The sequence below is a fragment of the Pogona vitticeps genome, chromosome 1 (genome assembly GCF_051106095.1).
Source record: "Pogona vitticeps strain Pit_001003342236 chromosome 1, PviZW2.1, whole genome shotgun sequence".
NCBI lineage: Eukaryota > Metazoa > Chordata > Lepidosauria > Squamata > Agamidae > Pogona > Pogona vitticeps.
Window position 1 is genome coordinate 76,145,924 of NC_135783.1, and position 72,089 is coordinate 76,218,012.

Sequence of the window (72,089 nt, forward strand, 5' to 3'; positions counted from 1 at the left end):
CCGCTGTGTTTAGGGACGGATTCCTCGCTATACAGGCAGTGAAAATGGCCGCCATATGGAGGATCTTCGCTGGACGGTGAGTTTTTAGCCCATTGGAACACATTGAATGGTTTTCAATGCGTTTCAATGGGCTTTTTATTTTCGCTTTACGACGTTTCGCTTAACAGTGATTTTCCTGGAACAGATTATCGCCGTTAAGCGAGGCAGCACTGTAATTCAGTGAGCATGTCATTTAAAACTGTTCAAAATTGGCAAATAAGCTAATTTTGTAGCTGGTCATTGGATGATAATGGTTTTGTTAGTGTGTCTGATTTCTCAGGCATGTATCTCTGAAAGATGCATATCTCTTAATGGGTAACTTTGTAAGAGGAATTTGCCATACAGTGTGATCTGACCCTCCGTCAATGTGCATAGCACATGGGGTGATGGTGGTGGTCATAGGAATAAGAATCCCAAGTTCTGCTCCTCACTCTACATGTGTCCTGACAGTTGTGTGCCATGTGTCTATGCACTACCAACATATGCATGGAGACACTTCTTCCTATGTTCAAGAACTCTATATAGGCAAAGTTCCTTATCATGTCTATAGCTGAGGCTAAGTCAGTGATTTATCTTCATGGCTTTTTAGTGATATAAAATGTCCAGGCACAGACTCAGTCAGACCTGAAATAAGCATACCCTACCAGTCTTGTGGTGCAACCTGCCAAGGGCTTAAAACACATCCATTTGTCAGTCTCAAGAGATGGTAGGGAGCACAGGAGGGCCAGCAAATCCCCAGGGTCATTTATTTGATCATAAATATCATAAGCTGTACAGCTCTTGATTTTAGTTTGCCTTTGGATGTGATTTCCAGCGATATAAATCTCATAGATTTTAATGAAATATTTAATCAGGTATTTCACTCTCCCATTAAAATAAATGAGAACTGGAGTTTTAACTGTGTGACATACAGTCCTATCCTTTAACTATTCTATTAAAATGATTCTTATGAATGGATGGAGGACTAATGTTCATGTTGGGAAACAATAGTCAGTAACAATAGTTTTTACAGATGAAGGCAGCTTTTAAATTGCTAAGCAAGTATAAAAGAAAAAATTGTCACAAGGGCTGGTGTTGCAAGAAAGCTTTGACAGTCCATGGCTCTTGCAGAAACTGAAAAAGGTGCAGATAAACAGGAAGGCAATCTGATAACTCTGAATGATGCCTTCACATTGCATTTTTTTTTTTTGGTAGTACAAATGCATGTGTTTTCACTAGGTAATTAATGACAATTGTCTTGCACAATCCTCAATGGAATGAGGGAGAACCATGCACTGGTATACTTGTGCATGGTCCTCGCTCCCATCCATTGCAGGGATTGTATAGGAATGCTATTGAGTAGAATTGCATTGAGACTATTATACATCACTAATGTTGTCACTCAGCAACCATATTAGGCCTTTCCTGTGACTAACAGCCCTTTTATCAACTTTAAAACACAAGCAATTATTGTCCTCTCTCTTTTGTTCAGTCCATAATGCGACACCACTCAGACCTTTATAGCTTCGGGGGTAAGCTGCTTGTCATGTTGTGCAGCTTCCCCAGTAAAGCCCGATGACAAGTGGGAACACTGCACTCTCAAATACCATATTCTTCCTGTTTAGAAGCTTCTTTGGGCACAATCATATTAATTCGGCATCATGCTGGGACTTCATTGGAGGTGCATTGAGAAGCAAGGGCAGATGTGGCCTCAAAAGAGCTTGATAAGAAATAGAGCGCATGGCAATGGTGACTCAAGAGAGACCACAGGGCAGTAGACACCAAAGCACCACATGGAGCCTTGCTACAGAAATCACATTGGGCCTTTAAGCCCTCAAAAGAAGCTGAAATCACCAGGCAAAAAGGGGATGGAGGAAATACCAGTTAAAGTGGAACCATTGACGCAGCAATGGGGCCAGGACCAGCTGGAGGCCTTGATTGTCTTTCTCTAAGTAAAATACAAGGAGCAACTTGGCACTGTTGGTGGAACAGGAAATAGGTCAGAAAGCAAATGAGCCTATGAAGAGGACCTTTTCAAGTATTAGAGGCGGAATAGATAACAAGGGAAAGATAGGTCATGGTCAACTGTAAAAACATTTGAATGCATCTTCTGATTGATAAACATGGATAAAGGTCAGAGTAAGACATAGGAAAAGAAGATTGAGACTTGCTTGCTGTTACATATTTTAGCTTTGGGATGGTAACTTTTTTTGGCACTGAAGGCCACATCCAACATTTATTGTGAGTTAAGGAACAGTAGCTTATTACATATTTTGACTCCATCTAATTACTTATGTCTATGGCAGATATCAAGCTACAGCTGGTGGACATGCTGCACTTCCATTGTATTATTCTGGTTAAGCATGCAACAGACCATGTTCACAAGTGATTTCTTAACTTGAGGTAATTTGCCTCCAAATGTTATTATGCTAGCACTATGCCAGCATGCCTGTACAGAAGGATTTTGGCCAATGGCTGTTAGAAGAGCTACCTAACCTTATTGTTGACAATGAAGAAATCAAAATTGTTAAAAGAATCCTTGGTTCAATCGTGAATCTGAGTGGAGATTGCAGCGAAGAAGTCAGGAGAAGACTGAGACTCAGAGGGGCAGCTATGAAGGAACTGGAAAAGATTTCCAAATGGAAGGCTATGTTGCTGGAGACCAAGGTCAAGATCAACCACACTGTGGTATTCCTAATTACTATGTGTGGATGTGAAAGCTGGACAGTTAAGAAATATGGCAGGGAAAAATTGATGCCTTGGAGATGTGGTGCTGAAAGAGAAGTTTACAGATACCATGGACCACTAGATACACAAGTAAGTAATTATTAAAATTCTGTGATGTTTTAAACTGTTCTGTTTTAATTGCATTTGAATACTACAATGGGTTTAATTATATTTAATATATCACTCACACAATAAGTTTATTACAGTCATATGACCTGTTCAGATATACATCAACTGACTTACACATAATACAAAGAACACAGAAAGTTTTTAAAAAGCAACAGCAAGCATGAGGTTCCAGTGTGGGTTGAATTTTTCTCAAGAATTTGCAAGAATTTTTTCTTCAGTGATTTCAAACTATTTTAGTTTACTTGTGATTTATTCTACTTAACCTATGGTTTATTTTATTTTATTTTTACTTTTCCTCTCTTTTTTATTATTCTACTATTTTAATGAGTCCGGTGTTTTTAGACTATTAATCTGCCAGCCAGCTAAGTGGGTGTTGCCTGGTATCACTTGGTGTCAATTGTTGCTCCTGTCTCCCCTGCAAGACAGTTCTTTTCTGGGAAGTTAGAGCAATACTTGATAAAGTCCCAGATGGAACTCTTTGCTTTGCACAGCCGTCTGTGAAGCCTTCAGTGATGTATTTTGAACAGACTCTTATATATGAAGAGGAGGAAAAAGAGAAAACACTCCAGATCCCCAGAGGAATTCAGAAGCAACTGTACTCCAAAGGCTAAGCAGAGTAAGTTGGAAAAAAATTCATTACCTTGGATGACCCACTGCCTACAGCAGCCATTTCCCACTCAACACAGAATCAATGTGCTATGCCTGCAGAGGACTCTTGTTTAGAGTGTGGGCAGCTTAAGAAGAAAGAAGGACATGGATCCTTTCCTGATGTACAACTACCTCAGAAGGATAGGTGTTTCTTGCTTTTAGAGCAGCTTAGTTTAGCCCCGTAGGTTGGTAATACACGTTCAACCCATATTGGTGTCATATTATCAAAATTAGACGGGCTCTTTTGACTGTTGAACCCTAATTTCTGATAAAGGTGACCAAGGAAAGTTGCAAGTCATGTCAGATTCCCAGTCTGCTTTCCACAGAAATCTTGAGGTAGCTCCCTCTGCTCCTTGGGACCATACCAAGGATACTCTGGTATGGCAACCTAACAACATTGTGGTAATGGTCTATCCACATACTGTAGAGGCTTTTTGCCCTACTCAGTGTAACTTTGCCATAGCAAAGCAAAACCTTCCCTTTTTATTAAAGGTACCTTTGTCAGCACATTAATAGGCACTTCCCCAAAAGATTTATTTTGTCCTTTTCATCTCCCAAAATTCCTTCTCTGTTAAGGAGGTCCGAAGGATATATTGTAAAAAGGGGAGTAATTCCAACAAGACATTTTCTAAACAAAGGAAAAAAGATCATCCTTCTAAAACCAAAGCCCTGCCTTCAGTGAACAGAGGATGCAAGACTTATCTCACTAACAGAGCATTTTTCTAAGGCTGAAAATCCTTGCAACCAAACAGAAACGAAGGATCAGTCTGACTCCTTTTCTGATTCTGAAGCAAAGGCATTGGTTGGCTCACTCTTTGAACTCCTGTCTAATGGACAAAATTATCTTGCCTTAAGACTCTCCAATTTAATCTTAAAAACTTCCAGATAACTCTAACTCCCTTCCCCATGTACATGTTTAAGACTTGTTGTGCAGGTCTTAAACATGTACAGCAAATGTACATTAAAAACATGTAAAGAAATGGGAAAATGGGGAAAATATCAAAGAGGAATACAAGCAAATAGCCAGTATATGTAGGGGGAAGGTAAGAAAAGCAAAAGTGCAGAATGAACTCAGGCTTGCCAGACAGATTAAAAACAATAAAAAGGGCTTTTTAAAGTTACACCAGTAGCAAAAGGAAAAACAAGGAATTGATAGGGTCACTGCGTGGAGAAGATGGCCAACTACTAACAGAGGACAGGGAAAAGGCTGAACTTCTCAAGATCTTCTTTGCCTCAGTTTTCTCCAAAAAGGAAAATAGTGCTCAACCTGAAGGGCGAAGAGCATGTGAGGTAGTGGGGGAAATGCAGCACAGAATAGGTAGAGAGGTAGTACAGGAATACCTGGCTACCCTAAATGAAGTCAAGTCTCCAGGGCCAGACAAATTACATCCAAGGATATTAAAAGAACTGGCAGAAGTAATTTCAGAACCATTGGCAATAATATTTGAGAATTCTTGGAGAACAGAAGTCCCCACAGACTGGAGGAGGGGAAAAAAAAGAAGACCCAAATAATTATCACCCTGACATCAATTCCTGGAAATAATTCTGGAGCAGATCATTGAACAGACAGTTTGTTATTACTTAGAAAGCAATGCTGTCATCACTAAAAGTCAACACAGGTTTCTCAAAAACAAGTCATGCCAGACTAATCTGATTTCTTTTTTTGATAGAGTTACAGGCTTGATAGATGAAGGGAACACTGTGGATGTAGCATATCTTGATTGCAGTAAGGCCTTTGACAAAGTTCCCCATGATATTCTTGCAAGCTAGTAAAATTGTGAGCTAGACAGTGCGGTGGATTTGTAATTGGTTGACTGACCAAACCTAAAGTGTGCTTACCAATGGCTCCCCTTCGTCCTGGAAAGAAGTGACTAGTGGGGTGCCCCAGGGTTCTGTTCTGGGCCCTGTGCTATTCAACATGTTTATCAATGACTTGGATTAAGGAATAGAGAGTATGCTGATTAAATTTGCAGATGATACCAAATTGGGAGGGGTTGCTAATTCCCCAGAGGACAGGATTAAAATTCAAAATGATCTTGACAGATTAGAGTCCTGGGCCAAAACTAACAGAATGAATTTCAACAGGGAGAAATGTAAGGTCCTACACCTAAACAGAAAAAAATGAACTGCACAGATATAGAATGGAAGACACCTGGCTAGACAACAGTACCTGTGAAAGGGATCTAGGAGTCTTGGTAGACCACAAACTGAACATGAGTCATCAGTGTGATGTGACTCCCAAGAAAGCCAATGCAATTCTTGGTTGCATCAACAGGAGCATAATGTCTAAATCAAGGGAAGTGATTGTACCACTCTATTCTGCTTTGGTCAGACCTCACCTGGAGTATTGTGTCCAGTTCTGGGCACCTCGATTCAAGAAGGATGTTGACAACCTGGACCGTGTCCAGAGGAGGGCGACCAAAATGGTCAAAAGTCTGGAAGCCATGTCCTATGATGAGCGGCTTAGGAAGCTGGGAATGTTTAGCCTTACAAAAAGAAGGTTAAGAGGGGACATGGTAGCCATGTTTAAATATCTGAAGGGATGTCATGTCAAGGAAGGGACAGGTTTGTTTTCCACGGCTCCAGACACTAGGACAAGGAGCAATGGTTTCAAACTACAGGAAAAAAAATTCCACCTGAATCTCAGGAAGAATGGACAGTCAGAGCTAGTTGGCAGTGGAATATGCTGCCTCAGGGTGTGGTGGAGTCTCCTTCTTTGGAGGTTTTTAAGCAGAGGCTGGATGGTTATCTGCTGGGAGTGCTCTGATGGAGTTCCTCGATGGCCCCTGTGGTCTCTTCCAACTCTGTGATTCTACCATTCTATGATTCTAAATTGTCTAATCCTTCTGTTTCTAAGTAGAAATCTGCTGTGGCTCTGTCTCCACTATGTGTAATAGATAAAACAAACCCATGTGGTGCCTTTACTTTGATAGATGCAAAATACCTTTTTGATTTTACTGAACCAGTGGTAAACATCTGAGTTAGGAAACAGCCATGAACATCATAATTTGGACACTTTAAAACAAAGATGGCTTATTGTTGAATATATTTCCTCACATCCAGGATCACTTTTAGCTTTCATCTGAACAAATAATGGTTGCATATTCCAGGATCAAACTGGAATATTAGAAAATCTAATTCAGCTAGAATGATTTCCTAACAATTACTGTAAAGGACCTCAATTTTAAATGTTCTGTCCTGGAATATTGCTGGCTGGAAAGGAAAGGCTGGTGATCCTGAGTTCCTGAACTTGTTCTGAGTCTGATATTATTTTGCTCCATGAAACTTGGTCTTAAGGAGATATATTTCTGAAAGATTATTCCTCTTTTTCAGTCCCAGCTGTCACTACTGCTCACAGTGGCCACCATAGTACTGGTCTCTGTTCTTTGGTCTGTTTCCTACCAGTGATGATGTCCCTACCTAGTTGTCCCCCATAGATCTAGCTGTGCTCATCAAAAACATAACCCATTCCTTGATAGTTATCAATGTGTATTACACCCACAGAATTGCAAGGCAAAACCATGAGACCAGTGGAAGAATTTGGAATGAGCATGTGCTGGCTTTGGAGCTTCAACATCCTTCAGCAGAAGTTTTCCTAGTAGATTTTAAACAAGAAAGGATTATCTTGCCCTAATGCATGCAATAGGACATGATTTGAATCATTCCCTGTTTGACTATGTTCCTCACTCGTGATGCTTTAAGGATCTTCAGATTAATTATGCATGGACTTGCCTGGCTAAATTTATTATCTCTTCTGGCAAAACTATCCTAAATGTATCCTTGCCTCAGGATAGCCCAGGCCAATATACATTCAGTTCTACCAGACTGAGCAGTGTCATCTAGCATGTCCTTGTTTCTTCCCAGCTGAGAAGATTGGTTTCTGATTTTCATGTAAGAGAATGCATAATTGATCTCTTTCTTCTAATTACCACAGTTGAGTGTAATCAATAAATTTTGCTGTCCCCTACCTTGTTTTGAAGTAACCATGGGGAAAGCACCCTGTTACAAAAGAATCAAATGGACCAAAAGGGTGGATGGTAACATCACCATGATGATGTGCTCTAACCTGTCTTCATGGATCTAAAACAGTATATATCCAAAACACACAATATGACTGATGCCCTTTGTCATTATGATAAACTTATCTCTATTATTAACACCATCATACAATAGCAAATTCCAATGGGCTATCACAATAAATCTAGTAATAAATTTGACATGTGGCGTGACAGAGAATACCAATTACAAAAATGTGCTTTTTACTGATCTTATTGGAAAAACAAAGCAAATGTTCTCCTGAGAAAATACTGTGAACTTTAAAGGCAGTATTAAATTGCTGTTGCTAACAAGAAAAGTAAGTTGCAAAAAGAGAGAGGGGACTTACTGATTAATGCCTCCTATCCAATAATAGTAAACAAGTTTGGGCCTTGGTTTCTGGAGCCATATCCAGTATGTCTGGCTCTTTTGACTGCCTGGTGTCTGCACAGACATGGAAGGAACATTTTTCAAACACATTCTATGATCCATTATACTCAATGACCTTACAGATGTCATACCACTAATTTGCCAGAGTGTTCTCCAGGGAGGCAAAAGGAAATTAAAAATCTGATTGATAAACTGAAGTTTGGAAAGGTCTCTGGCCTGATGGGTTTTGCCATGAGTTATTTAAAAAGCATTTGGAATTGTGGTGTTTGCCTTTTCTTCTATACCAAGGAAATTATGCTGTGGGATAAGACCTCTTTGAATAGGAGATTGCTGTTCCTTATCCAAAAGTTATATGCTCATACTGGCTGTCAGGTTTGCTAAAGCCCACAGGATGAATTGTCTGATGAGATCAAGAATAACAAGGGGTTAAACAGTTAAACAGAGCATCTTGGCTCCTTGTCTTTTTTACCTTTTTAATGAATGATTTGGACCCTTCCTTGAGTTTGGTTAAAGATCATTTCCCAAAACCTGGTTCTCAACAAATCCCATCATTACTAAATATAGATGATGCTGTAGTTTTATCCTTAACCCAGTTGGGCCTAAAAGCATCTATTGATCACTTTCAAAGCCTATTGTGATGCCAATTTGTTCTCTATCAATTTAATAAAATCCAAAATTATGTTTTTTTTTCCACAAAGTTTGGAAGAAATTCCAGTGAACACAACAGAATAATGTTCTAGAACAAGTTAAAGAGTTTAGTTATCTGGAGTTAAGTTTCAAGTAGAATCCTAGATGAATTGCCCATTGTAAATGTGTACTTAATCTGGATAATTGTTGTATGCTGGCTCTTCCTCACTTTTCTTATATTTTAATATTTGTAACTTAATGTGTTTTAATGTTACTGGTTTTGAATCATACTGTTAAATGTAGTTAACCTTTTGGTCCCTGGGAGAAAGGTGGCATTAGAATGGGAGTGAAATTAAAAGATATAATGAGGCAAATCTTGATCGCTAGCACTGGAAACCCATCAAGGTTCTTTCTTTGAGCGGGTTCAATGTTTACTTGGCAACTGATGTTCATAACAGGAAGTAAAGATCTATGAAAGTCATGTACTGGCCATGTTATAAGTATCTGTTAAGACACTCACTCATCTTTGTCAAGCTTATTGTTCTTGTGTGTATTTGATAGCTGGAATGAATGGGTGTATGCTAGGCTGTCTTTTTTGTTTTCTCCCATTTCATTTTAATGTAATTTTTATTTTTGCCTAAAGGCAGAGGTGAGCAGTCTGTAGAAGACTCTGGTATGTGTGCATGTACCCATTTCTAGACCTTGAAGAATCACACCTACTTTCTGTCATACTGATTTTTTTCTCTTGGGTGCTACTCTTGCACTCTCTAGTGGCAATTTAAAAAAAAGTTTAAAATGGTGCATGGACGCCTAGTGGTGCTGGAGGCCATTCATAACTTGGTAAAATTGCCCACTAGAGGCCACAAGGAGACTTTTCGATCCCTTATTTTCCCCCATATTAGGGGAAGTACAAGGGCACTGAAAGTCCCAGCAGTGCTCAAGGGACATTCGGGGTGGCTGGGTGCATGCCCACTCTTGTCACAGGCTGTTGATTCAGGTAGCGTAGTATTTTATATTTTGCACTTATTGGGTCAGTGCCTGCAAAATAAATGTTACTACTACTATATTTTGCACATGTACTGTTTCATATGTTTATCCTTTTTAAAAAAAATTTACATTATGCATAAGCAAGCAGCAATAAAGTAGCTATTCTCTGCCCCCAGTCCTACACATCCATTTGCCTACTAGTACTGAACAAAGAGGAGTCGGTGAAAATGTGGCCATTTCACTTATTGAGGGCTATGCTACTTTTTGGCCCAACCTAGACAAAGCAGTCAGGGAAGATTTTGTCTCCCTTGGGAAATCTTCACGCTTCTGTGGTTAGGCTCTGTTTCTCCTCTGAGACACTGAATTACTGTTGTGAAGTGTAGATGAAGTAAATAAACGAGACTGTAGACATCTCTGTACCCTTCTTGCATGGACATGTTTTCCCTATCAAATTACTGGAAGCCAGATATCATGCAAAGCTTTTCCATGAAATGTTCTGGGAAAGTTAAACAACAAGCAGTCTGAGCTGGAGACCCCATGGCAACTGATACAAGGGCAATACACAACTGGAGTGTTTCTGCTTTCAGGAGAACATTAACAGAGTGTTCGACCAACTGCAGCTTATTTTGGTCATATATGCCTTCATTAACATCAAACTCCCACCATGCTGTCCACCCCCAGTGGGCTGCTTCTTGTCCATTTGCTTACAGTCTGAGTGAGCAGCAAAAAGAATATAAACAGTCACACTAGGAAGGTTTTCCTTGCATTTTTCCGTTTCAACACTGAAAATATATGGAGGTGACATTAAGTGGCTGGAATGGTGTGCGTCTTTGCATTTCCTCAACAATTACCTCCATGCTTCATTGGTAGACATGGTAGTAGTGGTGGGAAGTTTAATGCAAAACATCTGAAAGGCACTAGCATGCCTACCTCTGAGCTATATACAGGCAATCTATGCTACTATCCCCTTTCCAAAGAGGCACTGGTCATAATTCACAATCTAGTGAAAAACAGTAGTAAATATAAGCAATATTAATATTAGGAAGAGAAGGTGACTTTCTGAATTACTTCATATGTAGGCATGCAAAGGAGAACTTAATGTATGAGATGTAGAAGCTCTCTTCACAATCAGGAAGACATTCCTTGCATCAGAGTAATCATTTTCCAAAATTCTGTCTTCATGATTTAACAGTTCCATTCCCTACCAGCTAAGTGATTGACTGAATCTCAAGATGTGCTCTTTACCCCATATTTATTTCAGACTTTAGCTGCAGAGTAGTGCAGCTATGTTATTGTGCCAGAGAGCAAATCAACATTCTACAAGACAATTTTAAAAATGGGAGCAGCCTAAATAAAAAAATTATGATTTTAAAACTGGACTTTAGATCAACACTAAATTTGGCACAGTTGTGGCAGATCACCTGCTTTTACTTAATGCCATATTTGGGGCACAAAATTGTGGTATTCAAATTATTAATTTTTAAAAGTAAGGCTCTTTTTATACACACACCCTGTACAGAAACAAGTGACTCTAAACACCCCCAAATTTAAAATAGCTCATACAAACTGAGAATACTGATCTTTCTTATCTTAAAAGGGAATTGTTGGTCCCACCTGTTGCTTTTTTTTTTTAATTTGGAAAGAATCCAGGCTGCAAGGGCTGAAATACTGATATTCAAGAAAAGCCTTTCAAACGGAAAAAGAATCATTTGGTTATAAGAAATCTATATGTGGGACAGGAAGCAACAGTTAGAACTGTGATGGCAGAAAGTGAGGAGGACTTAAAGAGGATGAAAGAGGAGAGTGCAAAAAATGGTCTGAAGCTCAACATCAAAAAAACTAAGATCATGGCCATTGATCCCATCACCTCCTGGCAAATAGAAGGGGAAGATATGGAGGCAGTGACAGATTTTACTTTCTTGAGCTCCATGATCACTGCAGATGGTGACAACAGCCACAAAATTAAAAGACGCCTGCTTCTTGGGAGGAAAGTGGTGACAAACCTAGACAGCATCTTAAAAAGCAGAGACATCATCTTGCCGACAAAGGTCCGCGTAGACAAAGCTATGATTTTTCCGGTAGTGATGTATGGAAGTGAGAGCTGGACCATAAAGAAGGCTGACCACTGAAGAATTGATGCTTTTGAATTGTGGTGCTGGGGGAGACTCTTGAGAGTCCCCTGTATAGCAAAGAGAACAAACCTATCCATTCTAAAGGAAATCAACCTTGAGTGCTCACTGGAAGGACAGATCCTGAAGCTGACTTTCCCAGCATCAGGGTCTTTTCCAGGTAGTCTTCTCTTCTCATTAAATGGCCAAAGTATTAGAGCCTCAGCTTCAGGATCTGTCCTTCCAATGAGCAACCGTGTTAATGGCTGAAAAGTTCCAATTGCTACTGTCTCTACTGGAGTGCTGCCCAACCCAACCTCATGCATATGCAGCAGAGGGCACAGCTTGAGAAATTTGCAGGAAACCTCATGCCCCCCACCTCCTAAGCAGTTCACCTTATGATGAACAGACATCAGGAGTGCCTCTGCGCATTTGCAAAATAAAATTCTATTACACATTAGAATGGCACTTCTCTTAAAAATTAAATCATGCATATCAAGATTATTGTGAGGCAATGGATCCACGTCAAGTGATCATGAGTGGTGCGTCGATAGAAATGCGTCTGTAGATCTGATCACAATAATGAAAAAGGAGAGAGTGACTAAATTTCCAAATTGCAAAATGTCAAGATTTATGGCTATTATGGAAACAGTAATCACAAATTATCCTGAGTTGAAGAGCCCACCCTGCCATCAGGTGGATATCTCTTAGATGGCATGATAAAGGGGTGGCAGTTTGTCAATTATGTAATTTGTTTTTTTTAAAAAAATCATTTTATGTATTCATTGGAGAATAAGAAGTTGCTCTGTACAAGTTCGGGAGCTTTTCTTTAACACATTTTCATATGTTGTTGACTCGGGTACTATTCCAAGATCTGACTATACCCTACTATAGGTTTCCTACTGTAATTTGAATGAAGCCCCCCAAGGGGAAAAAAAAAGCTATTCTATGAAGGAGGAAGGGGTCAGTGTTGCTCTAATCTAATCAGATACCATTGATCTGAATCTTTCCAGGAAAGAGAAATGTTTAAGGGTTTAACAAAAAAGACTGACCGAATTTTTCATTTCTGTGCCATGTTGTATCTTTAAACAAAATGCAAAATAACACAAAACAGGGGAATAATAATAATAACATGTTGTGCAACTGAATGCACCATTTTAAAGAACAGAGTAGTTTCAATGTTTTAAAAATTATTGAATTTTTAAAAAGACCAATCTTATGTGTGTCTACTCAGAAGTCGGGGTTTAATTTTGGGTACATGGATGTAGGATACCAGTTCCAGTGTCTTCTATTTCCCAGGAAATCCTAGCCATTATCCTTAAGATTGCGGCTTTGGGTCACTCTCTGTCATGCAGAAGTTATCGTTTCATGATGTCATCCTATATATAGCCAGTAACGAACAGAGTTGGACATATCAATTGTAACAATGCTGTTTCAGCATGCATCATAGCTTGATTCTGCCTAGCAAGCTTGGCAAAATCATGTGTGTCTGTATTTTTAAAACACCTCTCCACAGTGTCTCTAGACTATGCCCCTCAGACAAGTGATGTTCAGTCATTCTTTTTTTGGTCATTCCTAACAAAAAAATTAGATGCACATTTTTATATATGTTCTCATTTCCCCCAAATTTTAATCAGAACATTAAAGTTGCCATGAAGCCAATTAACGTCCAAGTGCAAAACGTTCTCAGATTTTGAACATAGTCTCATGTTGAGATTATGGCAACATGGCTCTTTCATTTCTTTTCTTGTTGAGTGTTCCCCTTCCAATTTATCATGTCCAACATGAGTTATGACCGAACAAGCCAGGCCAACACATAGTCCACAAAAGTAACAATATATCATTTATAGCGTCATATCAAGAGATGATTCTTAGGATTAAAAAAAAAAAGCCTAGGGAAAACTGAAACTCCATTCCAGTTGCAGTCCATTTATCTCTTATTGCGCACATACATTAATAGGGAGCTTGTGATGAGGCACTTGTTAGGCCACATCTATGTCCACTTCTGGACACTGCACTTTAAGAAGGATGCTGACAAAATGAAACAAGCTCAGAGGAGGGCAACAAGGATGATCTGGGGACTGGATATCAAGTCCTATGAGGAAAGACTGAAAGAACTGGGCATATTTAGCCTTGAGAAAAGAAGACTGAGGGAAGATATGGCAACGTGTCTCAAATACTTGAAAGACTGTCATACAGAGGAGTAGGAGAATCTGTTCTTGATCATCCCAGAGTGCAGGGCATATAATAATGGGCTTAAGTTACAAGAGGCAAGATTTTGGCTGAATATCAGGAAAAACCTTTTAATTGTTTCAGCAGTACGACAATAGAACCAATTACCTGGTGGTGACCAGTCCAACACTGGAGGCATTCAAAAGAAAATTGTACAACCATCTGTCAGATCTGCTTTAACTTGAATTCTTGCCTGGAGCAGGAGGTTCGACTGGATGGCCTTATAGGCCCCTTCCAACTCCATGATTCTACGATTCTGTGACAACAACCTGCCTTTTAGGGGTTTGAGGTCCACCTTCCTTCACTTGTTGCACAAAGCACCCCAACTCATGAAAATGCTGTTTCTTTCAGTTCTCCAAATCTTGTCACTGACTGAAATATTTATTCCTTTGGATTACAGCTCCCCGAATTCCCAGGTCAGCATGGCAAACACTGTATGATCTCTGCACTTGCTAAAATGTAACCTGTAGTTTACTTTTTAAAAAGAGACTTAAGTCTGCTTGAAAGAGATGGTGGTTATTAACTTATTTGAATTGCTGATAGTACTATAAATCATGTGTAATCATTTATCCTTATTGCTGGTGCCACATCATTCTGCATTGATAGCATGTACTTGAGAAGATGATGTCTTATTGTGTTTGGGTGAGGTTTGAAACCCATTTTCTCTTTGTGGAATGCTCCTCAAAGGTGCTCTTAGAAAATATCTCCATCCAAATTTCAGGGCCCCCTCAGTTCTTTGTGGAGCACTCTCCAGAAGCTGGAGATATTTCCCTTGGAAAAGGGGAGAAGGACCATCTACTAGCCTAGTTGCATGCATTTAAATCTATATTAAAGCTCTTTTTCTGATTTTTAAAACTCTCCTTATTCACCTTCATTTTCTGTGTATGAATAACTGTATGTAATATATTGGTCAGCCATATGTATGATACAGATCGTTATCATAACAGTCTAGAATTTAAACTGTTGTTTTATAAATGCATGTATACTCTAAAAATATAGCTTAACCAGTGGCACAGTGGTAATTAAGCCACTGTGTATAAATTAAAATTCCTGGTGCTAAGAATGAGAGAGGTGAAACAAAGGTCAAATACATAATGCCGGGGATAGCTCTGGAAGCCAGAAAAATCGATATTTGGCTCCAGCGATAGATGAAAATAGCCAATACCAATGTTTACATGCACTTGGAAAATGACACCTTGGTAATTTCACTGTGAGACTGATTCACATACCAGAAATTGTTCCAAGGAGATTTATGAACAGTCTACCTCATTTAGAAAAAGTAAGAAACTTTTTTTTTTACTATTCCTTTGGAGACACAAGCCAAGACAGCATGAAGACATTGAAAGAAAAGAGGAATAGCTGCCTGCATAGAAACATTTCACGAAGGAGTAACTGATTATAGAATGTTAACAATAGAGTATATGTACATTCCTTTAAAAAAAATTAGGATTTTTTTGTGGAAAAAATTGCAATTCTGACAGTGCAATTTAATATTACCGGTATATTATACCAATACAACAACAACAACAACAACAACAACAACAACAACAACAACAACAACAACAACAACAACAACAACAACAACAACAACAACACTTTCTGGTTACAGAAACAGCACCACACCCTTCCTTCTCCTTGTATTGAGGCAATAAAATTAATTCCCTATCCAAACTCTTTATTCTGACTTATTTTTCCATTTGAGCTTTCTTTAAATCTACAGGAACCTAAGAAAGGTTGAAAACACCTGGGTGTTTAAGCCCAAACTACAGTCGTTTAAAATGAAAAACAGATGTTTATGGTAAAAAAATATAAACTGGATGGTTATGTTAGTCATAGGTTATAGTCTTTTGGGGACTGAATCAGATAATGCATTGGAGATTCACTGTGGGATACCACAGAAGCTTTCGTAGGTTACAGCCTAATGAGTCTCAAATGATTCAACTGTAAAACAAATAGCATTTGTGGTCAGGTCACATAATGCATTATCATCAACAGTGAGACAGAATACTCAAAGGATTGTCTTTCATGTAGTGGCATGAACACCAGGCTGTACCCCCCCCAAATATATTTTTGCAACAACTGAGGTATAATTAGGACATAGCTAAGCATTTGGAGTTCACACGCAATGAGGGGAACAGACCAGCCCCATTCCTTCTGTCTGGATGTCCAACTAATGAAAGCAGCAGTCTGAAGAGCAGGAGGCTGCTCTGCCCTTGTAGCCTGCCCACACAAACTGGAACCTGAGGGGGGTGGGCAGGCAGGTGAAACAGGATTCTACCTTGTGACAGGAGGTGAAACTGATACGGCAGCTACTTCTTCTTTAGGCTGCCACCTTTGTATGTTGAAGGAAGCACTAGCATACTCCCTTTATTGCATGTAGGCTCATGTTGCTTACTGTTTCAGTAAATCAAAGCATGCTATTTTAGCTATAGTTCAAAGGCTATGATCCTGTGCTCACTGAAGTCAGTGAAACCTATATTCCTAAACATGCAAAAGATCAGTCAGACAGTGTGTTACTTTAATTTCCCACCAACATGACATTAGGTCTCCTTTCTTCTCAGTCTGTGAGATGATGCAGACAGTTCTCTGCAAAAGTTCATGCCCTAGCAAAGCACTTACCGCTCATTTTTGTGCATGTTACTTGGAAGCAGTCACAAATTTGGCAACTCACAAAGACAGAAATCCTCCCTCTTCTGGCATCAGTCTTCCTTCTGATGCTGGTTTAAGGAAAAGTGTGTTTAAGGTAAGGTAGGATAATATTGGAATGGTGTAGTGGATAGAATATTAGGTTAGGACTCAGAATAGTTGGACTCAAATTCCCACTTAGACATGGAAACTTACTGCAGTGGCAAGTGGTTAAAAAAACCCCTTGGAACATCTCTCTCACATACCTCAAATATAATATGAGGATCACCGTAAGTTGGAAACAACCGGATAACACATAATAACAAGATGATATTACATGTGTTTGCATATAACAGCATGGCTTACATCTTAAATTTGACTGCAAAATTAAATTGCACAGAAAGAATGCTCTCCTTCTACCGTATCCTCACCCCACATCTGATCTGGAGGGTATCCCATGGAGATTCAGGGGAAGTGAGATCTGTTCCACCAACAAAGTTGGCATTGACACTGGGCTGCCAGACAGACATAGGGAAATAGAGATAAGGAGAAGCTCAAAGCACTTCAGTATAAGTCACAGATTTGTCTTGAATGGAAACACCACTTTTCATTTTTTTTTTTTAAAAAAAAAACCCTACATTTTCATTCCACAGTACTATAGGAATATGCCTGAAAGTACAATAGAAAAAATGCTAAAGGAGCCAAAACAGTGATTAAAAATAAATAAGGAAATAACAGCTTTTTGGCGTACAAGTTATTCGCATTCAAAAACAGCAACTGTCTAACATGAGCACTGCAAATTAACTGAAAGATGTACAAATGGTATTTAGAGATCAACTGTGTAGAGGAATATTGCATTATTAAAATGCAAATGATTTGTCTCTGCTTCATATAGTATCCGTGTAGTGCAATAACTGAACATATCTATTCATTTCATGCAGTACAGTGTATATAATAAAGACATAGAGTGTACTATACTTTTCAAATATTTTCTTGGCCAAGATCCAACAACATACCTCAGTATCAATTTGCAACCGCTAGTGTATTTCTGCAGTTCTTCCATGGCAGTACAAAAATTGGATCAATGGTTTTAGGGTCCAGAGGAGCCCAGAGGTAGAGAGCCTCACTAAATCTGGAGGAGGAGATAGGATCCAGCCAAAGTATATTGCCCAGAATCCAGTACATATAGCATGCATAGGAACTGACCAGGTGGCCATTTTCTCCTAGTCCCAAGTTTCAAATGAATTGCCTGCCCTGGCCTAAAGCTTTAGAAACCTTTTGAGAGAAAAATTCCTCTCTGTGTAATCCATGTTGGTATATGCTTTGATAAAGCACTTTGTGCTTTGCAATTACCCCACCCCCACCCCCAGTTTATACAGACACACCTTCCCCCCCCCCACTGTCAACTGCTTTGCCATTTAGGAGTCCATTTATGAAGCCTTTCATGCCATCCTGACAAAGCTACTTATAGTCCTTCTTTCTAATATTCATTGCATCTTCCTGCCAAGGAGAGGGAAGGGAAATAAAAAAAAGACTCACTGTCCAAGCTGAGCAGGCAGGCAGAGCGTCTCCTAATATCTGCTGACAAAAAGGTCACTTTGCTTGCTTTTATTATTCAGCTTCCACTCCAGATCTTGATTTTTAGCTTGACACAAATAAGTCACATTGTGCTTGCCAGATCTCCAGGGTTGCCAAGCTGTTTTTGTATTATTTGGGATAATTTATTGTGAAGGCAGCCTGCTGAGTCTCTTTCCATGTGCTGAAAAGATTTTAATGCTGTTTTGGCTGTCACCCATAGGAAACAGGCTACACACCTTCACTATCTTATGTTTGATTGGTAAAAGGTAGCAAGAGATTAATTTCCCTCCTACACACCCGCCTGCCACCTGCTAGAGCTTGCCACTTAATACTGACTTCTAGTTTAGACTACAATACTACCTATGGCATACACCGTCCTTTGCAATTACCAAGAGGACTTGCTAACCAGTCTTTCCTTAAAGCAAGATGACAGATGGGTGACAGGCTCTGGGCCTGTGACATCAGCAACTCTATTGGAGTCTTCTGGATGTTCACGGCTTCTCCGGCACTCTCTAAGCTAGCTTGCTGCTACGTAGCTGGTGCGAGGCAGGGTGCTATCCTCTGGGCCAGTGCTGAATTTAAATGCAATTACTAGCCTGGTTGGGTGGACATCCTTTCCTTTGCTTCATACTGTACTATATCATTGGTTGGCCCTGATTTTGATGTAGAAACAGTTTGTCTACATTAATTATTAAGATTGGTAGATCCCATCTTCATATTCCATGCCCTGACAAACAACTATTCAGCAGAATTTCAGGGGATAACTTGTGTTAGCAACCCTTCTTTCAGTAATGTTTTATAAATCGAGGCAGGGAATTTCCAACTGTGCTAGGTTCTCCAATCTGCTCCCCAGATATTCATTCCCCAATTCAAACGAAGCAGCACTTGGTGTTTTCTAAGTGTCTATACAACCTTCTTCTTCCTCACTCTGAAAGGCTTAAATGCCTCTTCTGAGCCAGCCACTGCTCCATACCAAAGCATATAGATATGTTTAGCCCTCTCCTTTTGCCACCAGCTCCACTCACAAATGGCATGCAGCCTCTGAGAATCCCTCTGAAACTGAATTGGGCCCTGGAGCTGAAAGATGTTCCCTAGACTTGTTGTAAACAGATCTCTTACAAAACTTAACAGTCCATAATGTAAAACATCTTGACAACAAGCTCTATTTAGTGATGATTGGAAGAGTTTCCCTTGTTTTCTTTTGTTTTTTAAGGGGGATACAGTACTGTGTGGCGAGTTGTTAAATGTGTCTGACTCTGGAATCACTTATTCAACTAGTTTTTCTATCTGCCAGTGTCCCATGGCCACCACTGTTTTTGAAATTAAATGAGTCCTAGCATCAGTGTTGTACTTTACTGAGATAAAGCAGACCTTTAAATATGTAAAGTTTGTAAACTTCTGGTGCTGAGGAAGGGTTTTTTTAAGGGTTGCTTTTCTATCCTTTCAATATGTGTTTTAACTGGCTTTAGCCAAGTTTTTAACTATGGGTTTTTAAAACAAGATGTGTTGGTTTTTAAGTTACCAAAAAACTCTACAGAGTTTTCATGAAGTTACATAGCCTGCATAGATTGACAACATCACTCTGAGTGAAACTAAACATCGGCAGTGCTTCAAGCATCGGGAAACATGCTCAAGCCCTTTTTAAAATAATCAGAGGCGCTAAATCATTGAACATTAAAAGAATATGGCAGAACACTCAGTAACAAGACATTTTTTTAAAGGCAAACAGAAGTTTAAACAAGGAATCAAGCAAGCAAGTTCCTGGAGGATTAGAATCAGCAACTCATTAGACCAAATGCCACTTACTTGAGAGTATGCCCCTTCTATTGAATTCCTTTGGACCCTTGGCTAACTGATTCATTGTTGAAAAATGAACACAGAATACATTTGACTCTGCAGAGGGCCTTACTGTCTATAAGCTGTGGCTTTTCCAAGAAAATGAAGACCTGGCCAAAAACGATGGAAACGTAATGTGATCCTTTGAAGGCTCTTAGTTTCCAAACCTCATCATAACTTTTTTTGCTCCAATGCGTAAAGACTTTCATGGCCAAACCTTATGACCACACTGTATTTCCTCTTGTTTTGTTTTGTTTTGTTTCTACCTGTTCATTTAAATAGACGTTTGATGCTGGTAATCTGAGTTATATTTAAGATTTTTGCGAAACATATTTAATCAAAATTGGTGGAACAATTCATTAAAAATTTGGGAGGGATGTGTACAACTCCTCTATAAAGGTCACAAGATTATTATATTCCCCCCCCCAAAAAAAATTACACTTGTTTCTTCAAGTATAATGTCATCAAAGCAATATGTTTGTTTTTGTTGTTGTTATAATGTAAGAAAAATTACAACCTGGCATTCTGCTTCTTTAACACATGGTGTCATTGGAAAGCATGCCCTGTACTTCCCACATGTTACTAAGTTCTTGAGACCACCCCTTCCTTCCTCATTGTCCTCTACTGGCTGCCTTTTCTCTTTTTTTTTTCATTTTTCTGCTTTTTGAAGATAGAGTATGTGGAAAGGTAGGTCCACATTGTATAAAAGAAAAAAAAGCATGAACTGTATATATTTTTGTTTGTTTGTTTTAACCAAGAAATATCCCAATGTATTCTCGAAGGCTTTCGTGGCCGGGATCAGATGGTTGTTGGGGGTTTTTTCGGGCTGTTTGGCCGTGTTCTGAAGGTTTTTCTTCCTAACGTTTCGCCAGTCTCTGTGTCTGGCATCTTCAGAGGACAGGATTGTCTTAGACTCAGAGGCATGGTTCTGTATTGAACAACCAGTGCCAGAAGGAGACAGGAGACAATGGACAAAGAGCAATTGTCTAGCCAAGGCTGTTGTATTTGAGTATCTGACTGATGATCTACCCATCTATGATAAAGGTTACCAAACTGAAAAAGAGATGCTGGAGGCTTCAGAAAGGTCCTGTGGATTTGCCAGTTTGAATCATAGTCTGGATAAGAAAGATGATAAAGCAAAGGCTTGATTCAAATAAAGATTGTGAGAAACGTGATTTTGAACACTGTGTATGAAAACTCAAAGCTGACCATGCTCAACCTGAATGATCAGTGAAAACTGAGACTCCTAATGGAAACATTAGGAAGGAGGTTTGATATTTTTATCTCTGTAATGGATGGGGAACAGGAGACAAGTTTTGGGCACACATTAAGCCTCTGAAGGGGGGAACACATTGATCAAGGAAAATCATCCATAAAAGCTCTAGATCCAAGTGACTGAAATTAATTTGCCCATCCCCCAGGGACTGCTTAATGAATGGTTAAGCAGTTTTGAACCAAATCCAATACAAGTTTTAAACCAAAAGCACAAAAGAAGCATATAGTTGACCCAAAGGAGGGACCATCAAGAGTAAAACACAGCAAGACTCCAAACCAAAACTTGCATGGCTAATTACCCTAAACAGAAGTCAGATGTTGATGTTCAATAGTCTTCATATTTGCTCTAGAGACTTCTTTTAATAAAATGTACTGGGGAAAATTCAGATAGCTAATGGATATACAAGGAATTGGAAGCAACATTTTAAAATGTGAATTGACCCATGAAATTAGTGTCACCACAGTAAATGATGTTCTTTTTGTACCTGATCTGAACTATAGTGTGGTAAGCATCTCAGCTTTATACAAGAGATGTTTGCAATACATTTTTGGAATGGAAAATACTCAGTAAGCAAAGGTAGTGAATTACCTGTCCAAACCAATGTCTGTGATGGTATTTATGAACGGAGTCTTCCAGCTTATCAAGAAAATGTAGCACAAGAGAAGAAACACCAGAAAAAAAAAGCAAAGCGTGCTGCTTATATACCACCCCATAGCGCTTCAAGCACTCTCTGGGCGGTTTACAATTTATTTATGCAGGCTACACCTTGCCCCCCCCAGCGAGCTGGGTACTCATTTTACCGACCTCGGAAGGATAGAAGGCTGACTCAACCTTGAGCCGCTACCTGGGATTTTAACCCCAGGTCGTGAGCACAGTTTTAGCTGCAGTACAGCGATTTAACCACTGCGCCACGAGGCTCCTTAGAACAGTATCTACCTCAGACAAATGTGTTTTGACATCATGACTCAACAGTGATCCTTGACCTACAGAACCAGAATGTTACTACAGGTATCAAAGTAAATAAATGTGATGCAAACAGTAGAAACAGGTGCATAAGCTGTATCAAAGAGAAACATGTTAGACCTTCCTTCCCATTATGAACTGAGGGGAGAACCATCAGGGTGCTAGATCTAACACACAGTGGTCTATGTGAACAGGTTAATGTGCCATCTCTCTCTCGCTCTGTAATATATTCTAATCTTTGTGGATGATTTTATAAGGTATTGTGTCACCTGTCTATGGAAGGGGAAGAGCAAGACACCCAAAATGCTCAAGAAATACATGGACATAATGAGCAAGTCTGAAAGAAACTCACAATCCTTCATAGGTGATGAGTTTGTCCCAGATGCAGAGCTGCCCAGCAGACTATGGGACAATACTGCAACATACCTCCTTGTAGACCTTGGTTCAACCATAGATCCAAATGGAGAGTGCAGCCAAGAAATCAGAAAACTGGGACTTGGAAGGGCAGCCATAAAGGAACCAGAAAATATCAAGTGTAAAGTTGTGTCATGAGACCAAGACCAAATATCATCCACTCTCTTGTATTTCCATGTATGGGTGTGAAAGCTGAAAAGATTCATTTGAAATGGGGTGCTTGAGGAGAGCTTTGGAAAAAACAATAATGCTGAGAACGATTGAAGGCATCAAGAAAAGAGGAAGACCCAATATGACATGGATTGACTCCCTAAAAGAAGGCACAGTTTGTAATGCCTGAGCAGTGCTGTTGAGGACAAGAAATTTTGGAGATTATTCATTCATAGAGGGGCCATACGTCGAAGATGACTTGATGGCATTTAACAACAATGACTCCAAACACGGCTACAGCAAAAGAAGGGTACAGAAATGAAGATACCAATAGTCTAGTACCAGAAGATGCACTGATACTATGTCAAGTTCCAGAGCCATCTCTCAGATGCTGATTGTGATCCAACAAAGGTTATATGAGTTCCTCAACAGTTCCACCTTCCAGTGGATGAGCCAGTGAGCTAGGAGGAGACTGAATAGATGCCACCAGCTGAAGCCACCAAATAAAAACGAACTGCAAAGGAATAAAAATTAGATGTGGACCAAGCTATCACCAGGCACGAGTGCCTTTGGGTGCAATTGGGTCTTCAAGATGAAGCAGGATGCAAAAGGGAAAGGGAAAATTTCAAGGCAAGAAACTACTCGCCACGGGTTCCTGCAGAAATATGGAGAACCCTTTGATGAAACATTCACCCCTGTTGTTAAGCCCTACAGTGTAAGAATGCTTCTAGCCTCTTCTAAGCAGATGCAAGTTAAGTACTTAAACATGAAAACTTCACTTCTACATGGAACGATTGCAGAACAGCTATCATTACCAGGTTCATCAGTCAGAAGCAAGCAGATGCAGCATGCAAAGAAAAGAGAGGTCTATATGGAATGAGAAAAGAGCCTGGAATGAAAAAAATTGAACAAGCAGATGAAGCAGAGCTGTGGTTGTATACTTGAAGCAGAAATTGACACTTAATATGCCTTTCTCTTTTTGCCTTATTCCACTTCCATTTCATTTTGCTACTTATATATACTCCACCTTTCTCCCAAAGAGGACTCAAGTCAGCTTATAATGTCAAAGCAGACAATATTAAGAGCTAAAATTACAATAAATTATTACAATATTAAAAAGGCATTAAACCAATATCATATTAAAAACAGCTTAGACAATTAAAATTGATAAAAAGATTAAAAGACATATAACCCTCTTAAAAAAATAACAATAACAGGAAGTCAGTTCTGGGAGAAAGGTCTGCCTGAAGAGAAAGGTCTTTGCCTGCGGGTGGGAAGGATAGCAAAGAAGAGGCCAGCTTGGCCTCCCGTGAAAGTGAGGTCCACAGCTTTGAAGGCCTCTGTTGCATCCTCACCAACCTGCCAGCGAGAATGGTGTGGGACTATGAGAAAGGCCTCCCCTGAGGATCTTAAAACCCAGGTAAGCTCATATGTGGAGATGCAGCCTTTCAGATAGTTTGGGCCCAAGTTACTGAGAACCAGGTTCAAATGAGCACTTTGAATTAGGCAAGGAAATGAATCAGCAGCCAGTGGAGCTGTTGTGACAGTTATTTTTTAAATTATTATTTGTATTAAATTAAACAAAAAGATTTCAGACTAACACCAACCCCCCCAAAAAACAAACAACTTACATAAAGAATAAACCTTAACGAACAATTCAATCCATACATTATTACCACTACAATTACATTTATAACCCAATGTGCTCCCCCTACCGCACCAGGACCATTGGAGATGCTCAGTTTTTCCTCCATGTATGTGCTCTCTGTAACCTCTGTTGATGATCTGCTTGTTGCAATCCAAAGAGATCATTGATTGGAGAAAAGCAATAGAAATATGTGTCACACAATCGAAAGATTCCAAAATAACACATGCTATTTATGGCTTGTTTTTACAGCAAAAAGTGGCAGCAAAAGAAAATAATTATTCAGACAACATGGTAGAGTCTTGGAGGTATATTAATTTTTGTTTGCACTGCCAGACAGGGACATATGTAGTCTCTAGAGAGAGATTTTTTCCTATTTGTAAGGAATATCCAATGCCAGCAAAGTATGACTACACTTTTCTAAGTTACTGCCGCTTATATTTTAAATTCTTCAAGGTGTTAATAAGGTAGTTTAATCCCATGACTAGCACTAAAACAAAAATTCTGTTTGTCTCAAAAGTAGTTTTTCTCCCTCACTTAAAAAAGTGGGTGGGGGTATTAAAATTAGACCACCTTGATATTTCCTTTGAAAATCCAGTGGTTTGACTTCATCTGGTTTGGTTTTGGTTTTATGTACACTCTTCTCTGCATGAGGAAAGGGAACCCCAGAAAGCTGGTCCACATTACAAAGAGGTAAGAAATGGGGAGCTGGGAAGACAGTCCCTTCCCTCCTTCATTCCTTTTCAGCAGGTGACAAGGATGAGGACCACCACCTTCAGGCTGCTTTGGAATTGAGACTAGAGTTTGCCAAACACCACAGGTGGCATGGCTAACAGCTATGTTGACAGGTAAGTTCTGGGAGTGATTGTCTAAAACAGTAACCTTTCCAATCTTTTCAACTTCACTACTGAAATTCCTTGAACAATCTGAGGTAACTGTTGTTTCATAGATGCTCTCCATTCCACCAGTTTATATGTATCTTTAAAAAAACCCTAAGTACTACAGTTTCACTGAATTAAATTGGGTGGAATTAATCTCTAGTAAGAGTAAATATAAGGTTATGGTCTGTACATGGTATCTGAGTCAGGAGAACCTACACTCTTTGGTTTCTACTTATGTGAGCTTCTTGGGAGCAGAGAACCAAATTGCCCAAGATTCCAGCTTATCTAGACAGCTGTGCACCTCAGCTACTCTAAATTATGTATTCATACTCAATACATGAGCAATGAGAGCTAGTGCCAGGGAGCCATAAGGTCCCTCTGCCTTTTAACATATGCATCCCTTTCACATGGTTAACATGTGAAAGATGATTGTGGAAGCCTAACATCATTAACAGCAGTTTAGAAAGACACAATGCTCAAATAGCAGGAGGTAGATGAACTGGAAAGCAATGGGAGATGAGGTTGAGTTGCTCATGTATCTGAATATAGAACCTTGGAGAGGGGCATGGTGGCTGTTAGGATTGGGAAATCTCGTTTCCATTTCCACAGCTATCCACATCTCATAACATCCCTGAGAACCTGGAGAAAAAGACAAATAATCATGTTTCAGCTCAGAGTTATATAACACAGCAGGGAAAGGCCTTGGTAATGGATGTGTGACCTTTCCTGAGAACAGTCATTACCCAATATCACAGAAACACACGAGTACATAAACACAGTGGGTCTTAGAGGATTTTTATATATAGGTTCACTGGTTTTCTAAAAGTTACCATGATACCAGCTTGGAACATGTGGAGACCTCACAGTCACACACACCCTCCACACACACACCCTTGTCATCCAACATTGATACTCACTCTGAAGTTTGAGTCTATCAATTCCTTGGCACTTCATCTGGCATTCTAAACAGTGACAATCCTAAAACAGAGTCTGAGGCCTGTTGCGAAATGGAAGATAACCAGACCTTCAATAGTGATCATGGTGATTAGAGATCTGATTTATGACATGTAGCAGTATAACATTGTTGCTGCTTGTGGCAGAAGGCCCATGTCCCACCTGTCCATCATGTGGGGCTCTAGAGCTGGAGCCTATGAGAGGACAGGAGGATGGAGTCAAGGAGACAGTTAGAGAGCCAGTCGGGAGACTGAGAGTATAGGAGAGAGGAAGTTTTGAAGGTTTATGAGAGAGATTGGAAACTTGGTGTAGTTGGTTGATGTGTTAAAGAATATTTACAAGATAGAAGTACAGTATAATAAAATAGATAGACAGTCATAAGATCTTATTCCAGGGATTGATGTGAAGTAATACAAATAAAGAAATGTGTTTAATATCCAAGTTTAATGAGTGCTACATAATAAAACATCTATGAACCTACTTGTGTGATTCAACAACCAAATAATAAATAATCAGTTATATTTGACAACATGAGTCTATGCAACATTATTGGTAAAGTGTGGATAAAGATCCACTGGTGGCAGTTGGTGAAAGGAGAAATAAGTAAGTTGTGTCCAAAAGTGGACCTGGGTTTGAGGGAAACAAACTAGGGACACTGGGGTTATGCGACACGGCTATATTAGGAAGGACAGATGGCATGCTAACTACGAAGAAAGCTACCTATGATCTCCAGTGCTAAACATGGGTAGGGGAGCAATAACTGATGAAATAAAACAATTGTGTGAAACAACCCTAGCTTCCCACCTACGAGTTCATTGCGTCTGCCACCCTCATTTGTCAACAGCCCTTCTAATCTTAGCTCTTCAGGCTAGTTTGCCTGTCCTGTGCTCAAAGCAATCAATGTATCAAAGAAATATGTCTCATGGGCACTTCCTGAACACTTCCTAAATCTATCTAACTCTTGAATGGGTGCTCTTTTCACCTCAGAACTGAACTGCTGGGAAGTGTCAAAAAAGGATGGATGATATCAAAGGAGTTATCTATGCTGTTTTAAGTCCAAGGGCAGAAATCCTTCCCCTTTTCCCCTCACAGGCACTGCTCTGGCTGCTTGTGTGCTTCTGGTGATGGCCCATTAGTTAGACCACAAGGTCTCAGATGGATTAAGACAAGACAGCTCAAACACACAGCGTATCAGATTGTAAAATACATGTACTCAGCACCACTAATATTGCCTCTGAATGACATGGCAAATTCCTGTTCGCCATTTCAGTTGTAACTCAGCTTCTCATGCTTCGTATCTCACTTCTCAATGTCTAGTTTCAAGCACAGCATGACATTTGCAGAGGAAGAAATGAGATGCAATCATACATCATAAAAACAGGGGATGGTGCCCACTTAAAAGAGACTGGCTTGCTGAGCTCAGAGACCATTGCTAGACAGCAGTTCTCTTGTGTCTCTTGCTGATAAGGCTAACATAATATGCATCGGCTAATAAGGAGCCCTTCTTTGCATCAATCAGAGGGGAGTCAGTGGGCAACACTGATCACAGCATCTGCCAAGAAAGAAATGTGCCTTATTAATACAAATTCAGGCAGGAAGCTAAGCTTATTCTACTGATGAAGAACACTATTTCTTAAAACCTGCTTGGCATTTTAGAAAAAAAAAAAAACAGGCCCACAAACTGGTATACAGGAATCATAGTGAGGGGTGGGTTGCTCAGTGTTAAGATTATTTTTCAGTTTTCCAGCTGAATCTTTCTTTCTTTCTTTCTTTCTTTCTTTCTTTCTTTCTTTCTTTCTTTCTTTCTTTCTTTCTTTCTTTCTTTCTTTCTTTCTTTCTTTCTTTCTTTCTTTCTTTCTTTCTTTCTGAAATATTACTAAGATACATTCACACAGGTATCTTAGTAAAATGTACATACATACATTGCCTTGTGAAGTGCTTCTGCTATACTCCCTCACAAGTTATTAAGTAACTATGTTAGTCTACCAGGGGGGAAAAATCCAAAATATCCCTTATTGGCTGGAATTGTACTGTAATCTAGTTGAGATTAGTGAGTGTTCAAATTCCAAATAGAATAAACTTGTTGGTGCAATGGAATTTATGCTGGTGTTAATTCTTTGCTCAAAATCCTACCTTTGTTCACATAAGGCAAGTGCAATTGCTGGATAGCTTTGCAGTTTAGGCATCTCGCTGAGGAACCAGAGGTTGGAAGTTTGATTCCCCACTGTGCTCCCTTGACAGGAGATGGATTTGAGAATCCATAGGAACTATGCAGTTCTAAGATGAAGATAATGATGATTACTTGAAGTGGCTTTTTGGGCATGCACTGACCAACTGGGCTGGTGTGTGCCAGAAAATGCAAGCAGTGATTCATTAATTAGCAGTGAGAAATCACTGCAAGTTACACCATTTACCTTCCACAGGTGTAACTATGCAATAAGATTTTAGGCAAAGTTAGTTAAAATTAGCAGTAGGATATTGCTAATTGTGTCAGTCATCTTTACATCTTGTATTGTTGTTCAAGTGGGTTTGAATTTCATAATGTAACTGGTACCTCATTATTCATTTTCCTGAAATTCAGCACGGTAAGTTATGCAATTTAACCTATACACACATGAATCACCAGCAGGATTCTGGCCATTGAATATTACTTTAATAATCTAGTTTAGAGATAAATGGCTTGTCTAAGGACCCATACAACATGATGTGATCTAGGTTTATTCATCAGTTGACATCAGACCAATGTCAGTAGAACCTTTGCTTCAATAAGTGTATATAGAGTTCCAAAACAGAACCCATATTAAACTGTTGCAACTAAAACAGCAAAGCATGTTGGATTGGCAACTTTAAGATTTATTACAGCAGACCATAGCCCATGTCCCCAGATGCGTGGTGTGCAACCAATTCACTGGCCCTCTGCTTCCACCTTTAGCCAATGCATTGACAGCTCATGAACTTGTATTAAAAATTATGTACCTTCTTTGTTCTTGGCTACAAGCTTTCATGCTCACCCTATCCTAGAAGCTCTGAGGTTATATGTTGATTTGATATGTGATGTTTTCAAAACTTGCAGGATATGACACTTGCAATGCCTTTGTGTATGGAGAAAAATAATAACTGTGTAATATATTGAATAAACACACACCTCTCTCTCAAAGATTCTATTGATAAAGTCAGAAATTCCTGCTGAGCTACAAGCCAATCATGGATATACAGTAGCTATTAAATACTAATCTTCCTTCTCCCCCTTGCTTTAGGCAAGCTAGTCTCTCTCAGCCCTTGCCCACCCACCTTCCATCTGTGATGTGAAGGATAATGATAATGATTTACTTTGTAGGACTGTTGTAAGTACAACTAGAGAGTGGATGTGGAATGTTTGGAGTGTGTGAAAACACTACATAGAAGGAGGAGGAAGAGTATTGTGTTGGATAGCTACTCATCATCATCATCATGCGGCATCAAATCAATTCTGATTTATGGCAACCTTTTTCAGGGTTTTCCAGATGCAGAATACCCATGCCCTTCTTCTGGGGGTGTCCTGGGACTGTGCAGCTTGCCTATAATAGTGAACAGTGGTGAACTGAACTTTCAACCTCTGACTCCACAGCCAGAAACCTAACCCACTGAACAATCCAGCCAGCTCCAGATAATAAACTCCTTTTGAATGTGGAGGTTTTCTCCTCTTATGTTCTAAAAACAAAACCTTCCTTGGCATCTCTTCTGCCTCTAGCATTCCATCCTTTGAAGACATTTTGATTTATCTTGGTCTAGGAGAAAGCACACCATTTTAATGTGTTCTAGGAATCCAGTGCCGGATTTAGAGCTTACACATCTACAGATGGAGAGAGTGTGCTGCTTCTACAAAGACCTTGCTGTCAAACCATTTTGTAGACCTATTGTTTACTTGTATTAAAGTATCTGCCATTCTCCAATGTATATTAAGGTATCTAGCAGTAGTTAAGAAGCAGCAGAGAAAGAAAACTTATCTGTCATGACACAGACATCTGGAGCAGAAGAAAGAAATGTGTTGGAAAAAGAAGGAAAAATACATTTAATTGGAAATTGCTAGTTGCTAAGGAGGGATCCCTTCATGGATTGCTGCCTTGCTGTGGCGAAGGGGCTTGAGTAATTCAGAGAAGCTATGTGCTATGCCGTGCAGGGACACCCAAGACGGACAGGTCCTAGTGGAGAATCCTGACTAAACGTGATCCACCTGGAGCAGGAACTGGCAAGTATCTTTGCCAAGAAAATCCCATGAACAGAAACAAAAGGCTAAAAGATATGGCACTGGAAGATGGGACCCTCAGGTCGGAAGGTGTCCAACATGGTACTGAGGAAGAGCGGAGGACAAGTACAAGTAGTTCCAGAGCTAATGAAGTGGTTGGACCAAAGCCAAAAGGACGCTCAGCTGCGAATGCGCCTGGAAGTGAAAGGAAAAGGGAAGAGCGCCAAAAATGGTCTGAAGCTCAACTGCAAAAAAACAAAGATCATGGCCACTGGTCCCATCACGTCCTGGCAAATAGAAGGGGAAGATATGGAGGCAGTGACAGATTTTACCTTCTTGGGCTCCATGATCACTGCAGATGGTGACAGCAGCCACGAAATTAAAAGACGACTGCTTCTTAGGAGGAAAGCGATGACAAACCTAGACAGCATCCTAAAAAGCAGAGACATCACCTTGCTGACAAAGGTTCGCATAGTCAAAGCTACGGTTTTTCCAGTAGTGATGTATGGAAGTGAGAGCTGGACCATAAAAAAGGCTGACCGCCAAAGAATTGATGCTTTTGAATTGTGGTGCTGGAGGAGACTCTTGAGAGTCCCCTGGATTGCAAGTAGATCAAACCTATCCATTCTGAAGAAAATCAACCCTGAGTGCTCACTGGAAGTACAGATCCTGAATCTGAGGCTCTAATACTTTGGCCATCTAATGAGAAGAGAGGACTCCCTGGAAAAGACCCAGATGTTGGGAAAGTGTGAAGACAGGAGGAGAGGGGGATGACAGAGGACGAGATGGTTGGACAGTGTCATCAAAGCGACCAACATGAATTTGACCCAACAGTGGAAAACAGGAGGGCCTGGCGTGCTCTGGTCCATGGGGTCACAAAGAGTTGGATACGACTTAACGACTAAACAACAACAACAAAGAAGGGTTTGATGTTCTGCAGTAAATTATTTCCACATGTTAGCAAATCAATTAACAAATTAAACTACAAGTTTTTATGTTACATTAGCTATTTCGGGGTATTGGCTGTGGCCAAAATCCTACCGGTTACACTTACAAGCACATTACAGGCAGTGTAACATTGGGAGGCAAGCTGAAAAAAAATCCCATTGTAGATACAGTATTATTTGTCATATATTGAACTGCTGAACTTGGCATGCAACAGATAATTTCTGTGTTGTTTCCTTAACATGAGATATTTTCCCTCCAAAAGTCATGCTGTTTACATTATGCAAATATGAAATCAAACTAAATTTAAGAGAATTGTCAATTCCTTGCTATTAGCATGTTTTCCCTGCAACAATGGCTTTTCTTATAGAGCCAAGCCTCAAGAATCAGATTCACTAATTAAAAATATGTTTACCTTCCAATAACCAATCACAAACCAAACACACTGGAATGGCGCAATGCAAGATACAGTATAGATATGAGGGGCAAAAAGCATGCTAAGACAAAAATATGTCTTTTATTATTTAAGGGAGCACTACTTCTGCATATAGGCTAAGTGTGTGTCGAGTGTGATTCTCAGATTCTCAGATTGCAGGCTAGCTCAAGTATAAGACAGAAATACCAGGAGACTGAGGCATTAATTGGAAGCCAAAACTCTGTACATAATGCATCCTGTCCTGTGCACTCCAGTCTACTTTGAGGTGAAGAATGATGTCACCAGTGGCAATTCACTCTGTTTGGCTTCTGAACAGGGAATTGCCCATTATACATAATCTCAGGCAACAAAGTGCCTTTAACTGGCCCTATTAGGAAGGACTCAATGACATTTACAACTCACTTAAAATGCTTTAAAACACACACACACACACCAAGAACAAAACATAGTGTGTTAAAGTAAGTAAACCAGAAAGAGAATTAGGTCATTAGTGACCATAACTGTTCCTGCAGTATTATTAAATATCCCTACATGTCTTTTCTGGCTGAACTTCTTCGTGGGTGCCTAGCAACTACTGCCTTCCAAATGGCTCACGATGACCGTCTTCTGAATGCAAGTGGACACAGGTCAGGGAATTGCAAGGCAATTCAGGCTGCTCACATTGAAGTGTCAGTTTATGAAGGAAAAGATCCAGACCTAGCTGCCTTCATTCTTATGTGAGGAAGAGAGTATCAGTTCCAAGTGTTTCTCCTTTTTGCAGCATTTACAGGTCCAAATCGAAGAGGAGAAATTGCTGGATTAAAGGATGTGGTTGTTGTTGCTGCTGTTACGTGCTGTCAAGTCAGAACCAACCTATAGTGACCCTAATAGAGCTTTCAAGATGTGAGATTATTTAAGGAGTGGTTTTATCAGTTCCACTCCTGCAGTGGGTTTCCATGGCCAAGTGGGGAATTTGAACCCACATCTCCAGAGGCCTAGTCTGTCACTCTATCCACTATACCACACTTGCCTATATGTATATAAGGAATTGAGTCTGCACAACCTGTAGGTTCTGCTCAATGAATAGTTTCTTGCAGTTCCTTTTACCTTATCAAATTAAGCCCCATTTGAAGGGTACCACCAAGAGCCAATTTTGTGCAGAGTGATAAAACAGTAGGCGAAACAGGACACAATTAGTCTAAGGAGCACGGCAAGCTCAAGATTTTTTTACTACCAGTGGCAAAGCAACAAATTAGACCCCTCTCTGCCTAGATCTCATGGCTGGCCCAATTATTTTGGCACCTGCAGCAGAAAGTCCTGCAAATGCCTCCCTAGGAATTTGACAGTAAAAATACCCCAGTAATAAACTGGAAAAACAATGATTTGTTGCCCTTTCATGACATCCCATGTCAGCTGCCTGAGATGGCTGCTGCCTCTCTCTCCCTGCTAGAAGGTCTAGCTTTTCAAGGAAAACAAATTTTTGGTTGTTGTGGGGTTTTGGGGCTCTTTGGCCATGTTCTGAAGGTTGTTCTTCCTGACGTTTCTCCAGTCTCTGTGGCTGGCATCTTCAGAGGACTGGAGTAGGAACTCTGTCCATGCTCTGTGGATTATATTCAGAAGACGGTCATCGTGAGCCATTTGGAAGGCAGTAGTTGCTAGGCACCCACGAAGAAGTTCAGCCAGAAAAGACAAGACATGTAGGGATATTTAATAATACTGCAGGAACAGTTATGGTCACTAATGACCTAATTCTCTTTCTGGTTTACTTACTTTAACACATTATGTTTTGTTCTTGGTGTGTGTGTGTGTGTTTTTTTTAAAGCATTTTAAGTGAGTTGTAAATGTCATTGAGTCCTTCCTAATAGGGCCAGTTAAAGGCACTTTCTTTCTTTCTTTCTTTCTTTCTTTCTTTCTTTCTTTCTTTCTTTCTTTCTTTCTTTCTTTCTTTCTTTCTTTCTTTCTTTCTTCCTTCCTTCCTTCCTTCCTTCCTTCCTTCCTTCCTTCCTTCCTTCCTTCCTTCCTTCCTTCCTTCCTTCCTTCCTTCCTTCCTTCCTTCCTTCCTTCCTTCCTTCCTTCCTTCCTTCCTTCCTTCCTTCCTTCCTTCCTTCCTTCCTTCCTTCCTTCCTTCCTTCCTTCCTTCCTTCCTTCCTTCCTTCCTTCCTTCCTTCCTTCCTTCCTTCCTTCCTTCCTTCCTTCCTTCCTTCCTTCCTTCCTTCCTTCCTTCCTTCCTTCCTTCCTTCCTTCCTTCCTTCCTTCCTTTCTTTCTTTCTTTCTTTCTTTCTTTCTTTCTTTCTTTCTTTCTTTCTTTCTTTCTTTCTTTCTTTCTTTCCATCAGAAGCCTAAAGGAAAGGTCAACTTTCAACAATTGTTTTACAAAATGGAACTTAAATGTATAGGATAAAGGAAAGTTCATAGGGAAAAGCTTAATGAAAACCTCAGCTTGGTGTGTAATGGCACTGGAGGGAGGAAAGCAAATTCCTGGGATTATTAGGACAGGGATTTTGAAAAGACATAATAATGCTTTCACATAAACTATTGGTACGTCCAGCTATATTTGGATGCTGTACATATATAGTTCTGGTTGCCCTTCTTGGGGGGAGGTGTGTGGAAACATGCAGCAAAGCAGGAAAAGATGAAGAAAAGTGCAGACAAAGTGATCAAGATTTTGGAAGCATCTTCACTTTAAGGAAAGCCTAAAATCTTGGGGATTTTTGGTACAAAAAAGAAAAAGAACTAGCGGCAGTAGACTCAAGAGGCCAAAATGAAGTTCTGTTTGTTGTAGCAAATTATAAAGCTGTTAGTGCTGTGGTGAAAATTCCTTCCATCTGAACTCTGACCGTCCCCACCCAATCAGACAAGAAAAGCCATTTCCTTTACAAAGAATTTAAAAGTAGGAGAAATTCTGAAGTTCTTAAGGATAAAACTCAGGTTTCTTGTTTTTACTTTACTCGTAAAGTGTGTGGGTGTACGTGTGGGTGTTATGTCTCTCATTGTACCGTTATGTGGCAGCTGGCAGCCTCCTTGATAGCCCTCTGAGCAACCTCCCTAGCTTCCCACACATCAATTAAAGCCCAGGACAAAGTGTCATAGCGTAACTCTTCGACAATATTTTCAGATCAGGGAAGTTAAAGACTTCTTTCTTTCTTTCTTTCTTTCTTTCTTTCTTTCTTTCTTTCTTTCTTTCTTTCTTTCTTTCTTTCTTTCTTTCTTTCTTTCTTTCTTTCTTTCTTTCAGTAACAGAAAAATCATAGGACAAATTAACTAATTTCTTATCAAAGAATGCAAAAACAACAGATCAGAAGTTGTTTCTGCAAAATCAGTGATGAAGGTGAGCAGAATAGCCAATGAATCTCTCCTTTCTGCTCAAGTTGTTAACAGTGGGATGGATGAAAAGGAAACATGATAAATAGGAGATAGATTGTGATACAACAATGCTGCCCTTTCATCTGTTCCCAGAAAGATTAGGACCACACCCACCTGAAAGACCACTGTTAACAATTGTTAACGACCCATGACAATGGGTGGACAAGGACTGCAAAAGTGGGATTTTCAATCACTCTGTCCCGTCCTTTGACTAACCTATTCAGACCAGGAGAAAGTGAAACCAATGCGGAGGATACATCAGGGGTTTCCTACCAATTCTCCTCAGACAGAAAAAGCTACTTGGATGAGTAGCGAAATGTTTCAACCTAATAAGAAATCCAGTTGCCATGACTGACTTCCAGATAACTGATGGGAATTGTTATTCTTCAGTGTCCTTGTGGCCTGCAGAGCTTATTAATTGTTTTGAAATTATTATAGTAAACTATTATTCAAGTCTCAAATTTAAAAGCATGGTTGTTTTCAAGGCTAATTTTTCTTAATTATTTATTAATTAAGACTTAATTATTATTAGAATTATTATTGTTAATTATTTTAACACTCTATATACATCCGATTTCAAACTTTGACAACTTAAGTGCTAAACTACTAAATGCAAATGCATCCTATGTAAAATTACACCTGGGAAGTCAGGTTTCCCTGGGTAACTTCACTTTAACTGGCCACATGGAATCAGTAGACAGAATGAAATTGTCAAACACCCTTGTTTGCAGCTTGTTAATATAGCTCTCCTGATTTTCAGAAGGCGTGGCTACAGCAGAACTAACTTAATACACAAAAAAGAAAGCAATTTTAAGTGGCAATTTCATCCTCTCATTTTTAACTCTCTCTCTCTCTCTCTCTCTCTCTTTGTCTCTAGGTGCCCTCGCACAACAGCACGGGCACCAAGCCTTAAAACAAGAAAAGATGTTAGGGAAGGTTTTGTTTTGAGAACTTAAGAGGAGGAAACCCTGCAAGTTTTAATAGTTTAGAATCTGGAGCTGGCTGAATTGATCAGTGGTTTAAACATCTGGTTGTAGAACTAAAGGTTGGATTCCTCACTGTGCCTCTTGTGAGTAGAGCCAGATTGTGTGGCCTTGGGCAGGTGCACAAACCCAGAGTGCCCCCAGAAGAAGGGAACGGTAAACCACTTCTGAGTATTCTCTGTCTGAAATGCCTTGAAAAAGGTACTACCATAAGTCAGAATTGATTTGACGGCATATGATGATGGTGGTGGTGGTGATGACGACTCAACTTATAATATATGTTTGGGCTGTGTGAAACTGACAAGGGCTAGTTCATAAATATTCATGTACCTAAAATGGCTGGGGTTTTTCCCTTCTTTCTGTATTTAAATAGGTAAAATCCTTTTGAGGAAAAAGTAACCCTTTCTCCTCCACCCAGCAGGCTTTGTTCTGACTTTACAGGAACTTATTCTATCTTTATTTATTTTTCAATTAAAATTTGGGGGGGGGGGAGTCTCCTTTGGCAATCACTGAGGGCTGCTCTTATAGTCGACAAGTAAGTCATTTAGGTCTCTGGCTGCAGAGCCAGAGGTTGGGAGTTTGATTCCCCCGCTGGGCCTCCTTGACAGGGGCTGGACTTGATGAACCAAAGGGTCCCTTCCAGCTCTCCAGTTCTAAGATTATTATATCAACAGAAGAAACATGCACTGTTATAGAGTAGGTGGATTATTACTCCAGAAGTTCATTTTATTTGAAAGATGCAGGTTAAAAACACCTTCACAGAAAGGGCCATGATTGAAGCACACTTTTAAAAATACAACATCAGAGCGTGTCATAGAAACCTATTTTTAAACCCAGTTCTCTCAAGAATTTTTTTCCTAATGCTTGAATTACTTTTTTCTTTTCTTTTAAAAGAAAAAATGCCTTGCAAAATCCCAAATAATCTGAATAAAGCAAAGTTCAAAATGTTGTTCCGTACCACTATTTGGTACTTGTGAGAATGATTGGGAATGTGAGATTATTACCTTATACCTGTTTTATCAGAAATAACTCTCAGTAAATGCCTTGTCATAAGTATTCAGTGTGGTGTAGTGGATAAAGTGGTAGGTTAGGACTCTGAAACCAGGATTTGAATCCCCACTAGGCCATGCAAAACTCACTTGGGGGGTGTAGAATTCATAAAACCACTCCTTAAATACCTCACTGACCTTGAAAGTCCTATTAAGGTTGCTATAAATCTGTTTTAACTTGATGGCCCATAACAAAATGACAACTGTCTTGTCAAGGCTGACAAAGGATTATTTTGGAAATCGTGACAGTGAACACATATGATGGAGAAAAAGACATAAGGACAAAAAGGAAAAGGAACACAGTAGCAGAGTACAGACAAAGATTAACCTTACTCCCCTTCTGTTGTTGGGAGCCCCAGATCAATGGCAAGCAGGTGACCTCTAGGAGTCAGCGGTTTTGCCTCTCTGGAGCAGGTGTATGTCAAGATGGCTAAGATTCCTAGCCCTTCTATTTATTTATTTAATTTATTTATTTATTCGATTTATATCCCGCCCATCTGGTATATTCTATCACTATACCTTTACAGGGCATGCACCTGTTCATGAATGAATCTCTGTACGGCCACATTTTCAGATGTTTAAATTTCACTAACTGGCAAAAGGATAACAGAGCATCACAGGAATAAGCAAACTGATAATTAAACCAGACATCAAAAGACAGATCAAAGCATAGCACCTGCTACAATAATCTGACTTGGGTACACCTGAACACTTCCAAATTTCTTAGCCCAGAAAATCTGGAGTAAACTGCCTTACACCTTCCCAAGCAACCCCAGGTCAAAAGAACTGGGCACAGAGAGCCTTCCACACTAAACCTCACCATTCCAACTGTCTTCCACAATGGACACAATAGAGTAGATAGGATCTGTATAGTAGACCATTTCTGTTCTCCTGCCTTTCCTTCCATTTTAATATAAGGGATGTGAAAATAATTCTGGATTGGCACATTTTCAGTTTGTGGCAGCTTCCAATTGCTTCACTTCATTCGTAGATCCCGCACATCCTTCAGCTGTCTGATCTGCACAAGGGCCTGCATTCATTGAACAAAAAAGAGAATGAAGCAGAGTGTGTGTTCCATTACATCAAATTCATTCATAATCCCATATCCTTGTGTGCATCCCTGACCTATAAAAGAAAAAACAAGAGAGAGAGATAAATAAATAGAAAGGACTGAAAGGCCTCCAGAAAATTGCAGACTAGAGGGGGAAAAAATAGTTGCTAACATATTTCGTCCACTTCCTAAAACTCCAGACTAGACCAGATCATTCAGAACAATCCAGACAAGATTTGTTGAGGAATATTGTGTAAACATCCTAATAATCACAGTGATTTTGGAGAAAGAGAGTTTGGGTTTTTGAGAACCCAGAACTGGAATGAACATCTGACCCATGAGGAAAATCAAACAGACATTATAGGTAAAGCTTGATTAGAAGAGCAAGTTCTTTAACTGATGAGAGTATCTATGCACACAGCAGGAGTCTTTCCCACCTCATGTAATCTACAAATTAGCTTGCTTTGTGATTAGTCTTCAGGACTTATTCTTCAGAAGTCTGTGTTCTCAAACAAAGAAAAGATTGGCTGAATTACATCTCACCAGCATTAAACTGGCTGGATAGGTTAGCAAACTGAGTACAGTATTCTGAAGCAGGACCAGAAGTCAGGAGTTTGATTCTCCACTGTGCTTCCTGGGAGTAGGGCCAGCCTGTGCGGCTTCAGGAAAACTGCACGTCCAAGGGTGCTCCCAGAAGAAGGGAATGGTAAACCATTTTTGAGTCTTTTATACCTAGAAAACCCTGGGGAGTATCAGCATAAGTTTGAATCAAGTGTTGACACACAGAAGTAAAACCAACCAGCCGTAGTCAGGAGCTGCCTTGGAAGCCTGATCTCTCATTGTCTTCTCCTGTAGCAGCAGACCAGGCTGCTGTCCCATTATGGAAGTCTCAGGAAGTTTGCTCAAAATCTGGCAGCTGCCCTACAGTAAAGCCACAATCACCACACCCTAGCTACTGCCCTTCTGAGCAGGGCTCAGAACTGTTGGGGGACAGAAAAACGGTCAACCCATCCCTTCACTCTCTCCCCTTTTCCCTTGGTCAGACCTAGTAGTCGTAACGGGTAAAGAACAAGTCACCCATTCATGCCTGAACTGGTTACTTGTAGAGGGCTTCCAACATTAGGCAGAGGAGTGCATGAGATCCGACCAAGGTCTGCCAATTGTGCATCCTTGCTCCAATGGACTACGTTTAGATATTATTAGATTAACATGATCTAAAAAATTAAGATTAGATCATTTTCTTAAAAGCATCTCATTCATAGAGGAAAGCATATAAACCTCAAGTCCCAAACAGATCTAGATCTGGAACCATTATTCTGAAACCACTTGAAAATAAATACTTATTTGGGGATGATGTTGAAAAACATCCAGAAAATAAGCAATTATTATAGCCAAACCTGGTCAAATTGGATGGATTTGACTTGCCTTTTCTACAAGTATCCATAACAACCCTGTGAAAATGAGTTCTAAAAGAGTTCATCTTTAGGAAGAATGATTACATTCACAAACCTTATTTAGTTCAAGTTATAAGATTCTCAAGTTGTGAGCATATTTGACACACACAAGTGAAAACAAATGCCAGAGGAACAACAGTGGACAAGTATACAATTTATAGACAAAGCCAGGTGTGGATTTACATAATACATTATATAAAATTGCTGCAACAATTTGCCATTTATTTCTTCAACTTTACCAGGTCCTGTATTTTTCTGGACTGAACGATAAGAATTCTTGATGTATATTGTACACGTTGTTTGAACATATTTGCAAAGAAGCAGAAACTCTCTAGAACTGACCTATAGCTGATGTCTATTCAGCATGGAAGCAATACCACTGCTACCCAATTCTTCATTTCTTCTTGACTCTGCTTTGTTAAAGTAAAGTGCTGAGCCAGCTCCATTTTACTCTAGGTAGTTGAGTAGCTCCAGGAGGCCAGAGAACAATGCCTCGATGTTAACATAAGTTCGATAGGTTAGGAAAACATCTCCTGCAACCCCCTCATGGTGTTTGTGATATCCAGAAAAGTTGGTGAGGAATGCAAAGGAACCAAAATACCTTAACGGTATATATGATGCAAATTAGGGTCATGTTATTCACACACACAAAAGGAACTTAGTGGTCACACTAGGTAATATGATTAGCACATATATAGAAGCTTGTTTTTTTAAAAAATTCCCTGTTGATTGTATGTATGTCTGGTATAAATTTGTTATAAGCTGCTTTGCATTTATGGGGATGGATGAAGGGAAAATAATGATCCCATAAGCCAATTGTAGTGAGCCTTCAACTGCAATCCTATACCTAGAAGCAAATCCTATTTAACTCAGTGGTATTTATTTTTCAATAACTATGAATAGGATCCCACTGTTACGGTTACACCATAATATTTTAAGATGAAGTTTTACTATATATTTGATAGCTGAAGTTATAAGTCAGGAGAGATGGGATGCCTGAAGACAAATCATAATTCATATAGTAAAGTATCTATTTTGAGAATTGAGGGTTCTCCATATTTTGCATATTAGTTATTACTTCTTTCCCTTTCAAAGGCCAAAGAATAAAGCTAAGAAAACCAAAAACAGTTCGTGAAAGATATAATTTAAAATATAATTTAAAAAAATAATTCTTTTGGACCATTTTAAAACTCCCCCACCCCTCTTTTTTTTGAAGTCACGCTATGCAGTCAGTGATGTCTTAGCTTCCTCTGTTCCTTCATATCTATGTCCTAAAAATCAATGACATTATTGTCTTGATTAGTCAGATGATATTAATGGAAGATGGCATTGCCTTTCAGAGGACACCTCTTTCCTCCTCCATATTTGTTACAAAGCACTTAGAAAAAGGAGTGGTGGATTCTAAATGGAGAGTTCCAGAAACATACCAAATTGTGCCTCATTCATCTAGTATTGCTGATGGAATGATTTCCATTAATGTTGAATGGTTTTAAAAGTAGGCACCCGGGAGATGGAGCCTAGGGAAAAATTAAGCAACTGAAGCATTGTATTAGGCTTATTTATTTGTAATACTGGTGGGTAAATGGAAGATAGAATAGAAAAGCTACAGAATACATTTTCTATGACAAGAAATACTTGTGATTCAGTAACACAATAACCCAGAAGTAGTAATAACCTACAGTATTTATAGAATTCCTTCTCTTAGTCCTAATTGTCTGCAAGTTAATCCATTTGTAAGTACTTTCCAGAGACTCAGATGAAAATGTTCATCCTTCAGATTTCTACAGGCCAGAGGGTCTCTGCATTATGCTTGATGTAAGACATTGACTATTTCTCAGAAAATGCAGATATAAAATACAAATATACTTTTAAAAATAAAACTAGGCTGAAATTGCTAAAAACTAAGTTCATGAAGGGGCATTTCTATTCCCATGGAACTCACTAATCATAGATATACAGCTGTTTTAATTGCTCACCAGGCAGACTAATGAAATAGAAACATTTTGGCCAATCAAAATACCTTTATGGCTCAGACCGGCAACTTGTTTTCTATGCTCCAAAAAAATTCCATGTGAATAAGATATTACGCCGTTTGTTAAATTACAGACTGACACCCTGAGATATGTATGAAGGCCTTGGGACAATCATCTCTATTGAGAGTGTGATCTATGGAAGACTGTGCACCTAAAGCTGAGCAGGCCTTGGGTGCAGGAACAAAGGTCCATGCTACACAACAAACCTTTGGAGATAAAAAGGCCACAGTGTTGTAAGCTGCAGAAGCAGTATCTGCAGTGCTGCTTGGGAATGAATACAGAGCATTGGGATGCCCAAGGGTCTGTCCAAATGCATATTTTTATTCTTATAGAACTCACTAATCCCAGATGCACAACTGTTTTAATTGCTCACTAGGCCGTTTGCTGTGGTTCAACCAGGAGTGACAGTCTAATGGAGACCAGATGGGTGTATGCCACATTGTGGCTCCCTGTTACTCAGGGCAAGGCTGGCCCCCGAAGCTAGGCCTAACAGTGCCTTTGCTGCCCTTGACAAGATTCTTCAAACATCTGGATAAGTAAGTCCATGCCTGCCATCTTCACCCCCTGGATCCACCCCAATGCCCACCCGCAAAAGCTGTGACATTAAAGGTACAAGAGCAAGATGCTGTACTCATGTGCTGCTGTCACTGACAACTATGGAGGGAGGAAAGACCTGCGAGGGGGGAAATGCCTTTAACAAGCAGGCCCTGCTATATTCATGTTGATCAAGCAGACCAGAACAAAGCCAGCACCCCTTGAGTCTGCCTAACATACTACAGTTGTAATCAAAATTATTCAACCCCCATTGCAAATCAGCTTTATTGCCAAAATTTACAGACTTTTCAGCAGTTTGGAATGAACAAATCAAACAAGAGCAATTGGAGTAGCTCAACATAATGAATGCTTCAAGTGGTTTCCCCAAATTAAACTGAGAATTTAATGAAGTCTATAGTCAAAGTTAGGGACGTGGTGGCCCTGTGGGTTAAATCGCAGAAGCCTCTGTGCTGCAAGGTCAGAAGACCAGCAGTCATAAGATCGAATCCATGTGACACAGTGAGCTTCCATTGCTTGTCCCAGCTTCTGCCAACCTAGCAGTTCGAAAGCATGTAAAAATGCAAGTAGATAAATAGGCACCACCTCGGTGGGAAGGCATTCCGTGCCTAGTCGCGCTGGCCATGTGACCACAGAAACTGTCTTTGGACAAACGCTGGCTCTACGGCTTGGAAGTGGGGATGAACACCATCCCCTAGAGTCGGACATGACTGGACTAAATGTCAAGGGGAATGTTTACCTTTACCTTATAGTCAAAGTTGCATTTTCAGTTGAATTTGGGGAAACTACTTGAAATATTTGTTGTGTTGAGCTGTTTCAATTGTTTTGTTTGATTTGTTTATTGCAAACTGCTGAAAAGTCTATAAATTTTGACAATAAAGCTGATTTGCAATGGAGGTTGAATAATTTTGGTTACAACTGTACCTCCAAAACGGTATTAGGGTCACCATAAAACAGAAGCAACTTGGTGCATATAACAGTATTTACTAACCCAGTTTCATTTAACTATAATCCTGTTTGCCATTGACTTAAACTTTACATAAAACTCCTGATCAATTTTGCTGTACTCATGATGATATTAGGAAAAAAGATTATTCTGTTGAATAGTTTCCTGCATAGTTCAAATAAGGTAAATACTAATGTTACAACCTGAAGCCTATTTTCGTTGGAGTTATTGCAACCTCGCATGCTATCTTTAGTAGATATGTCTGTGAGGGACCTTTCTGGGCTGAGGTGACTGTTAATATGTCCAGCACTAAGCAATAGTTCCCTCCTGCCTTTCTGCCCTGTCTCTTTTTTCCTCCTCTCATAGTCTGTTAGAATCAGTGAGTCTCTTGAAGTCTTTTTGCTGCAGGCAGCCATGTTTTGTCAGTTTCCTGTTTGATCTGTTCTATTGTAATTAATACAATATATTCTTTCTATTACTGATGTGAGTTACTGAGATTTTAAGTGCTGGTTGGTGAGAAGTAGTGGTGGACTAAACTGAGGAACTTGAAGCTATTCTGCTCTCTGAATACCTGCACAGCTAAGGGAATTTAACAAAAATGCAAAACATTTTTTTTACCCTAGGGAATATGTCTCATAAAACTGAGCAGGCAAAATGAGACATCATCATTTGATGAGATTAACATACAAACCCAGTATTCTCACTTGTATCACTTTTTTGCTCCTTGACGTCTCATCACCTGCATCACTGATGCCCACTAGATGGGGGTTTTGTGAATTTTTATCCTCTTAGGTACCTATGATCTATTCCAGTTAATCCGAGGCTTTACCACCAGACGCGAAAACAGCTCGCCTATAGAGGTCCAATCCCTACTTACTACATTGTGGGATGTCAAGTAAAACTATAATGTCTTCAAATGTCATGAAGTTCTGAAAGACACTGGAATCTTATCACTTCAGCTTCTCTCACATTGACATGCAGAAGGGGGTACACTTTGTCCAGAAATGTTTATGCTAATAATAGTAGTAATTTTGGTTACAATAATTTTGGAAATGGCATGGTGGCATGTTCCCTGAATTATGCACCAGTACAGAATCTAGTTGACCTAAAATAACTTAAGCATGATTTTTGGCAAGCATTTATGTGACACTTGATAGGTATCTACAAGCATTGTTATCTCTTATATTCATTGATTTTATTCTTTCTTTGGCCATTTTTCTTGCACACAGTCACATTCTAACACTTTATTTTATTTTATTTATTTGGCCATGTTCAGAACACCCTCAACCATGGGATATGTACTAAGCTGTGTGTTTTGTATGTTTGCTGTAACTCTAATTACATATTCCATGCAAACATATGCTATTATTACATATCTATCTCTTTTTAATCATAGGGTTACTGCCACTTCAACAAACAAAAAAGGTATCTTCACAGGTGTGGGAAATGCATTAGAAATTTTACCATAAAGCAAGCAAACAAAATAACATTGGGTTTATAACTCCTCAACCTACCGTTATGCCTTCTGAAATCCCTGTTTTAGGACACTGTTTCTCTCCTGGGAGCTGCCTTCAAAAATCTGTTGGAAGTTCATTCCTAGAATGAGTATTTACTGTAAGTAGCTAGTGTGCGAGATTTCTCCGGTAATCTGCCCTCAGCTTTTGTGCCATGCATTCTCTTCGCAAATTCTGGAGATGTACATTTCCCACTTTGGCAAAACACAACCTATTCCATTTTGACACCATCAATCTGTCCTGGACTTGAACCAGCAAATCGAGGAATGAAAAGTTCATATTAGCACATGGCGAAGGAAGCAAAGAAAAAGACAAATAGCATCTGCCAATATGCTTTGAGTGTACTGCACTTTTTTTCCCAAGCACTCCCGCAATGTTTTTGGCACTCACTATATGAACTGATTATGCAATGTAGAAGGATTAAGCAAACTGGCATACGGTTGCTTTAATTCCTCTGAGTGCCTGTGTGTTTAATCCTAGATTGTCTATTTATAAAACCTGAACACAGTCTAATCATAAATAGGGGGTTGGGGGAGATTTCTCTTATTTGGATGGAAAGTCAGAACGTTATAGAGACTACACATGAGCAGCAGCAGCAGACATTTAAAATTTTAGTTTTTAACTACTGTAACTCATACTTGGATGGTTTTCAGAATATATCTAATCTCTTAATTGAAACAATAGATGGATGTACACATGACCTCTTGAAAGTATACAGTATTGGCCACTGTTGTGTGGTTTGGCAATAAATGAATGCATTATTAATGTATTAATTTATTAAAATATTCACATTCTATCTTTTGGTTGCTTGCATTCTTTTCTATAGAGTTGCTAAGAAAACATATCCCAGCCAGTAATAAGAGTAGCAAGGGAGAGAATGGGGTCGGGGTGTGTGTGGCAGCGACATTTGTCAATATTCTTCTTCTTCATGTATGGACATTGCTTGCTCCTAGAATGCCTGTATGGAGACCCTGATATGATAACAAGACACAGCAACATTACAGATGCCCAAACAACCTCTCCTAGTAGTTCCATGCTGCTTTTGAATGCAGCATATGATCCCAAGTAGTAGTTTGCAATATGCTGCAACCCAAGGGGCACTAGGGGGTTCCCTAGCACACCTTTTTGAAGGACAAAATTCATTGCAAACCTAGCCCTCTTTGTGTGTGTGTGTGTGATTCTTACAGTGCAATACAAATGTCAAAAACTCTTGTCATTACTGGGAATGGAATGCATATGATGTGATTATCTACACAACTTACCCATAGATCTGACAGTGGAGGTTTACATCCTGTTGAAGAAGCAGTATGTATCATATCACATAGCAAATATCAAAACAGGGTCTGCATAGGCGTGGGGGACTCTTACAACATCATGTCCTCAACATTCTGAGCCATTCATTTTCTCTTTGCTATTTTTACATATGTCTGCCACTGATTTAAAAAAAACACCTCACAACAGAATGGTATTCAGCTCATTCCACAATTAAAAAGAATAACAATGAATCACTGGTACATAACATAGTAATACAAATTATTTTGGTTGGGCTTCACATCCAAGTCAAGCAAAGTTTAATCAAGATCCATCCCTGAAGATCTCAGAGGCCCCATAAATAGGCTTCTTTACTTGAAGAACAGACACATTGGGGAACCCTACTTTACATTGCCATCTTTCCCCCTAACAGTAATATTATTGTTGGCCGCGGTGTTTAATTATTAGTTTAATTGTGCTTCTTATTCTGAGAAGCAAGTCCTATGACATTCAGGAGGGCTTACTCCTAAGTAAACATGCACGGGACTGTAGCCTTCAAAATCCGTAAACACAAATCTTACGCAACAGCAGGAGCCTTCCAAAGGGAGACACATACCAATCTCTGAAAAGATGGTGGCCACACAGTTTGCACAACTAAGAGAGCTTACCTCTCCTGTTTACTTACCTACCTCAGTAAGGGTTCAACAAGCAGAAAGGTTAGAACACACCCTGTCCTTGTAGACATCCATCACAGATAGCTAATCTCTCAGTGTATATTTATGGTATTCCTTTACTCTGGGACAAGGACATGGAGCATTTTACTTCTGAATTAAATGGGGAACTACTGCAAGTCCACAAGTGAGCAAATTGGGTTTTGCCACCACAAGCTATAATGGAAAAGCAAGATAAATGTATTAATTTCTGCACCTGGAAAGCGGGAGCCATGGATACTGAGGCATACAATAGCAATTTAGAGTATGTTTTATTAAAATAGAATGAGGCACTAAAATGATCCACATTAAATTAAGTGACTTTGAAAGATAACTTTGAAGCCCTGCCTGCTTGTTGGAAGGCAGAGAAGCGTGTTGCCTTTCTTAATATTTAATTTTACTTCTTCAGCGTAACCCTAAAATAAATCCATCCCACAGGCTCTGCAATGTTTGCAAAACCTGGACTCCTCTCAGCTTCAGGCAGTTGACGGTGACGCACCAAGTCTAGCGATCCTCACAGCGCAACATTGCTCACTGTGACCATGTATCACAGCACAGCACAAGCATAGCACTGGATGTTTTAATTGTCTGGGGCTCCCTCTTCCCAGTGGCATCCCCCCCCCCATGGAGTACAGACATGAAGATAATTAGCAAGACATAAAAATAAGAAATAGTGCTCAGGCTGCAAGTGCAATAAAGGAAAAGACCACCTCCTCCTCCCCAGCAGATCTTTTTCTAGCTATGACTAAACATTGCTTGCATTTCCATGAGCTGTTTAGCCTGAGGACATGCAGCACACAAAGATTGTGTGATTCATCTCAGCAAGAGACAGATAGAGGGTGACAGTGAGGAGCTCTGACTTCTCAGTGTAGCTCCCAACACAAAAAGGCACAGCAGTACTGGACAGTTGTCATGTTGACAAAAGGACCACTCCTACCTGCATCCAACTTTCTGCAGGCTCCTTGAGGGCTTGGGAAAGACTTGTTTGCCTTCTGTAGCTTCACTGTGACCTTTGGAAGGGGCCTAGAAGGTCATTGAGTCCAACCTCCTGCTCAATGCAGGACTCTTAATTCCAACTGTATCTGACAGACAGTTGGTCTAATTTTCTCTTGAATGTTTCCAGTGTTGGAGCACTCACCACCTCCTTGAGGTAATTGGTTCTATTGCCGTATTGCTCTAATAATTGGGATGTTTTTCCTGATATTCAAGTAAAATCTGACTTCTTGTAAATTGAGCTCATTATTACATGCCCTGCACTCTGCGATAATTGAGAACAGTTCCTGCCCCTCCTCTGCATGACAATCTTTAAAGTATTTGAAGAATGCTCTAGTACCTCTCTTTTCTCAAGGCTAAACATGCCCAGTTCTTTCAGTTTTTTCCTCATAGGAACTTGGTTTCCAGTCCTCTGGTAATCCATCTTGCTCTCCTCTAAAGTATTTCCAGGTTGTCTGAATCCTTAAAGTGCATGTCCAGAACTGGACACAGTACTGTACTCAGGTTGATGCCTAACTAGTGACAAATAGAGAAGAAATACAGTTTTGGAGACTATACTTTCATTAATGCAATCTAAAATAGAATTGGTTTTGTGGGTTTTTTTGCATCTGCACCACACTTTTGGCTCATATTCAGATTGTATCTTCTTTCTTGCACCTCATCATACAAGTCATTAATAAAAATGTTGAACATCACTTGACTTAGGAGTGAGCCTTGAAGTGCTCCACTTGTTACATCCTCCCAGTTTGTGAAGAAGCCATTGAGAAGCACTCTCTGAGTAGAATTCTTTTTAAAATTTTTTATAAATTCTATCGGCTTTCAACTCGTGCTTGTTAAACATTGTGTTACATGGGTTGCTTATAATTATTTGGTTTTTTGCATATTGGTGTCTTAGTTGTCTCTTCAAAATCTATACATTTTTAAAAACATTTAAACTGTTTATGTTTGTATTTTCATTCATTCGTTTAGTCGTTCAGTCGTGTCTGACTCTTCATGACCCCATGGACCAGAGCACGCCAGGCCCTCCTATCTTCCATTGCCTCCCAGAGTTGGGTCAAATTCATATTGGTTGCTTTGATGACACTGCCCAACCATCTCATCCTCTGTCGTCCCCCTCTCCTCTTGCCTTCACACTTTCCTAACATCAAGGTCTTTTCCGAGGGTCTTCTCTTCTCATCAGATGGCCAAAGTATTAGAGCCTCAGATTCAGGATCTGTACTTCCAGTGAACACTCAGGGTTGATTTTCTTCAGAATTGATAGGTTTGATCTACTTGCAATCCAGGGGACTCTCAAGAGTCTCCTCCAGCACCACAATTCAAAGGCATCAGTTCTTCCGCGGTCAGCTTTCTTTATGGTCCAGCTCTCACTTCCATACATCACTACAAAAAAACCCATAGCTTTGACTATGCGGACTTTTTTTGGCAAGGTGATGTCTCTGCTTTTTAAGATGCTGTCAAGGTTTGTCATCGCTTTCCTCCCAAGCAGCAGGCGTCTTTTAATTTCAGGGCTGCTGTCTCCATCTGCAGTGATCATGGAGCCCAAGAGAGTAAAATTTGTCACTGCCTCCATATCTTCAACCTTCAATTTGCCAGGAGGTGATGGGACCAGTGGCCATGATCTTAGTTTTTTTGATGTTGAGCTTCAGACCATTTTTTGCACTCTCCTCTTTCACCCTCATTACAATCTTAATTCCAGTTCGGGATTCCTCCAGTCCAGCCTTTCCCATGATGTATTCTGCATATAATTTAAATAAGCCGGGAGACAATATACAGCCTTGTCGTACTCCTTTCCCAATGTTGAACCAATCAGTTGTTCCATGTCCAGTTCTAATTGTTGCTTCCCTTCCCACGTATAGGTTTCTCAGGAGATAGATAAGGTGGTGAGGCACTCCCATTTCTTTAAGGACTTGCCATAGTTTGCTGTGGTCCACGCAGTCAAAGGCTTTTGCATAGTCAATGAAGCAGAAGTAGATGTTTTTCTGGAACTCTCTGGCTTTCTCTATAATCCAGTGGATTATAGGATTTTGAGCATAACCTTGCTAGCGTGTGAAATGAGTGCAATTGTACGGTAGTTGGAGCATTCTTTGGCACTGCCCTTCTTTGGGATTGGGATGTAAAATGATATTTTCCAGTCCTCTGGCCACTGTTGAGTTTTCCAAACTTGCTGGCATATTGAATGTAGCACCTTAACAGCGTCATCTTTTAAGATTTTAAACAGTTCAACTGGAATGCCATCACCTCCACTGGCCTTGTTGTCAGCCAAGCTTTCTAAGGCCCACTTGACTTCACTCTCCAGGATGTCTGGCTCAAGGTCAGCAACCACTTTATCTGGGTTGTCTGGGATATCCAAATTTTTCTGGTATAATTCTTCTGTGTATTCTTGCCACCTCTTCTTGATGTCTTCTGCTTCTGTTAGGTCCCTACCATTTTTGTCCTTTATCATGTCCATCTTTGCACAAAATGTTCCTCTAATATCTCCAATTTTCCTGAACAGATCATTGGTTTTTCTTTTCTATTATTTTCCTCTACTTCTTTGCATTGTTCATTTAAGAAGGCCCTCTTGTCTCTCCTTGCTATTCTTTGGAAGTCTGTAACTTTCCCTATCTCCCTTGCATTTTCTTTCCCTTCTCTTCTCTGCTATTTGTAAGGCCTTGTTGGACAGCCACTTTGCTTTCTTGCATTTCCTTTTCTTTGGGATGGTTTTTGTTGCTGCCTCCTGTACAATGTTACGAGCCTCTATCCAAAGTTCTTCAGGCACTCTGTCCACCAAATCTAGTTCCTTAAATCTGTTCTTCACTTCCACTGTGTATTCATAAGGGATGTGGTTTAGATTATACCTGAGTAGCCCAGTGGTTTTTCCTACTCTCTTCAGTTTAAGCTTGAATTGCTATGAGAAGCTGATGATCAGAGCCACAATCAGCTCCAGGTCTTGTTTTTGCTGACTGTATAGAGCATCTCCATCCTTGGCTGCAGAGAATATAATCAATCTGATTTTGGTATTGCCCATTTGGTGATTTCCATGTATAAAGTCGCCTCTTGTGTTGTTGGAAAAGAGTGTTTGTGATGACCAGTTTGTTCTCTTGACAAAATTCTATTAGCTGTTGACCTATTTCATTTTGAACTCCCAGGCCAAACTTTCCTGTTGTTCCTTTTATCTCTTGACTCCCTACTTTAGAATTCCAGTCCCCTAGAATGAGAAGAACATCTTTCTTTGGTGTCAGTTCTAGAAGGTGTTGTAAATCTTCATAAAACTGGTCAATTTCAGTCTTCTCAGCATTGGTGGTTGGAGCATAAACTTGGATTACTGTGATGTTGAAAGGTCTGCCTTGGATTCGTATTGACATCATTCTATCATTTTTGAAATTATATCCTATTACAGCTTTTCCCACTCTTTTTTTTGACTACGAGGGCTACTTCATTCCTTCTACGGGATTCTTGCCCACAATAGTAGATATGATAATCATCTGAATTTAATTCGCCCATTCCCGTCCATTTTAGTTCACTGACGCCCAGGATGTCAATGTTTATTCTTGCCATCTCCTGTTTGACCACCTCCAGCTTCCCAAGGTTCATAGATCTTACATTCCAGGTTCCTATGCAGTATTTTTCTTTGCAGCATCGGACTTTCCTTTCACTTCCAGGCATGTCCACCGCTGAACGCCCTTTCAGCTTTGGCCCAGCCACTTCATTAGCTGTGGAGCTACTTGTAATTGTCCTCCGCACTTTCTCAGTAACATGTTGAATACCTTCCGACCTGAGGGGCCCATCTTCTAGCGTCATATCTTTTAGCCTTTAGTTTCTGATCATGGGGCATTCTTGGCAAAGATACTGGAGTGGCTTGCCAATTACTACTCCAGGTGGATTGCGTTTAGTCGGAACTCTCCACTATGACCTGTCCGTCTTGGGTGTCCCTGCACGGCATAGCCCATAGCTTCCCTGAGTTACTCAAGCCCCTTCGCCATGACAAGGCAGCAATCCGTGAAGGGGACAAGGCAGCAATCTGTGAATTACTAAAATACACTGTGTACATTTTAGTATACAATATTGGCTGCAATCATAATATTGCTCTCAGATTATATGTTCTCAAAATCCTCTAGGAACATACCTAATAAAATTAATTCTGGTTCCAAATCTATATTAATTGTGAGTTGATTTAACTGACAAACTTTGTATTTTATACCAATAATAATTGAGTAGGTTCCTAACACATAACAGATGTTATCTAAAGTATTTTATACAGATTTTCTTTATATAATTGTTTAGCCATTTTTTTCTATCATGTCTATATCAATATCATATCTAATGTATATTAATTAAGTAATCTAGCTTCAATTTACCTTAAAAACCACCATGTTATGCCTTTACCCCGATTAATGATCCCTTATTTCAGTTTAATTCCCTTTTTAATATATAAAATATGCCCCTTTACAATTCCAGAAGTTAAGTATATACATGATTTCAGTGTTGAGAGCCACCTTAATATTTTCCCTTTTCATCTTTGTAAGTAATTCCTTCTCTTATTTGTCTTTTCCCAATTCTTATTTCTATCTCTCTAAACAGTCTGCCATCCCTTGTGTCCTCTGAAAAAGCATTTTATACCCTTGATCTATCTCCAATAGATCTTCCAAGCTATTTTTAATTAATTCTGCCGATTTTCTCCCCTTTTCTTCCCTTAAAACAGTTAAAATTATTCTCAGTTCTAGGATTAGAATTAAATCTCCCAAATTTTTCCCTCTGGTTTCCTCCAGCCCTTCTTTTGGTTGGCATACATCATCCTCCACCCTTACATTTCCTTGCTCATTATTCCCTGTCTCCTGTTGAATATAGTCCTTCTTTAATTACTCCTTAAATGGTTTCACCTGTTCATTATGGGATCTCACTATTTCTAAGATGGCTTGAAGGGTAGATTTTGTTTCATCCCAGAATTTCCCTTGTTGTAGCATTATGTTCCAAGATGCCAAGTACTTGTATTTCAAGTAAAAGATGTCCAATAGCTTAGAGCATTCAGTCCAGTACCATCAATAATTGCTTCAATAAGTTCAGTTTAGTAAACTGATCACCTTTAGGGTTAATTTATATACAGTCTCTGGCATAAGTTGACATTCAATGTTTGTATTAGACTTTCCAAAGTTAATTGTCTATGTTTTAGTCAGTTCTCAGAGAGAGAAAAACGGGAAGTCAAAACAGAGTTCCAAGTTTGAGTATTCAAGGTCATGTTCTGGGCTTTTTGCCAACACTGTAGATAGCCATAACAGTTTAACACCCAGTGTTGTTTGGCTAAAATAATTTTAAGAGAAAAATTTCTTAAGTTTAATGCCAAATTATTACCAAACTTCCTTCCTTGAAATATAATTAAGTATTTAATCAATGTCCAATTTATTTTCTTTGTGTCTCTTTCCCCTTCTCCAGATCCACCACAGCTCAATTTAGTAGTGGGGCTAAGAGGCCCCTTTTTTCTGTTAAAGGGATTAGTTCATCCAGGGATAGTCATACAGCAGTATAGTTACGATTTTGTATCTCACCCAGTGGTAACAGCGATGTTAAATTGGCAGATTTATTGTTTCTTCTTTTGCTGGCTACTGATGACTTGCAAGCAAGCTAATTCAGCTGCTTGTTTCCACCCACTGGTTGATTGGGGAGTTTCCTGGATCAAACGTGGGTTGCCGCCTGTCCCCCCCCCATGATCAACAGGCTTCTCTCCCATTTCACCACTTCTTCGGGGTGATTTTAACTCCCTGGGGGGGTCCCAAACAGGTCGGAATTCAGCTCAGGGGAGGGAGCTCTGTCCTCCTCTTGCTGTCTCATTGCAGTGTCAAGCTGTAGTTCTCCGAGTAGAATTCTGTAACCAACTGTGTATCTAACTGACAGTTGTTCTATCCATACTTAATTAGCTTGGAAATGAGAATATAATGGAACACTTTGTCAAAAGTCAAGATACAGTGGTGCCTCACTTGACGATTACCTTGTTAGACGAGGAAATCGCTTGACGATGAAGTTTTTGCAATCGCTTTTGCAATCGCAAAACAATGTTTCAATAGGCAAAATTGCTTAACGACGATCGGTTCCCTGCTTCGGGAACTGATTTTTCGCTTAACAACAATCAAAACAGCTGATTGTCGGGCTTTCAAAATGGCCGTCCGCTGTGTAAAATGGCTCCCCGCTGTGTTTTAGGAAGGATTCCTCGCTTTACAGGCAACCAAAAATGGCAGCCCTATGGAGGATCTTCATTGGACACTGAGGTATTTTGCCCATTGGAATGCATTGAACCAGTTTTCAATGCATTTCAATGGGCTTTTTCATTTCACTTGATGAGGATTTCGTTCTACAGCAATTTTGCTGGAATGGATTATCCTCGTCAAGCGAGGTACCACTGTATATTACATCTACAGCATTCCTATCATCTACCGGGGTCAGTATGGTTAAAAAATGAGATAAGATTAGTCTGGCAGAACTTGTTCTTGACAAATCTGTGCTGACTTCTTGTTATTACTGCATCACTTTCAAGGTGCTTGCAGAGTGACTGCTTTATAATCTGCTCCAGAATTTTCCCTGCGATTGATGTCATACTGACCAATCTGTAGTTTCCAGGTTCTTCCTTTTCACACTTTTTGAAGATGGGATTTTAGTCCTCCTCCAGTTCACTCATACTCCATGATTTATAGAAAATAATGGACAGTGGTTCTGAGAGAGGGCTGTTTTTGACCTAATACAATGGTGAAGCAAAGATGTGAAAAGCTACAATACATACAACAGAGAAACATGCAGACCCTTTAACCTCTTAGGTAAAGTAATGTTGCCACGCCCGCTCGGCAGAATGCAGAACAAAAAGCTGTGTTCAAATTTCCAATCGCCTCTGGAACAACTTACCTCCGGAGTTTCTCACGGCTCCCTTGCTGGGTATTTTCAAGAAACAACTGAAAACATGGATGTTTAGGCAGGCCTTCCACACACCCCCCCCAGTTAATTCCTAATTTTTCTCCCCTCCTTTTCTAACATACTCTGATTTCCTTGCCATCTTGGAGGAAAAAAATTCTACTTCTAATTCATGTAAACTATGTTATATGTTACGTTATATATATATATTTGTTTTATATTGGATGTTGTAAGCCGCCTAGAGTGGTCGCAATTGACCAGATAGGTGGGGTATAAATGGAATAAATAAAAAAAATAAAAAAAATGAATTAGGTAAGCTGAAGAAGAAAAGCTATATTGAACCAAAGGAATGTCATGATAGATGTTACTTTCTACATGAAAGAAAGACCATGTTTGAAGTGACTGCTGGTAACCTTTGGGTACCCTTCAGGGGGGACACACATTTATTGAATGGCTCCGGGCATACAGGCAGCCCACTCTGAGCCTGTCCTTTGTCTCATGTTCAGGTTTCAGAATTTATGTGTGTTATTTTGAGATGCCCTTATATGTGAATACACGCACAAGGTTGTCTCTGTTGTGGAGTAATTGGCGTGTACTGCTTGTTATATAATACACAGTACAAGAAGTTATGAGAGAATCACTATTTCTTAAACCCAGTTCAAGTGCAAGGCTTTGCACAGGATTTTTTGGGCTGCGTCATCCAATTAGTTCTTGCAGCTACCTGTCCAACACAAAATAATGTTGATTCCACATCTAATTCAAAAAGAGATTAAATGCTGAAGGCTTGGTGCCTTTGTTTGAAAAAGTTTGATTGTTTATGTCAAAATTATTAAACATGATCTGTGTACTTTTCTTATGAACAACATGTATGAGTATGAGAAACATAAGGTAAAAGTTTTTCTGAACAACCAAAAAATGGGACATATCTGTGATACAAGACTGTCTAAATCTGCTTCTTAATAAAGTAGACATTCCACCCTGTTCCAGAGCAGGAGGAGGAGAGCCAGAGTGGGTCTTTCCTTTGGATGTGGCAGCCCTCACGCAAGTCAGCTACAAGAAGCAATGTTTTCCTCTGCAGGTAATTTGTTATTAGTCCTCCCATTTTGAAAGGAATAAACGTTATGACTGATATTATAAAACAGACAGAGTGCCCTGAGTCATCACATCACGTCACAGGGAGTTAACTTGACCTTTGCAATTTTGTGGGCAGAGAACTGTTATTTCCCATGTGCCACTTAGTGAAGCAGGGAAGTAGGGACAGCTGCCTTTCCCAGAGCATTTGTCCTGGTATGGATTAGTCTGCATGCCAACACAAGGAAGACTCTCAGGGTAGCAAATATTTGACATCTTTCATTTACGCTGACAAAAACACTCTGTTGGTGCAAGGGGTGTGTAACTCAGCAGCCCAGGCAGGCAGAAAGGTGTGTGTGTGTGGGGGGGAAGGGGGTTACTTCTGGATGTTGAAATCTTCTGTCACATGCTGGAGCATAGATTTTACTCATGTGACTGAAATAAGTTTAATGGTTAGAAACTGGGAGCTGGGATGGCAGGGATGGCAAAAGCAGCCAGAACAGATAAATGAAAAATAAGTGAGGAGCGGAGCTTGAAAAAAAAACAGAGACTTTTTTTGGACCCCTTTCACTGGGAAATACATATGGGTACAAGAAAGTGAAGCATAAATCAATGGTCAGTCTGCCCTGCTCTGGGAGGGGTGGTGAGAGGAATGTTTACGGGACTGGATGTGTGGTGGCCTTGGTCTCCATTCCTATCACTTCAGGTCTGGAGTGGTCTTCCTTCTTTAGAGGGGGTGGCATGATGTTTCTAATAAGCTAGCTATGCTTCTTAATCACAGATGTTACCTGGTGGCAAATGGAAAGATATGAAGCCAGCATATGGAGTGGGAGTGGATGGGAATTAAGAGGGCTTTACAATGTAGGGTTCTCTAGGTAAGTATATTGATGGTGTCTGTGAAAAAACTTTTGCTTGTATTCTTCAGTTCAGAAATGTATGAATACCGTTAAGACACAGTATTTCCCCAAGGTGCCATACCATGTCCATAGTAAAAGCCATATCCAACACATGCAAATATTAAAATTATTAGAGCAGTGATGAGCATAAAAATAATAATATCAAACCAATTCATTTAGTTCAAATATATTCTGAGCTGCTAAAATCTGAAAAGAAAACATATAAGAACAAATACATAATAACTCATGTGCCCTTAAGCCAATTCTGACTTATGGCTGCCCTTTCCGGGATTTTCTAGATAGAGAATACTCAGAAGTGTTTTATACCATTTTCTTCTCCTGGGGATATGCTGGGACTGTGCCGCTTGCCCAAGGCCATACAGGTTGGCTCTTCTAGGATGCCGAGTGGAGAATTGAACTCCCAGTCTCTGGTTCTAAAGCCAGATACCTAACTCACTGAGCTGCCTAGCCAGCTAATAACAAATAGAACTGCAATTAAAACAGCTAGTTAAACTAAAAAGACAGAACAATGGACATTTAAGGCAATTTTAACATAACTACAATCTTTTGAGATCATGCTAAACATGACTGAATTGTGGATAGCTACTGTAAGAGCTGCTGTATGGGGATGATTGGATGGCCATAATGTCCCACATGGATATTTCTTTCAGAAAATTCTATGTTCTGGCTATTTTTCTTTTACACTTGCCAAGCAGATTTTTGTTTTCTTTTTAGTCTAGGCAATGGCCAGGGCCATGATTCTAATTTTGGGTGTATAAGAGGCCAGTTTCCCAGACAAGCCACCACATGAATGAGGAGAGGAGGACTATACAGAGAGAAGGGCAATATCAGCATGACAGAGAGGGCATTTTGGATTATGAACATCCCAGTTTCAGCCTGTGGCACTTCAGGTAAGCCTGGGAAAGAGGCTCCAGGACCTGTCTGTCAGGGTGAGCAGAACCTACTATTAGGGAAAGTAAGCTGGCACAAAATTGTCCATTATTTAACATTTGTGTTGTGTTTCTACCACCAAGGGTAGAATTTTCTCCCTCACATAGAACACAATCTTGGTCAGCTTCAGATACTAGTTATCTTCACTTGCAGAAGGTGTCATCACACTTCCTTGCCTCAGGCAGCAAAACATCTTGGGCCTAATGCTTTGGCTATTATAATGAATGATAGTCCCTGTTTTTATATTATTTGTGTGATCTGTATACATGTCAAATCCAAAATTCATTTTTTTAAAAAATTGGCTTATTTTGACTGTTTTTTAAACAACACTTCAATAATTAGAACAGCTGTAGTTATAATGAGAGATACAAAATTTTACATATATATATATATTATATATATATATATATAAAATATTTGAAATGAAACCTTGCTGAGAATATTCTTTCATCAATTAACTTTGCATCCACATACAAAAACCCAAAAGAGTGTCCTTGGCTTGTACATCTAACACATATCCCAAGATTGTTGTCTATTGGATGCTTTTCTGTGATTACAAATTATAATTGTGTCAATTTATTAGTGGTCTAGACATGGTGTTCCTCTGATGCGCATAAAGCAGAGTGATTTTGTGGATAACCTTTTTGCAATCCCTTAAAATTAAATGGTGATTTGCAACACTCTATTTAAAAACGTGTCAGCTTTTGTGTATTCCATTGGAGCATGCTGCAAGCCTCCAAGCACCTTTGAGTGATAACAGGTTTTTTTTAAATGGTGTTTGTTAAAGCCTTTTTTTAAAAAAAAAAAAAGACTTGTCTGCTGCAGTATTCTGTACTGCTTCTGCTCTTATCAATCCTGATCCCTTTGCCTCATTAACTGTTAACCTTTCCTAAGATAACGAGAGGAGACTCTTTAATTTTCTTCTGCCTGATGAGAAAGATTTGAGAGGCATTCCAAGGCCATGCATTTCGCTTCCCTTGGAATCTTTTCCCCTTTCAGCTGCTAGTTACTGGCACAGTTTATGTGTGTGACATTTCCAAGAAAAGATAAGGCCACTCAAAATGGTGACACATTTGTGCTCCACTCACTCATAAGTTGCTCTGCTCTGAGCTAAAAGTGAACCAAATGAATCTGAATAAATGTCACCTCACTTATTTCTATCCAAAGTAGACTTTCAAGGCTGTTGCAAGCCTGAGTGGCTTTCCTTGGAAGAATGTTCAGGGGTGCAGCCAAGACAATCTGCTGCAAGCAAAAACAATGCAGCGTCTTGTGGCACCTTTTTTTGTTTGTTTATTTATTTATTCGACTTATATGCCGCCCACACTACCCAAAGGTCTCTGGCTGGCTTACAACAATTAAAATACAGTAAAAAAGATAAAACAATTAAAATTAAATTAAAATATATACTCTAAAAATTGCCATCAGGACCCACAGTTGACATTATTTCAATTAAAAGCCTTCTGGAACAGGAAGGTTTTGACCTGGTGCCAAAATGTCATCAGCATCGGCGCCAGACAAATCTCAGTCGGGGGGCAGCTGCCGAAAAGGCCCTTTTGTCTACAAGCCATCCCTCTTAGCTCCTTGAGGAACCTTCAGGACTAAAACATTATATTTCACATGAGCTCTCCCAGAACATGTTTCCAGTACTTGGAAGATGACTAGATATGGAAAGAAAAATATTCCAAGAGAACATCTGACTACACAGGTGTAGGCAACAGGAGGGATTTGGATTTTGGGACCGTGGGTTTCACTTCCTGCAAGATGCAGCAGCTGGCAAGTGATGGGTTGCACCTCAAAAGAACTTGGAAGAATGTGTTTGGCCACAACCTGAAGAACTTCGTGGGGGGGGGGGCTTTAACCTGAATTAGAAAGTGGGAAGGAGACACAAGCTCAAAAGTAAAGATAGCTAAAGTTTTGTGCACAATAAGAGGAACAGACCAAACAGCTCTAGTGGGGCTTAATAATAGTCTTTGTAAAAAGATATGTTTGAAGGAAAGGAGGCCACAAATCACACAATCTCTGGTGCCTAATATGAATGCCAGGAGTATGGGAAACAAACAAAAAGAAGTGGAAATCTTAGTTCAGGCATGTAAATATGACTTGGTAGGGATAACTGAAACTTGGTGAGATGACTCCCATGACTAGAATACAGCAACTGAAGGATATAAATTGTTCAAAAAGAGCAGAAAGGATAGAAAGGGTGTTGGAGTCACAGTATATGCCAAAAATACATATTCCTTGACAGAAATACAGGAGGTTGAACTTGGTTGTCCCATCAAGAGCATCTGGATTAACATAACGGAGGCAAATTGTTTTTAAAAAGGCACCTGGAGTCTACTACCAACTTCCCAATTAATGAGAAGATGACGACAAAACCTTTGAAAAACAAATTGCAAGAATTTCAAAGAGACATGATGTAGTAATAATGAGAGTTTTCAGTTATCCTGATATCTGTTGGAAGGCAAATTCTGCCGAAGACAGTCCCTTCCAAGAAAATCCTGGTTTGTGTTGGTGATAATTTTCTCCTACAAAAAGTGAAAGAAGAAACGAGAGGATTAGCTATTAGCTAATTATTACCAATAAAGTATGGCGACGGTCCCTGCTGATATGCTTTTACCAACGTATTGATGTATTGAGCATGAATATTTTTTTAAAAATGTGCCTGTTGCAGTAATGCGCGTTGCAAAAAAAAATGTGCACCTTCCTGGCTTCGGTTCTGAAAAGAAGCGGGGCAGGTCATGTACATGGGCAATCCCAGTAAGAAATGCATCGGTGCAACAAAAGTACAAAATAACAAAACTCTCCTGGCAATGGGGAAATGTTCCACAGTTGTCGCTGGCCAGGAAAATGTTTTGATCTTGACTGTGCATTGTGTGACCAGGAAAAAAAAAGCAACAAACTAAATGGGGGATAACTAGAGAATATTTCCCTCATGTGACCAGGGCCTAAGTTCAGTACAAGAATGGAACCAGTTGCCTTGGGAGGTGGTGAGCACTCCATAGAAAGTTAGAAAACTATGTGTCACATGTAGTTTGATTTGGATTACTACACTGTGCAGAGGGTCTGACTGGATGGCCTTATTCCATCATTGTAAGCACTACTCTCCCCATCTTAAAACCCTCCACACATTAAAAATAAAACATTGTTTCTTACCATGTTCCTCCTTGTAAGTACAGTATATTCATATAGCATTACTTTTCTACTGCTTTTTAAATAATTAATTTAAAAAAATAGAAAAACTGCTTCCTAAACTACACCCACTACATAATAAACCTAGGATTGGTAGGTCAGCTGCACAAATCATATGCCCACACTGGAACTACACATTCCTTTCAATTCTTCCTCAGTCAGCAATCACTCCTGCTGTTTCATATATCATCCATTCCCGGTGGAGTGCTGTAAAAATTACTGCAATTTTGTCCCATCCCCTCCCACCCCAGTGACATCAGGCCCTATTTTTACTGAGCAGGGATTCAAACAGTCTTCTCCAGAGTCCTAGTCCGTCACTCTACTCACTATTACCATGCTGGGAATCCTAGACTGGATCAGGAACATTTATACTGAAGAATCTTGGATATAAATCTAGAACAAAAGGCAGAGATGTAGAAGCCCCACTAAAATAAGGCAACTTTGCTTATATAGAACAGCTTTGGTAAAACACTAAATCTGTAACCCTATACAGTACCCATTTATCAGTGAAATTGGTTGAATGTAGTGGGATTTACTTCGAGGTTGGAAAAGACACATACTGCTATAAGTCAAGATCAAGTACAGTGTTGAGATAAGGGGACCTACTGTTATTATTCTGAGTTTGGAGGATATGTTGATCCCAGGAAATGTGGAAAATATAGGAACGATCACATTTTCTGCAGGTAGGCTCAGAGTAGGCAGAAATTCAGAGGCTGTGTTTCACGAAATATCATTTCGATCTGCCAGCAATTCTTCTTCTGGGGTCTGTGCCTGCCACCCTTGTCAGTGGATACAGACAAATGACAGGAAAATGACTGTAATTTTTGTGGCATTGTTCCAGAGCAGGCTCAAATTAAATGGTACAGGCCGCCCTTCTGTTGTCACCCACACATGTGTTCATTTCATCCTACAACTGCCATCAATGGCATCTGGAGTATCCACTGCCCCCCTCCTTCCCCCCATCCAATGGATCAGCTCTACCCCCCCCCACTTATTTCCATCAATAAATGTCATTGTATCCACAGTAAATGGCATTGCAGGTCTACAGTGTTCCCATCTAATTATATCTTCAGTGATTAAGGTTAACTCTGAGCACTAATATTGTTCCTTCATTAACTGACTCTATAGCTAATATTAGAGCAAAAGCTTATGTAGAGCCTACATAACTACTCAAGGTTTAATATACATTAGATTGTGATTAATTCAGCCTGGGAACAATCCTAATTATTCTGGCGGGAAGACTAACGTAATTAGAAACATGTTATGGCACTGTTTGAATATCATTATCTGAGCTATATCTATTATCAGTCCACTTAGTGAATCCAGATTTGTGATAAAAATACATTATTTGAAACAGCTCAGGTAGAATGTGATTAAGAGAAAATACATCCATTTGTTTCACATAGCAAGGATTTGCCATCTATTGTGATAAGGACCATGCAGAGTATTTGGTCAGTCACCCTCTAATCTTCTTTCCAGCCATGGCACTTGGAGGAAAGTAGTTCAATAAAATTAATCAGGTATCATTACATAGGCAAGCATGCTTATTGTAACTCTTAAAAGGAGAATTAAGGTAGGTGCAGATACTGTAAGCAGCCTGTGCCAGTCTTGTTTCTGTTGCAGAGTTTTGAATTTCTGGTTAATTCCTCTAGCTGAGTAGCAAAAGTGCAAAGATTCATAGAGCAGAACAGATTCAAGTAGACCACCCCTTTTCTCATTAATTGGCATTTATAGTCTCAATATCTCACTCTGGGATAGTATAGTAGTACAGTAGTAGAAAGAATAAAAGGAATCATTATGTATAATTGAACAGATCAAACAGCAAACTAACAAACATGAGTGCTTTTGACAATAGGCTTCAACAGACTCTAGAGAGGAAAAGAGACATAGAACAGAGAGATGGGGCTCTCTTTGAAATCAGGGTCAAGAAAGAACAATTGTCTGGAGAGACTGATGCTCACTCCAGCCCAGAAAGCTCCTCCTCAACCAAACCTACTAAGTGTCATGAGTGCAGCCGAAGACCTGGAAGCAGAAGGGTTAACTGAGGCTGAAGAGAATGCTGAGAGATCAGAAACACCTCAACCACCTCCAGATTCTCCTTCCCCAGCAGGCAAGCTTCGGGTCAGGCTTCGGGAAAGACTTAGGACAAAAAGGTCAGAGGATCGCTCAAAGGCTGTCCACAGAAATATCCATTCAACTAGCCCTGAGTATTAACAGGATGGAAAGGTTTCCAGCAGCTCCAGGAGCTGTTTTACCATAAAACAGCTCCTAGCCAGCCAGAATTTCTGTGGAAGCAATGAGTCAAAATCCTGGCTTGCATCCACGCTTCTTGAACTGTGTTCCTGACTCTGGACTCTGACCCTGGACTATACTGTGTATTGGACTCTGACCTTGGACTGCATTCTGTGAGTTGGTTTATGGACATTGGCTTTGCATTCTTGGTATTCCTGACCCTGGACTAGTTTATGGACTTTGGCTTTTGTAACCCCTGGGAACGTGACACTAAGCTTGCAAAAACTTGTCTCTGTCAGCTGCTATGCCAGTTGCTGATGAACAAATAATTCATCTTGGGAACTAGAAAGGGGGACAGAAAGACACTCCCCCTGAGCTCAGGGCACACATTTGTGTTTAGGGATTTTCAAGCTCTATCACCTGCATCTGCAGGTAAGGCTGGGGAAAAAAAAACCCTAGGACCTGGAATTATTTTATCTAGAGATTCTACTTGCCTGATAATAGGATGGTGTGAGTCATGGTTGCAGGGTTTCCCTTAGGAGCTGAAATGCATTTGTTTATTCTAATGTGGGGTTTCTCAGCTCCACAAATAGCAAATTAGCTTGGTTTTGTTCAGGCATTGAGAGATAAGCAGACTTGTTTGCAAGTCAGTTGTACAAACAAGGCAGATTTAAAGGATTGCATCTTGGGGGGTGGGGTGGAGAAGCATTTTGTCGCCTGTCATTTGAAAAGGTAGCTTTTTTCTAAAGTTCAGCCCTCAGCATTTATTTATTTTTTTCATAGAAATTTCATAGAAAAGTGAAGTTGGGAGGGGCCTACAAGGCCATCAAGTCCAGCCCCCTGGTCAATGCACAAATACAATCAAAGCACCTAAATTTATTTAAAAATATTTCCTATCCCACCCTTCTCCTTGGAAAGAACCCAAGGTGGCTTATATCCTTATATCATTAAAAGACAATATGTAAAGCTAACAACATTAAGTATACAAATACTCAAAAGGATCAAGCAAGTATCACACTAAAAGATGGTAAACAAAAACAACATCAAAACCACATTCAAAGTAGTAAGGTACAACCATCCATTTAAAAACTCAATTCAGACACTCAGTCTATTAAGGGAAAACGTGCCTGAAGACAAAGATGTTCACTTGTAAAGCAGAAACTCTCCCTGTGGGAGAGAGTTCCAAAGTCTGTAAGCAGCAAAAGAGAAGGTTCCTTTCTGTGTGCCCACCAAATACATCTGTGATGGAGGTGGGACTGAGAGAAAGGCCTCTCTTGATTATCTTGACACCTGGGTCTTCCCTCTACTCTTTGAGAAGACATTGAAGATGTAATGGAACACCTTGAGGGGTCTTGAGCGACTGATTGGATTACTCAAGTGGCCATATTCCTTTTTTTGCAGCAAGGTCAAAGGTGCTCACAATCTCTCTAATGGTAAAAAGATTCCATGTGCCAATGCTTCAAAAAGTTCCTTTTTTGGACTGAAATTTCCAGACTTCCATATATACATCCTTGCTGGTCTAGGAATAGTGTATGCACACAGATGTCATGTGTGTGGTTCCCATCCGCATCTGGCTTCTAAGACTGCATGCTTTTTGTATCACTTTATCAGGAGCTCTCTCTAGTTGCGAAGGTTAGTGTCGTAAGTCTACAGAATCTCTTGGTTAAGAGAAGGAAGTACTGAGTCTGTCTGCTCTCCCCAGTTGGTGATGGATACTTCATTTTCTTGCCACCCTTCATTACATATTTCTTGCATTACAGTGCAAGAAAATGAGTAATACAGTAAAAAATTAATAGTACAGAACCTCTTGATAAACAGGAATACACAGGATGGTGTATTGGCTGCTGCATGTAGGTAGAGCTGAGTTAGGATGAATACCTTGAACCCAGCTGGAAGCATTCTTTAAAAAAATGGCAAGAGAAACACATTGTCTATCGACAAGGACATTTGCTGTGGCCAGTCATATGTCCAATTGATTCAATGACACTTAAGCATGACTAATCCTTTTTGGTTTAGGGCTATAAACTTTTGTTTATTGGTTACATTTTTTTTGGTCAGCTGTGTGCAGCAATTTATTTCAAGTATAAGCAGCAGCAGCTCAGAAGACTCAGTGTTTTACTTCCCAGTTACCTATTCAGAAAGGAGAAAAATATGCCTTTCAGAAATAGCTCAATGGTCAAAGAGGATGAAGAAGTGTTAAGAATTCATTAGTGGTGCTTGTATGCAGTTTGTAGAAGAGGGAGCAATTTTCCACTTTTCCTTTTTGAAACCACAGCTCAGTAGCCTACTGTGAGACACAGGGTGAGAGTAGTAACCCTCTCGCCAGAGTGCCATCTCTCCCCCTTATAGTTGGAAAAAGAGGTACAGACCTCACCCACCTCATCTCCGGAAAGAATGAAGCAGCGAGGGACAAACACTCAGGAAATGGAGAGGGAAATATGAAAGTTAAGGGTCAAAGGAAACGAGGGGAAATGGCGGGAGGAGAGGGTAAGAAAAGGGTGGAGATAGAGGCGGGGGCAGCAGATAGAAAGAGGAGGGAGGATCAGTTACTGCCAGGTTGGGAATGGGTCTGGATGGAGGACCCCTGGGAAAGACTAAGAGTCCCAAAGGAAGAGGCTGACTACAGGCGGAGAGAAATTCCCCCAAGACCCTCTTATTGGGGAAAAACTGAAGCCAGGGAGTAGCAGAGGAAGCTAAAAGAGGAAAAAGAGAGACAGTGGAAAGAGAAAGGAGGGAGAAAATAGAATGGAGGGTGAATGAGATGAGCAGGAAGGGATACAGGGAAGACCCTGGGAGACCCCTGCATCATTTGGAAGGGCCGGGTGGATCGAAGACTGAGACGATGACACCGTATCCCTACTGGATGGAGAGACGGGACAGATGATGAACTTGAACACATCAATAGACTGGCCAGATCCATGGAACGCGGGTGAAGGGAACCCGTTCCTAGTTGAAGGATGGTAGCCCCTGATTGACAAGTTGTCGGCAGGAGAAAAATGATGGGACAATTTTGTTGATACCAGTTATTTGCTAAATACTCCAATAAACCTCACCCCTGTTTCAAAGTTACCAAAATCTCCTGATTTATTTGAAAAAAGAAAGGAATCTAAAGTTGAACCTTCACACCTACATGTTTCAATAACTATACGATGATATGATTATTTATTTATTTACTTGTCAGGGAATTCCCTATGCTTGCAAATTCCAACGGCTTTAGCGCACACTAGAGATGGGCATGAACCACCAATTCAGCGATTCATGCCGGTTGGTTTCTCAGCCAAACAGGTGTTTGGTGCTTCCCAGCCTCAGCTCCTCTGGTGGGCGCCCACTCAGAGGTAGTGCCCCAGATTCCCTGTCCAGGTCCTCCGCCTGCCAGAGGAGGTGGGGCCGGGAAGTGCCGTACATCTGTACGGCTGAGAAACAAACCAGCATCTTTAGTGCACACCTCAGTAAAGGAACTAACAGTGATGCAAATCCTGGCGAGATCACAATGCTTCACAAAGTTATGGTTGGCAAGCGATCAGCATTCCCAAATAAATGCGAATGGCAGCCTCACTGGTATTGGTGCCGTTAGATTTGAGAATATGGCTTGAGAATTATTGCTGTACGTGTGTGTGTGTGTGTGTGTGTGTGTGGAATGATAGGTAGAGATTCTTATTCTGGAGGTAAACTCATTACTACCAGACAGAAGAGTGGATAACTTGCAAAGCTCTGGGTTTCCATGAATGTTTATGTCATTGTCTTCAAGTAAACTATTCTTGAAGTGATTGCCTGTGGAAGGTTAAGATCCTGAGTCCTCTGTCCAAACACAGGCTTTTCGGCTCCCCCTTCTGTCAGCTGTCTCCTATGCTTCTCTGTGTAGAAGGAAGCTTCAGAAACACCCACGCACCATTCTGCACATATTGAAGTACTTTATTGGTGTACACATCCACTTTGGATGCAAGCCAAAATTATTTTCAGCCTTGTGTTGGCATTTTAAGGAGACAGCGCAATGTACTGCAGGGGCAGGCCGAGCAAGTTCCTTCCATATGTTCTGAATTCAAACTCCTGTCATCTCTGAGCACTTATCTATCTAGCTGTGTCTTGTGCGAGCTGAGGTCCTAAACATCTGGGAGGTTGTGGGTTGCCTGCCCTTCCTGTAGTGGACAAAATGGCAGAATTAGGTTAGAGAGATAGGGGAGCACCAATCCGTATGTAATAACCTAGATTCCTCATAGAATTGTTGTGAGAATAGCCTCAGATAATCTCTTTTATTGTCTTTCCAGAGACAGAGAGTTACCTAATAATGTTCACCACCACCACCAACGCCACCATCATCATGGAAGATACAAAAGGGAAAGCTTGTAAGAAAAAAAATGGCCAAAATACTGATAAGACTGTGATGAACTCACATCACATTAAGATACATTTGAAAGATATCTTACCTCACACTTTAAGGAGATGTAAGAGAATAGAAAGAACACATGACACAGAATATATCACTTAATGAAGATTGGGGTGTCAGCTTGTTAAAACTGACAGAGCTGATATTCTAAAAGCTTCTTAGAAACCATTGTTTGGATTGTACAGAGTAGAGGAACTAGAGGACTATGATTTTGTGGTCATGCACTATCAGGAAAGGTATATATTTACATGAAATGCTGGCTCTGATTTGGTTTGTTTTTGGTCCTCCTTACTTGGAGCAACATAGTGCAGGAGAAGGCTGAGGTGCTCCAGGCAACTGGTGCCATCTCAGAGTTTGTGGTGAACTAGCTGTGGCAGAAGCAGTGCAAGAGCATGGACTCATGAACTGAATCCAGCCCTATGGGCACCATTTGATTTGTGTCACACCAGACGGTTACCTCTTTTCTTGCATGACTGAGCCAACTTTTGGTTATATTGCCTATCATAACCTCAAATGAGCAAATGACAGAAGCTGTAGAAGAGAAGCATCGTTAAGTGCCAGAAATGTATATCAAGGTGGATTCTCTTTCCTCTGAAGACATCAAGGGCTTCTCATAATGCCTCTTCCCAACCGCAAGACTGTGGTAAGCTTTTAAAGCTTGCTTCTAATGTAATATTCTGTTTTTTGGGGGGATAGAGGCAGGCTTTAAAAGCTTACCACAGTCTTGAGGTTGTTATTTACTTTCAGCATTTTTATACTGTCCATCAGCTGGCCAGTAGGCTGACAAATAAGCATGCAACAAAATAAGTCAGTTCTGTGTGTGATCAAGGGTAAATAAATCTATCATTATAACTATGATAATAATCAGAACAGTAGTGGCTGGATAATTTATGAGCTAGCATGCAGGTTTATGCTTATGCTTCTCCCCAGAGGGTCTGCAGTGTTTTCTTCCACAATGAACTTCCCTTAAGACAATCCTTAGCTTGTCCCGAGCCATGCTTTCCTCTCTGCTTATCAGCAGAAGGTGGAGGCATGTATGTTTTATAATAAAAACAATGAAGGATGATTTACCTGCAGTGACACAGCTTCTGTTTTTGATGAAGTGAATAGAATGGAATGGATCATCAAGCAGAAACGATTTGCTCACAGCATGGCTATACGTGTGGTGTTCAGACTGCTTCAGGGCATACGATTGCCACCCAGCCCTTATGGCTCTACCTCGAGTTCTGCATTGGACATTTGATGAGGAAGTCCACATTGGGGTGGTTTTTTCACAGTTGTTGAGAGCGCTAGAAAGATAGCCCGAAATGGACTTTCTTAATTCTGTTACTGCTCTCGGAAGAAAAACAACCCTATTTGTGGATCTCCCCCTTTGCGAGGAGCAGGGATCCATTAAGGTGGTCTGCCCTTGCAGGCTCTTGGATCTTGTTGGTTTCCAAGATGCAACGTAGGGGTTACCGGTTGATCTAGTTGGCACTCCTGTCGAAGCTCTGCTGGACTGATGGCATGTTGCTGCCACCAGGGCAGCAGACACAATCACTCCCAAACACCCCCTCCATTGCTGAGCCCATCCTTCTGCTTGGTATAACCAGCAGCTATGGGCAATGAACCAAAATAGGAGGAGTCTAGAGAGCGTTTGGAGACAGGCCCTGATGGAATCTGATCTAAAAGCCGCAAAAATGTGTCTAATATCTATTTAGCTAAAGTGAAGGCTACAAGAAGATCTTACTTTGCTTCCTGGATTAGTGAAGCCAGAGACTGTCAAGCGGAACTCTTTTGCATTGTACATGATTTATCTGGGATTGGTCACATGGACAGATCTCCCAATAGTATCACCTGTGACCAATTTGCAGCTTTCTTTAAACATAAAATGGAAGCCATCCACTGGGACCTGGATTTCTCCTCTTTACCAATAGATTGAACTGAGATGTCCTTTGCATCAACTTGCCCAGTGAGTTTAACACAGTTTCAGCCTGTGATGTCAGATGAGGTTGACAGAGTGCTTGGTCGCTGTAGGGCCACCACTTCTTCTCTAGACCCTTGCCCAGCCTGGCTGTTGAAAGCAGCCAGACCTGTAACAGTAGAATGGGTCACTGCCATTATCAGTGGGTCTCTCCTTGAGGACAGGGTGCCCCTTGCCCTAAAGGAGACACTCATTAGAAAGATAGGAGAAAAGTCCAATTTGATGGTGGATGACAGAAACAACTACAGACCCGTCGCCAATGGCCCTTTTATTAGCAAGTTAGTGCAGAGAGTGGTGGCCGACCAACTTCAGTCACTTCTGGAGAAAACCAATGCACTTAATCTGTCCCAGTCTTGGTTCAGCCCATGACATGGGATGGAGACGGCATTGGCCGCCCTGCAAGATGACCTTTTGAGGGAGGCCAACAGGAGCAAAACATCTTTGTTCGTCCTCCTCAAGCAGTCTGTGGCCTTTGATACTGTTGACCACAGTATCATCCTGGGGAGGATCTCTGCATTGGGGATCAGAGATCTGGCCTTGGCCTGGCTTTGCTCCTTCCTGGAGGACCGTCCTCAAAGAATGTAACTTGGGGAGATGCTGTCCACCCCATGGACTCTCAACTGTAGAGTCCCGCAGGGTTCAATAATCTCCCCAATGCTATTTAATATCTATATGAGGCTGCTGGGAGAGGTTATCAGGAGCTTTGGAGCTTCATGTCATCAATATGCAGATGACACTCAGCTCTTCCACCCTTCTGTAGTGGATGCTGCCCTTTCCCTTGAGCGCTGGCTGTACACTGTACTGGGGTGGAGGAAGGATAATAGACTAAGACTGAATCCGGAAATCAAGATGGAAATCTTGCAGGTGGGCCCCCCTAATGTCTGTGGTCTAGGTGCTTCCCTTGTTTTGGTTTTTTTCCCCCTCTTGCTTTGAAGGATGAGGTGTGCAGCTTGGGCATACTTCTGGACCCAGTGCTATACGTGGAATCTCAGATAGTGTCTATAGTTCGCACTGCCTATTTCCATCTAAGGTGGATTGCCCAGCTGCGTCTCTACCTTGACACTGGGTCCCTCACCACACTGGTCCATACACTGGTAGTCTCGAGATTAGACTACTGCAATCCTCTCTATGTGGGGCTGCCCTTGGGACTGTCACTGAGACTTCAGCAGGTCCAGAAGTCGGTGGCCAGATTGTTGACTGGGGTAAGGAGATACCAACATATTTCCCCTACCCTGGCCACCCTGCACTGGTTACCTGTCCGCTTCCATGCCAGCTTCAAGTACTAAATTGTAAGTCCCTAAATGGTTTGGGATCTTGCTATCTGGCAGAATGCCTCCTTCTGACTAGATATGCCGGTCGTATAAGAACCTCCCAGTCTGGGTGGCTGACAATCCTGACCCAGAGAGAGGTGCAGAAAATGGCGACCAGAAAATGGGCCTTCTTAGCGGCCACCCTGTAAATGTGGAACAGCCTCCCGCCTGTTCCCTTCATTGGGAATGTTCAAAAGATCAGTAAAAACATGGCTATTCAGACAGACCTTCCTGGACTTTAAGCCATCTTGATACAATGACATTCTTAATAAGTATATGCTCAACCCTTCGCCATGCTCTCTTTGCTTTATTTTTTTACTGTAGTTTATTGCCTTTACATTGTTTCAGTTGCTGTTGATCGTTTGTGTATTATTTTATATTTTGTAATTGTAAACCACCCAAAGTGGCCTGGGTAGACAGATGAAAAAATCAAATACATACATACATACATACATACATACATACATACATACATACATACATACATACATACATACATACATACATACATACATACATACCTGTACATACAATACATAGATACAATACATACATACAATACATACATACAATACATACTTGCTTGGGACTAAACCTCACTGAATCTGGCTGGTGAACTTGAGATTGGGATTCTGATTCTCCAGTGTGCCTTGTAGAAAAAGAGCCAGCCTATGTAGCTTTGGACAAGCAGCATGGTCCCAGAGCACCCCCAGAAGAAGGTAATGGTAAACTCTAGTACTGAGTACTCTATATCTAGAAAACCCCAGAAAGGGTTGCCATAAATTGGAATCAACCTGACAGCATATAATTATTGATAAGCACACAGCTTTAGCCATGTGTTCACTTGAACATATGGAAGATTAAAGGGGTATGAGAATGTGGGCATGCATGTTAACTCCACCTTCAAACAACCACTTGAACCTGGCAGCATCCTCAGCTGCCATGCATTGACTGCAAAGACCTGACTCAGTCCCTTTGTATTCTCAGAGCTCCTATATTTGAGAACATGGCCTTTATCTGGCCATGATTAGAGCTCCATGTGTTCAACCAAACACATTACAGAGCCTTATACTTTGCAATGTAGTATCAATATGTTCAACATGCAGAAGTCTGTGAGAACACATGACACATAGGGATTTTGGAGGCGCTGCTTACTCATTTAACTATCTGCTTATTTAAGCAAACACCTAAATAGGGCGATAGACCTTCTGAGTTCAGTGAGGCACACTATGATAATAAGATTTCAGCTTAAAGCTTACAGCTGCAGTTCTATACATATTTACCTATGGATGGTAAAGGTTCCCCTTGACATTTAGTCCAGTTGTGTTGAACTCTAGGGGCGGTGCTCATCCCCATCTCCAAACCATAGAGCCAGCGTTTGTTCATAGACAGTTTCCATGGTTACGGGGCCAGTGCAACTAGACATGGAACACTGTTACCTTCCCACCACAGTGGTACCTATCTAGCTATCTAGCTATCTAGCTATCTATTTATTTATTTATTTATTTATTTA

The 72,089-nt window shown here is 40.2% G+C and overlaps 1 long non-coding RNA gene across 1 annotated transcript; it reads right to left on the reverse strand.

Annotated features, from left to right (window-relative positions):
* Positions 1 to 33,969: 33,969 nt before the first annotated feature.
* On the reverse strand, positions 33,970 to 49,243 carry LOC144585938 (uncharacterized). Its single transcript, XR_013540572.1, has 2 exons — positions 44,754 to 49,243; positions 33,970 to 38,328 (listed from the first exon to the last, which is right to left on the reverse strand). It is a non-coding gene; the product is annotated as an uncharacterized LOC144585938 (long non-coding RNA).
* Positions 49,244 to 72,089: the final 22,846 nt, after the last annotated feature.